The following is a 67,736-nucleotide window of genomic DNA, read 5'->3' as shown; positions in this document are numbered from 1 at the left end:
GAGTATAATTGCTTTACAATGGTGTGTTAGTTTCTGCTGTATAACAAAGTGAATCAGTTATACATATACCTATATCCCCAAACCTATTCCCTCTTGCATCTCCCTCCCTCCCACCCTCCCTATCCCACCCTTCTAGCTGGTCACAGAGCACCGAGCTGATCTCCCTGTGCTATGCGACTGCTTCCCACTAGCTATCTATTTTACATTGAACGATGGAAATTTGACATTCAAAGCACAGTACCATTTACATCAGCACCCTAGAAAATTAAATACTTAGGTGTAAATCTAAAAAAAAAAATATGTACAGGATCCACATAAGGAAAACTACCAAACTTTGATGAATGAAATCAAAGATCTAAATAAGGGGAGAGATATTCCATGTTCACTGATAGGAACTCAATATTGTTAAGATGTCATTTCTTCCCAACTTGACCTATAGATTCAATGCAATCCCAGTCAAAATCCCAGCAAGTTATTTTGTTGATATTGACAAACTGAGAATCAGAATCTTTAGAATAAAGATTATATGAAAAGGCAAAAATCCAGAACAGCCAACATCATACTGAAAGGAATGACAAAATTGGAGGACTGATACTATGTGACTTATTATAAAGCTACAGTAATTAAGACAGCCTGATTTTGGCAAAAGATGAGATAAATAGATCAATGGAACAGAATAGAGAGTCCAGAAATAGATCCAAACAGATATAGTCAACAGATCTTTGTACAATGGAGAAAGACAGTCTTCTCAACAAACTTCCTGGAACAAGTGGACATCTATAAGCAAAAAAATGACTCTAGACACAGATCTTATACTTTTCACAAGAATGAACTAAAAATTTATCATAGACCAAAACTATAAATCTTCTAGAAGATAACATAAGAGAAAATCTAGGTGAGCTTGGCTTTGGTAATGATTTTTTAGCTACAACAACATAAGCACAGCCCCTGAAAGAAAAAAATTGATTAGTTGGACTTTATTAAAATTTTAAAATTCTGCTAAATATACTGTAAAGACAATGAAAAGACAAGCCATAGATTAGGAGAAAATATTTCCAAAATATATATTCAATATAGGATTGTGTCCAAAATAAACAAGGAACTCTTAAAACTCAGTGATAAAAAAACAAATAACCCCAGGAAGGAATGCAGACTGTGACAGGAGAATGTACCTGCCTTACAATGTGTGAAACTCCCTCACGGAGGGGCCGGAAGAAAGGTGCTGACCTGAGTTACTCTGGAAACGAGTGGGGTCTGTAGGCCTGAAGGCAAGGGACGTGCACACAGCACTGGGCTCTAGTGGTGAAGTTGTCTCCCACGGGGCATGGGTCAACAACCGTGTCCCTGCTGTACACGTGCGCTGCGATTGAACAGGAAAGGACACGGATGGTGGGGGCCGGTAGTCTCACCCCGGAGGAGTGGGAGGTTACAGACGACCAAGGGGAGAATGATCCGTGGCTAACAGATGCTGGTTGGAGACATCATTGAGAACTCATGTTCAGTCTAATGTAGAGACAGGTGGTTACACACAGGAATATTTGTAACGTATGTGTGTATGCAAGGTTGGCACGCACATGTATTTCTTTGCTTTGTCTGCTGAGAGGGCACAAAGAAACAAGACCCCAGCAGCAATGAACACATCGATCTCCCAGATCTGGGTTTCTAAGACCATTCTCTAACAAAAGGAAGGAACCAGAATTCCTTGAAGAAATGGCTGACTCTACCTAGGACTGGAACTAGAAATATACAGGATGAGCCTGGAGCATCTTGTAGCTGGAAGGGAAGGAGGTGCTCAAAAAAAACACAAAGATGGGGTGTGTCCAAGGGACACAGGAGAGAACTGACAGAGTTCCCAGCAGCCAAAGCTGGAACAATTTGAGAAACAAAATCAACAAAGTAATATTGTACCATAACCCAAAGCATAAAATACGTACCCATGTGATCACACTGACATAAATGATTGAGCAAATTAATAAATGGAGGAGAAGAGGCAAATCTCCCATGCTGAGAATTCCAAATAAATTCTGTGAACACTCCACCCCACAGCGGGGAGAGCTGGACTCCCCCCACCCTTAAGTGCAGGCTGTGCATGGGGACCTCCTCCCCAAAAGCACAGGATGGAAGGGGGAGGGGGAGTAATTTTACAGCAGAGAAGCCTGACAAGCACACCTCGGCCAGGTGATCACAGCCAGCGTCAACAGTCATAAATTACGTGGCTAGTAGGTACCCTGGACATGGTGTGATGAAAAGGGCCTTTTGCCTCTGTCGCCTTCATCCTTCAAACCCATACAGTAAGTCTGCTCCATACGAAAGAGTCCCGTTCCGAGAGCACATTCGAAAGTCCAATTTGTTCATAAACAAACATTTGTTTCCTCGCAGCCCTGGAGGCTGGAAGTCCAAGATCAGGGAGCCAGTGTGGCCGGCTTCTGGTGAGACCCTCTTCCTGGCTGCAGGCGGCTGCCACCTCCGTGTGCACACGGGCTTTCCTTGGGTGCGTGGAGAGAGCGCGAGGTCTCTGGTGTCTCCCTGTAAGGGCATTAACCCCATCAGACCAGGGCCCCACCCTCATGGCCTCATCTAACCCTAATTATCTCCCCAAAGCCCATCTCCAAACGCCATCACATTGGGAGTTAGGGTTTCAGCATGTGAATTTGGGGAGGGGGGACACAAACGTTCAGTCCATGACAAGGAGCCTGACTTAAATCACGGTGACAGAAAGCCACAGACACCCCCACCAATTTCCCGGGCTGAGCTGGTCCACAGACCCAAAGCCTCCTTGGATGAGGGTGAGGCCCGTGCCCTTGAGGAAGGACCTTGTCACGCGACCAAAAAGGTACTGTGAATGTTCCTCCCCGCCTTCCCCTGAGGCCTCTCAGGGACACTGACCAGGTGTCTGAGGATGGGGAAGCAAAAGCCCCAGGCTTCTCAGGGTACCCAAAGCACCCCTGTGACCGCCAGTCAGAGCAGCGGCTTATGGCGCTCAGGTGATCCACAATGTTTGGGGCATGTCTATCTAACGGTGGGTCCAGTGGGTCCCTGGACCCATGTGTGGTCACCCCCCGTTCCAGAATGCAGTCTTCGGAGTGGGTACGCTCAGCAGCTGGCAGAACCCATGCTGGTTTCCCGTCCCGCGGAGGGAGGGCTACTACGTGGGGAAGGCCGAGGAAGGTCGTGACGCAAAGCAGTGAGGCCTCCCCGACGGGAGTGCAGAGGCCGGCGCCACGGCAAGGACCTAGGGCCCAGGAGTGGGACTCCCAGCACAGCCCTCTCCTACTGGGCCTGTGCAGGAGACGGGGTCCCGCAGAACGCCAGACAACGACCGCAAAGCTAGTCAGGCGGCAACTGCAACCGCAGCTGCTGTTCCTGATGTGCTGTCGTCGCTGAAGCAAAGCCCCACTGGTTCCTAGCCGGGAGCCCAGCCGTCGAGCGACTAGTAGAGACCGTCGGAAGAGCCGGCTTTCAAGAGGCAGCAACAGCCCTCCCTCGGAGACAGAGCAACCCCACGTCACACCAAGTCCCTGGGGACCTGGCCCGCTGGTCCTTCCACGGGTGACGCCGTGTTGTTCGAACTCGATGAGCAGAACGTAGCAACTACCCTCAGCAGGACAAACGTACGCCAGAGTGGAAGGTAAGCTCCACAAAAAGTCCAGGCCACCTCTGAAATGCCTAGGGGTCCAGCAGGCCGGTACACACCTAGACGTCCCCTCCCAAGTCACAGGCAAGTGGCTGCATCCAGTCCCTTCGACCAGGAAGAAAGAGGCATGATGCCTGACGTGTCTTGCTCCTGGGAGGCGACTTTCACCCCGTGTGGCTGTACCACTCCGACCCTGGAGCTGAGAGGCTCAGAGAAGAGGAAGCAGGTCACCCTGCCATAGGGGCCGCCCCACCCAGCAGAGCCCGCGGTGCCCAAGTGTGGCCCCGCGGTGTCACAAAGCTCTGCCACATTCTGAAGATAACCGCCTGGCTACCGAGCACTCGGCCATGAGCCGCGGTTATTATACCACCTGAGCTGCCATCATGGGCGGGTGTGTGACCCCCGAGCCGAACGGCCGGGCGCACAGCGGTGCCCTGTCAGTGGAAGTGGCGTGTGGGTGATTGCTCTCCAGCAGGTCCCGAAGGCCCAGGGAAGTCACATGAGAGTCATGAACAAGCATGACCAGGTAGCCGTCGCATCGCCTCAACCCTCTGAACCTGCAGCAGGGCTCCCAATGACCAGGTGCCTGAGAAGGAAGGAACTCAGGCCTGGTTACAGACGGGGCTGCGGGCCCGGCCCAGACGCGGACGGTCAGGGGGTTGCAGGACAGAGATGAGGGTGAGCCCTCAGAGAGGGACAAGCAGTGCCCTGGCTGTTCATGCCGCCTTGCAGGACGAGGTAAGAGGCGGAGACCTACCCTGGGGACGGGCAGTGACTAGCTCTCCAGCTGGCTGGATGCTCGGGCACCAGGAAGGGACGTGATTGGAAAACTGGTGACAAGGACGTCTGGGGAAAGGTATGCAGACGGACTTCTCTGGGTGTGAACAAAGTATAAAGAATTTGTGTCACGAGAGCCGCCTCAGCCGAGGAGGACCTTAACCATCAGGAGGACAAAGTGGCCCGTTCTGAGGGCACGTCAGCCTCTTTCCCCGGCACCTCTCACCCTTAGCCAGCCGGTTTAGGAGCCAAGTGGCCGAGGCGGGGGGAGGGAGGCTCCGCACGGCGTCACAACTTGGACATCCACCCACCAGGGCTTATCCGGCTGCTGTCACTGCCGAGAGCCCAACTGCCAGAAGCAGAGACCAGCACTACAGCCCCTCTTCCATCCCAGGGGCAGTGGCTTGGGGGCTGCACGTCGTTCGTCCGAGAGGAGACACTTCCTCGGGGTATGGATGTACCTTCCCCGCCTGCAGTGCTTCTGCCAGAACCAACCCCCCGTGGGCTCACAGAAAGCTGCATCCACCCACGCCATCCTCCACGCGGCAGGACTCCTGACCAGCCCGCCTCACAGCAAGTGAACCGCATCAGTGGGTCCATGCTCGTGGAGTCCACGGGTCCTGCATGTTCCCATCTCCCCGAAGCAGCCAGCCTGATAGAACGGTGGACAGAGGGTGGAATGGCCTTTGGGAGACTTGACTGTGGAGGTGGGGTAATGCTCTCAATCAGCAACCTACGGGGTCTCGCACAGCCAAGATCCACAGGACCAGCTCTCAAGAGATAGGAATGGCAGTGTTCTGCTATCCCAAAGGGTCCACCAGTGAAATGTTTGCTTCCCATCCCTGCAGCTCTGGGCTCTGCTTGTCCAGTGGTCTCAGATTCCAAGGGAGGGGTGCGTTAGGGTGACTAGCTATCCTGGTTTGCCAGGACTTTCCTAGGTTTAAAACTAAAAGTCCCACATCCTAGAATCCCCTCAGTCCCGGGCAAGCCCTAGAGCGCATCCACCAGGGGGCATATCAGACTGCAGCTGACAGCCACCTGGCCATTGGGGGCTCTTCACACCAGGGAATGGACAGAAGCTCACTGCACCGGCGGGGATGACGGTCATACAGGGGGGCTGAGTTTTCACGACAGAGCTGGGTAAGCAGGCGATGTCTGGAAGGCAGGATACTCCCTAGGGTGTCTCTGAGTGTCCCTCGGTCCTGGAGTAAACACCAACAGAAAACTAGAAGCACCCCCAAACAGGCATAGCCCCTTGGGGTCACTCCATCAGACAAAGAGCCATGAGCAGCTGAGGTGCTTCCTGAGGACACAGAGAACGTGGAGTGGGTGGGGGAAGAAGGTGCCAGCTACCGCCACGTGGCTGCCGTAGTAATGAGAGCCTCATCCTCACCTTCACGCGAGGTTCACCTGTGTTAGTTCCACCTGCCCTCCTTCCTCCTTGTTCCTCTCCCACCCCTTCTGTCCAAAGGAACGTTAACAATAGTTGACCTCTCACCCCAATGTTTGTTATTAATGCTCACACTCTCTCTCTGAGAGTGTTCAAGTGTTCAACATTCTTAAAGAGAACATATTATTCAGTTAGAATCAGTACCACCCAGAGATGGATAAAGTGATGTGAAATGTCCATCAGTCTCTTCTGGAGAGATTAGCCTCTTTTTAGCCAGGATGCTTGCACCATATTAACCAGAAGCATGATTTTGCCTTTGCTTTTATTTGGAAGTTAAGGATGGCTTAAAGTAGAAGTGTGTTGGGCTTCCCCGGTGGTGCAGTGGTTCAGAATCCGCCTGTCAATGCAGGGGACACGGGTTTGATCCCTGGTCCGGGAAGATCCCACATGCCGCGGAGCAACTGAGCCTGTGCGCCACAACTACTGAGCCCACATGCCGCAACTAATGAGCCCACATGCCACAACTACTGAAGACCACGCGCTCTAGGGCCCACGCGCCGCAACGAATGAGCCCACATGCCGCAACTACTGAAGCCCACGTGCCTAGAGCCCATTCTCCACAACAAGAGAAGCCACCGCAATGAGAAGCCCGCACACCGCAATGAAGAGTGGCCCCTGCTTGCTGCAACAAGAGAAAGCCTCTGCACAGCAACAAAGACCCAAAGCAGCCAAAAAAAAACATAGTAGAAGTGTGTGTGTATGCCAAGTTGTCAAGGAGCCTCTCTGCTAGGGATTCTGTTGTTAAGCTGGGAATACGTTTCCCAAGATCCCCTTCCTTGTATGGTTTGGGTGAGAGTTGGTTAAAAGAGGAACTTGTGTGAAGTTGGAGACACAGCAGTGGGTGGTGGCTGCTACTCTCTGAAAAGGCTGTCGTGGCCACACGCGGTCGCCGACGGAGCAGCCGCGTCCAGCAGAGGCAACCTGACTCTCGCTCACTCTCTGCCCCCCCACTTCATCCACCTGCTGGCCTCCAGGCTGAAAGAGACCTTTAGGACCCACCCAGGCAGTAGTGTCCCCAACACTTTCCTCCCTGCACACACTTTCCTCTTGATTTTTTTTTTTTTGCGGTACGCGGGCCTCTCACTGTTGTGGCCTCTCCCGCTGCGGAGCACAGGCTCCAGACGCGCAGGCTCAGCGGCCAGGGCTCACGGGCCCAGCCGCTCGGCGACATGTGGGATCTTCCCGGACCGGGGCACGAACCCGTGTCCCTTGCATCGGCAGGCGGACTCCCAACCACTACACCACCAGGGAAGCCCCTCCTTTTTTTAAAATGTTCAAGTAGCTTTCTTTTTTTTTTTTTTGCATTTTTAAAGACAATCTACATATTTATTTATTTACTTATTTTGGCTGTGCTGCGCGGCATGTGGGATCTTAGTTCCCCGAACAGGGATCGAACCCGCATCCCCTGCATTGGAAGCACAGAGCCTTAACCACTGGACCACCGGGGAAGTCCCTGGCACCCACTTTCTGATGCTTGCTTTCTAAAGATTCCGTTTATGTTTCAGATCAGATGTCACTTCCCAAAACAGTGAACCCCTAGCGATCACTCCAGAAGAAACCCTCCCCCTGGACTTCCCTGGTAGTGCAGTGGCTAAGAATCGATGCAGGGGACACGGGTTTGATCCCTGGTCTGGGAAGATGCCACAGAGCAACTAAGCCCATGTGCCACAACTACTGAGCCTGCGTGCCTAGAGCCCATGCTCTGCAACAAAAGAAGACACTGCAATGAGAAGCCCACACATCGCAATGAAGAGTAGCCACCCACTCGCTGCAACTAGAGAAAGCCCGCGCAGCAACGAAGACCCAATGCAGCCAAAATAAATAAATTAATTAAATAAAATTAAAATTTAAAAACCCAACATTTGAAAAAAAAAGAAGAATAAGAAACCCTCCCCCTCATCTCTCTAGGCCATCATCACCCTTTATTGTCTTCACAGCACTTATCACCATTGGAAGCTATTGCTTGTTCACATGTGCCTTTGCCTAGGAAAATAGAAACTCCATGAAAGGAGGGACTGTATCTGCCTTGTTAGTTACTGTGCCCCTTAAGCCTCTGGCTCACAAGGACCCCAGGTATCTATTGGCTGAATGGGCACACGGTGGAGGACCAGGAGGCGGAGGGAGAGCAGTGCACACACGGCGACAGGGAGATATACACTTGTATGTATCAGGTTTGGAGAAACATAATGAGATTTACAGCACAAAACTATTGATGTAACATTTAAAATACACACAATGTGATGTATATCTTAATGAATGTGCAGATAACATGGACATGGAAAGTGGATTGGAGGAGGGGAAAGAACAAGAATGGGGTGGGGGAAGGTTTGAAGAGATGTAGGTGTTGCTCACAGGACAGATGACAGATCGACGGATCGACAGAATGGTGGAAAGTGGCCAACTTGATTCTATGCCCCGAGGTCAAAATAAAAGGGAAAAAAGGATAGCATGGCAGTGTTAAGACTGCAGCTTCCTGGATGACCTTGCCAAGATGAGGTGGGGCCCAAGTCCCCTCCTCTCAAGGCTGGGTGGCCTATGACAGGGTGTGGCAGAATTGCCATGCCGTGACTCTCCAGGTGCTTTGCCCTGTTTGCTGGAGCCCAGAGGCCACTGCCCTGGAGTGGCCAAGCCCAACCATCCCTGCCAAGGCCCTGACACGAGGGTGCAGAAGTCTCCAGATGAGTCCAGCCCGGCCACCGGAGTCGCCCCCAGCTGGTCATGTCTTCCCACCTGAGGCCCAAGACATCCTGGGGCAGAGGAGAGATGTCCTGCGGGGCCCCATCGAAAAAGTCCCGAACCACAGACTCCAGGAGCTTAGCTACCAGTTGCTTTACAACCCTGATGCTGGGTGGCTCGTTACACAATAACGGATGGAGGAAGGGACAGAGAGAGGAGCCAGCCTGGCAGCTGGGCAGAGTGAGGGCTGGAGGAGATGACAGGGCAGGCAGAGGTGGCGGTGACCCGGGGAAGGAGTGGGAACCAAGTGGGCAAAGTTCAGCATCAGCCCACACTCCCCTCCCACCTCCAGCTCAGCAAGAGCCACACCTCGGAGCCCAGGCTCAGGTCAGAAATGCGAGGACTAGGTTCCCTCCTGCCCCCTCCAGACAGCCGGGGCACCTCCTCTCCATCCTCACCCCGCCCTCAGTGGAGGCCGCCAGCTCGGCCCTCTGCTGCCGCTGTCAGACCCTGGCCCTCCGCTAAGTCCTTTGGGGGTTCCTCACGCCCCTCAGGGTGAAGCCAGGTGCTTTGGAGACCCTCCTCAGCCTTGCCCGCATGGAACCTGTGCGCCCACGCGCCCCCAGCCCCCCTGACCCACCATCATCACCTACCCCCTTATGTCTCTCTCCCAAACTTCCTTTTTCTTCTCCCCACGTTGTCTGAGCCCCATTCCTCCTGGCTGCATTGTTAGCAGGAGGCTTACTCCAACTGCAAGCCCAGCCTGTCCGCATCCTTCCCCTCACGTTCCGCAAGCTCCTAGTGCCTCCCCAGCACACGTCCCTACACACTTGTTCCCCGTGTCCCCACTACCCCCCGACCCATAGCCTGCTCCTCCCGCCGCCTCCATCACTACACCCCGTGACCCCGGCTCCCTATGTCCCTCGGTCCTATGCACCACTCCCGGTCTCGTGCACCCTCTGACCCTTGACCCCTGTGTCCGGTCCTTCACACCTCCCCATACGCCGCGCCCCGGGTCCTTCGCATGCCCAGGACCCCACGTCCCCGCGCTGCGCGGGCCGGCGCGCCCAGGTGGATGCGCGCGCGTTGCGCGGAGACCAGCGGCGGGCACACCCTAACACGCCGGCCCCGCCCCCCGCGCCGTGGATTGGCTCCCCGCAGGCTGGCCGGGCCCGGATTGGCTCGCGCGGCGCGGTGGCCGGGCCCGTTTCACGGTGGGTAGCACCGCAGCGTGGATGCCGCTCCGTCCCGCCGAGGCCCCCAGGAGCTTGCAGCCCGAGCGGCCAGGGGCGGCCGGGCGGGGGCACCGCCGGCAGCCGCTCCGCCGCCCACGCCGTGCCCTCGGCCAAGGGCAGCCGAGGCCGCGGCCGCACCCTGGGGCCGCGGGCGACGGACAAAGGGCCATGCAGGGCCGGGGGACGCGGCGCGGGGGGCGCTGGAGCGGGGGGCGGCGGCGGCGCCGCTGAGCGCGGCCCGGGGCGGAGACGGCCGCGATGCCGTGGTTCCCGGTGAAGAAGATCCGCAAGCAGATCAAGCTGCTGCTGCTGCTGGTGCTGCTCGCCTGCGCCGCGTGGCTCACGTACGTGCACCTGAGCCTGGCGCGCCAGGGCCGCGCGCTGCGCCAGCGGCTGGGCTGCGGGCGAGGTACGGGAGGGGGCGCGCGCCCGGGGGGCGGGGGCGGTGAGGGTCGCGAGCAGCGCCGGTCCCGGGCCCTCCCATCGCGCCTCGGCCTCGGCGTGGGCCGGACCCGCGCGGAGACCCCGTCCGCCCTTCGCAGCTCGGCGACATTGGGGCAGGGGGCGCGGTTCGGCTCAGCCCGGCCAGAACGCCGATGACGTCAGCAGGGAACGTGCGCGACCCGCTTGGGGCGCGTCCCCGAACCCCGGCGGACGCCGGGGTCTGGCCTGGAGCGGGTAGTGAGTGACGGGGTTAACGGTGGGCTCCTGGTGTGATCTCCGCTACCGGGCCCTGCATGCTGGGATTCCCGAGAGGCCAAGTCTGGCTGCGCCTCTGACACGTGCCTGCTGCTTATTAGCAGCGCCTCTGACACGTGCCTGCTGCTTATTAGCCTCAGCCTTTTCGCATCTGCTGGGGAGGGGCAGAGACCCAACCTCAGGACGGAAAGAGAGGGGGCTGGCGGGAGGGAGCGGACCCTTGCAACTGGAACGCTTCCTGGAGGAGGTGCCCTAGGTAAACCCGTGATCAGGGACTGAGACGCTTGTGTGTTGAGGCGGGGCGAGGCGTGGGGATAGGGATCCAGCCTGGGGAGCTCTGAACTGCCTGGAGTGAACTCTCCCGGGCTCCCCGAGCTCACGCTCCAGTGGGGGCAGACAGCGATCCCACAAATCAGGTCCTGGTGAGCGATGTGGGAAAGAGGTGGGGAGGAGTCCTGCCACTTTAGCTAGGGGGATCCTAGAGGGCCTCCTGGAGGTGGTGACTTTTGACACGCACTTGGAGGAGGAGGAGCAGAGTGCGGGGGGGGGTGGGTTGGGGGGGCGGTGATGAGAGAGAGAAGGAAGCACCTCAGGGCAGGGACGGTCCCAGCCAAGCTGCTCCTGGCCCTTCTCAAGGAAGCAAGGTGTCCTTAGGATGGGTGGTGAGAGTCTTGCTTCCCCAAAATTCAGAACAATGATCTTGACCCATGAAGTCCCAGGCCACTCCACCAAGGGGTCCACAGTTCCCTGTTCAGTCCCACAGCTGGCACCACAGACACCCCAGGCCACCCCAGGGGTCAGAGGCTTGTCCCCCCCCCCCCCAGAGTCCATGCATCTCACAGCTACCACACCCTCTAGGGGCCCCCAGCACTGTTCAGTCCCTCACAGAAGCCCCCCAGCTACCATCAAATAAGGCAGGACCCTGGAGCATGACCCAGTGACACAGAACATAACCAGCCTCCTGCTCAGCTGCCTTGTGGTTTTCTGAGCAAGCACAGTCCTCCCTAGCCTGGCTTCCTGAGCAGCCGGGGAATCTAACTCAGCAACAGGGAGGGTGCGGAGGTGTGGGAACCCCACTTCTGAGGCCTCCTCTGCTCTCAGCTGCTCCTGGGTGGGCACGAGCTGTTCAAGGTTATGGAAGATCAAACCCTCAAGCAGCTCCTGCCAGGAGCAGACCCAGCGGGGCTCTCACCCCCCGGGGCTGTAGCCCCGCCTCCTGTCCCGCTACCTGGGGTCCCACCAGGGCAGGGCTTGTGGGAAGCTGAGCATCTGGACATGTCTGAGGCCTTTCTGACTGTCCTGTCAGCACTGTGTTCACTCCCACCAGAAAGGCTACCTTCCAGGGGTCCAGCAGCCTGTGCAGGCAGAGGTGCTGGCAGCCAGGAGGCAGGAGGTCCGTCTGGATCTCGCTGTGCTGGGGCTCAGCCCCTGCAGGACAGTGATGGCATCCTGGGTTGGGACCCCACTGTGGAAGGTTCCCAATACCCACAGAGTTACCTTGTGGGCAGGGAGCCTCAGGGCCAGGCTGTGGGGATTTGGCCAGGAGCCTCTTAGGGGCTCGCCTCCCAGCTGGACAGAGGACAGTGACGGCGGGGAGAGGCAAGTGGGCAGGCACCACCGGAGTCTCACAGGCACGAGACCACGGGCAGCCCCCTCCCCCAGAGAAAGGGCCCAGGCCAACTGTGTCGGTCCGGGAATCTAGCTCCTGCGGTCTGGATCGAGGGACGGGCGTAGACTTTGAAGCCCAGGCTTGGCCCTGGAGGAGAGGGGTTCCTGGACTGGGGGTCCCCGGATGGGAGCGCCAGGAGAGGCAGACATGGCGCACAGTGAAGCCTCGCCTTCGGAGGCTCAGATCCCAGGGTGTGGAACCCCAGGCCCACAGCTTAGGGAGGAGGTCTGGGAAGTTGAGAGAGGCAGGGGTGTGGAGGTGGTCTGCCCCAGGCGTGGGGAGTTAGGGGGTTGCCAAGCTCTAGAGATGTCCACGGAAGGGATTCCCCAGGGGGACAGTCTCCCTCGGGGCCGCCTTGGCCCCATGTCCTCTGGAAGCTGGACCAGTGTGCCAATCCCTCCTCTGCCCAGGTGGGTACCAGGGCTCCTTTGGTCCTGAACCCTGGCCTCAAGGGCAGCAGGTGGCACACGTGCCATGGGCCGGGGCTGGCGTAGCCTCAAGACCACAGTGCCAACTCGCCTGACAACAAACTCCAGCACTAACCCTTGGCTCTCAGTTCTGGTAGGGGAGTCAGACACAAAACACTCCAACACACAGGAAAAGTGCTGAGGGCACAGAGCAATCCTGGGGGCCTTCCTGGAGGCAGAGTCACTGATGACAACAGCCCCACGGGTGTGTGTGTGCATGCATATATGCTAGCATGTGCACACACATAACTGCTCCCTCATGCCAGTGGGGGCTGGGAAAAGCCAGGTGGGGGACTCAGGCAGGGGCCGTCCCCACGGAGGTGGGATATGGGAGAAGGGCCCAGCCGAGAGCACTTCCAGATGTAGGGTGGGGCATCGGGTAGCATGAAGGGGCAGACGTGGGGAGGGAGGGCTTCAGTGGAGACATCACTGGCCATCCTGCCCCCAGCTGACCCCAGCGGCAGGGGCCGTGACCTTGGAGAGCCTGGACCCCAGTCATGCCTCACGTGCCGCCCACAGATGGTGAGAAGCTGAGCGGTGTGACAGATGGCCGGGGCCTCCGGGCTGCGCTGTCCACACAGAGGGCAGGGGACTCCAGCGAGAGCCGTGAGGAGGAGCGGGCGGTGAGCGGGGCTGCGGGGAAGGGCACCACAGCACACACGAGACCCAGGGCCGCCCCTGTGCCAGTGGCCTCAGGACCTGTAGGCCATGTGCACGGAGGACACAGCAGCACACTATGCTCCAACACGGAGCATGGCCCCACCTGGGTGGACGCAGCTGGTGCACGTGGGGTGGCCGAGGGTCTGCCTGGGTGGGTGTGCATGGCTGGGACGTGATGGGGTCAGGGCGTCATGGCTACACGTGGAAGGGATCTCTGTGAAGTGAACCAGCGTGTGTGGTGGGCTGTGTCGCGCACTGTGTCTGAGCCGTTTGTGTGCGTGTGTGTGCGCGTGTGTGTGTGGTTGTGTGACTTCTTCCTGCCCTCACATTTCTCAGCTTTGACCCTGGTGCCCTTTCTCTCCTGTAGCCTGAAGGTCGGGACCCAGACGTGCTGTTTCCTGGGGGGGCTGGAAAGCCACTGTCGCTCAACCTCACCCGTCAGGCGCCCTCGTGGCGGGAGGAGGTGAGCTCTGCTCCGCAGCTCGGCCTTGGGGTGGGCCGGGGGCAGCTGTGCAGAAGGTAAGCCCTCCTCCCACCCCCAGTACAAGGGGCAGGTGAACCTGCACGTGTTCGAGGACTGGTGCGGGGGCGCCGTGGGCCATCTGAGGAGGAACCTGCACTTCCCGCTCTTCCCTCATGTGAGTGCTGGGGTGGGGGGCGGCCGGCCCGCATGTGGGCGGGGGCCTTGATGTCAGACGCCGCTGCCCCCCCAGACTCGCACCACCGTGAAGAAGCTGGCTGTGTCCCCCAAGTGGAAGAACTACGGCCTCCGGATTTTCGGCTTCATCCACCCGGCGAGAGATGGTGCGGGGACGGGGGTGGGGGGGGCGGGGTGTCACGAAGGCCCCACCGACCCCTGAGCCGTGTCCTGTGGCCTAGGAGATGTCCAGTTCTCCGTGGCTTCGGATGACAACTCTGAGTTCTGGCTGAGCCCGACCGAGAGCCCGGCGGGCGCCCAGCTGGTGGCCTTTGTGGGCAAGGTACCCCCACGCGCAGCCCAGCCCCTCCGGCCACACCCCTCATCTTCATGGGCCTCCTGAGGCTTGGTCACCTGTCCCCTCCAGCTTCTCAGGAGCGGGGACTGGCTGGGCTGGTGCCCCAAGGAGAGGGTGAGCCCCCTGCCCCTTCTCTGTTACCCTCCAGACTGGCTCGGAGTGGACAGCACCCGGAGAATTCACCAAGTTCAGCTCCCAGGTGTCCAAGCCCAGGCGGTGAGTGACTGTGGGAGTGTCTGCATGAGTGTGTACCCGTGTGTGTGTGTGTGTGTGAGGACTGGGTGACACGTGCATGTGTGAAGCCGCCGCTGCTCCGCTGCCCCCTCCAGCCCCACGTCCTGTGGGCCCCCCATCTCTGGGGCTTCTGGGGCATGGCGGGCCCGCGCCTCACTCCTCCCGTCCCCAGGCTCACGGCCTCCCGGAGGTACTACTTTGAGGTGCTGCACAAGCAGGACGACCGCGGCTCAGACCACGTGGAAGTGGGCGTGAGTGCGGCTGCCCTCGGGGGGCTTCTGGAGGCCCCCCCAGCCCCCTCCCTCTTTCCGGCTGCTCCTGCAGGACCACGGTGTGGACCCCGTGCCCCCCCCCCCCCCCGAAGCTTCCCGTCTAGCTGGCAAGCAGATGCTCAGGGGTGGGCTTGTGCTCACAGAGGAAGTGACCCTTGAGCATATTCTTGAGAGATGAGAGACATTCACAGGGAGACCAGTGGGGAGAGAATCTGGGCTGCAAAGATGAATTCCAGGTCTCGAGAACAGCAGAGGAATGGAACCACCTGGAGTCTTCTGGAACTCCAAGCAGTCTGGTGGCCAGATCCAGCAGGGCTTCCTCCTGAGGATGAGGCGACTGGATTTGCATTTCAGGGAAAACCCTCTGGCCACCGCCTGTTGGGAGGGATTTTCGTGGGTGGCCATCCATTGGTCCCTGAACCAGGGAGGTGGGAATGGAAGAAGTGGAAGGTGGGGGGTGGGGTGGGGGGAGATGCCCAGCCACTGAGAGCCTGAGCCTGGCTGGGTGTGGGGTGGTGACCAGGGTGGGCTATAGGGGGTGGTGGGAGGTTGCAGGTGTCTGGTTTGTGTGTGGTGGGCATCACCCCAGCTCAGCTCAGCAGAGGGTCCAGGCTGCAGATGCAGATTCAGGGTGATCTTGTGGAAGCCGAGGGGGTGACTAAGGGCCCAGGATGAGCTGGGAAGGGAAGAGGGCCTGGGACAGCCACCAGGAACCCCAACATGAGAGCGGTGGGGGAGGGAGAGTCTGCAAGGGAGACTGGGAAGGCACAGCCACAGAAGTGGGGGAAGTGGGGATGGGGAGGTCCAGCGGGGAGCTGGGGGGCCAGCTCTGACCTCCAGAAGAGCAGTGGCTGCAGAACCGGGAGGAGGTGGGGGCAGAGGCCATAACCAGAAGGTCAGGAAGCACCCAGGATGTCAGGAAAGGCATCCTCACCTGCCTCCAGGGACCCCAGCCTTCTGGGCCTCTCCAGCTTCCCTGCTGTGCCTTCTCAGGACCGCTCTCCCATCCCCCCACCCCCACCCCAAGCTTCCTGCGTCCGTGGAGGGGTTACCCCTACTAGTTCCCCAGCCCCACGTCAGGGAAGATTCACTCCTCCCAGACCCAGCTGTGTTCCCACCTTGACCCCCATCCTTTGGTCCTGAGCACCCTCTCCAACCCCCAGTGGCGCGCCTTCCTGCCGGGTCTGAAGTTCGAGGTCATAGGCTCTGCTCACATCTCCATGTATACAGGTGCGGAGCCCAGTGCCTCTATGGGGAAAGGGGAGGGCTCCTGATGGGTGGTCCCTTTGGGGTGGTGTCTGGATATGGGTGAGGAGGGGTCTCTAGGAACTCCTGGGGTCCCCACACATCCTCTGCCCCTAGATGAGTCAGCCCTGAAGATGGACCACGTGGCCCACGTGCCCCAGTCTCCAGCCAGCCACGTTGGGGGACGCCTGCTGCAGGAGGAGCCCAGAGCCGACATGCTGCGGCCTGATCCCCGAGACACCTTCTTCCTCAGTGAGAGGAGGCCCCCAGGGGTGGGGTGGGGGGCGGGGCAGGGGTTCCAGGTCACAATGTGACCACGCCTCCCGTAGCGCCTCGGGTGGAGCCCTGGAGTCTGGAGAATGTGCTGGAGCCCTGCGCCTACGCCCCCACCTACGTCGTCAAGGACTTTCCCATCGCAAGATACCAGGGACTGCAGTTTGTAAGTGCCCCTCACCAAGGTCTTCCCTGAGACCCAGGCCTCCGTCTTCTCAGGGTCCCCGGAGCCTCCTCCAGACCCTTTGGAAGGCGCCCCAAGCTGAGCCCCTGCCCGCCCCAGGTGTACCTGTCCTTCGTTTACCCCAATGACCACACACGCCTGACTCACATGGAGACGGACAACAAGTGTTTCTACCGCGAGTCACCGCTGTATCTGGAAAGGTGGGTGGGTGGTGCCCAGGGAGGAATGGGCGGGGCCTCGGCCGAGCCTGGTCTCTGACGCCCCGCCCCGGCCCCAGGTTTGGGTTCTACAAATACATGAAGATGGACCGGGAGGAGGGAGAGGAAGACGAAGAGGAGGAGGTGCAGCGCCGAGCCTTTCTCTTCCTCAACCCAGACGGTGAGTGCCCCCAGCGCCTCCCCACCCCCTCAGCGGGGCCCGCCCTGGCGCGGCAGCTCACCCGCGCTGCCCACAGACTTCCTGGACGACGAGGACGACGGGGAGCTGCTCGACGGTCTGGAGCCCACTGAGGCGCCCCGAACGCAGGCCGGCCGCCGGCTCCCCGCCCCCACGGACGCCACCGAGGCCCCGGCCACTCCGGCCCTGCCAACGCCTCCCGCCCCTCTGCGCTCGCGGGCGCTGAGCTGGGCCGCCCGCCCCCTTCCCCTCCTCTGGGGCCGCGCCCCTCCCCGCCGCCCAGCAGCCGCGGCCGCGCGGCCCCCGAAGGTGTACGTCACGCGGGTGCGGCCGGGACTGCGGGCCCCACCCGGGGCCCCAGCGCCGCTCAGCCCACGCGGGCCTCCCCGGCCACCTTTCCCGGGCGTCTTCCTGCGCCCCAGACCCCTACCCAGGGTGCAGCTGCGTGCGCGCCCACGCCCGGCCCGAGGCCGCAGGACCGGTGGCCCCCAGGCCGCAAAGCTTAGGCCCCCGGCCCCGGCGCCGGCCACGCAGGGCAGCCGAGAGGGCCAGGCACGCGAGCCGGGACTCACGGCCCCCACCGCGGACTCGAACTCTTCGTCCGAAGCGCAGCCCGTGACCTCCTTCCTGAGTTTGTCCCAGGTGGCCAGGGCACAGCTGCCCGGGGAGAATGAGGAAGGGGAGGAAGGGGACGACGAGGAAGGGGCGCAGGGCGAAGAGGCTGCGTCGGAGGACAGCGAAGAGAAGGCCGGCCCGGTGCGCGGCCGCTGGCGCGAAGACGCTATCAACTGGCAGCGCACGTTCAGCGTGGGCAACGTGGACTTCGAGATGCTGCGCTCGGACTGGAACGACCTGCGCTGCAACGTGTCAGGGAATCTGCAGCTGCCGGAGGCCGAGGCCGTGGACGTGGTGGCTCAGTACATGGAGCGGCTCAACGCGCGCCATGGAGGGTACGAAGGAGGGGTGCGCATGGAAAGGGACGGCCTTGGCCTCCGTGGGGCCCTCAGACTTCCCCAGGGTTTAACGGGGCACTGCTCTGGGAATGGTACACGCCCCCCACCCCCGGAAGTGTCTTCTCACCCTTCTGGGGACCCTTACTGCTCAGGGCCCCCGTCCTGTGTTAGCAGCCTTTCCCCCAACACCTAGGGCTGGCTCCCCCAGCTCCCCCATCCTGTACCTCCAAACCCCACATCTATCACCTTGGACGTGGACCTGAGGATGGATCTGAGCCACCCAGGTCTCTCTTCTAGATAGAGACGGGCACGAAGGTCAAGCTAAGAAGCCCTGGGTCCCTCTCCCCGCTTGCACCTGGTTGGCTGGGGTCTTGGTCCTCAGGGAGGGCTCAGGGTTCCTGCCCCACTGGCCCTTCTGGTCTCCCCCAGGCCCCATGAATCGAGTCTTGTCTCCACCCCAAGCAGGTATGGGGGTTGGAGAGTGGGGGCCCCAATTTGACCTGAGGGGAGGCCCTGAGGGTTCTCAGAGCTGTGCTGAGCCCCTAAGTAGGAGCAGAACGTGCAGAGACAGGCAAAGGCTGGCTGGGAGCCTGGTAGACAGAGGACAGGCTTCATGGGCCTTGAAGGCCAGGTGCAGGAGTCATTCTTCTTGCCTCCGATACACAGTTTAGAGCAGGACACAGGTTTGGCCCATCTGGATCGCAGACAAGCATGTGGCCGTGTTGGAGAGAAGGGGGTGGAAGGGGAGCCCATGACTCACGGGCTGGTCCAGGGCAGTGATGGGATGGTCTGGACCCTTGGCAGGGGCTGGGGTAGCTTGATTCTAGGTGGCTAAGAAAGCAAGCCTGCACTGGGCTTTGAGCTTCCTGAGAGCAGCTCATCGTCCCATGGGCATGAGGGGGTCTGTCCAGAAGAAAAGTCATGGCTGCAGCCCCACCTTCCCTGAACCGTGCCAGGGTGTGGGTGGCCCCAAGGAGTGAGACACAGACCCAGAGCGTTTAGGGCAGAAAGTCCCTGATACTTGAGGAGAGCATGGTGGGGTGGCCAGGGGGTGAAGGGAGGAATCTAGACCCCTGGGAGGTCACACCGCTAGGCTCCGAGGGTGAGGGATACTGGCTGCAAAGGGCGGGGGGGGGGGGGCATGTGCGGCAGAGTGAGAGTGACCTAGTCAAGGACGGGGCCCTGTCTTCCCAGGCCAGGGCTGGGGAAGAGCCAGCGGCTGAAGGCCCGGAGGCTTCTTCCCCAGAGATCAGGGCAGCCCCTGCACCAGTGCTGGGGGCGCAAAAAGGAGGCTTCTCAGAGGAGGCACCCAGGACCTCGGAGAGGAGGTCAGGGAGCATGTCCCCAGGCAGGGGACACCTAGGGCAAAGACCCCACGGGAAGAGGAAGCTTGCTCATCTAACCCGAGGGGGTATTGAAGCCAGAAGGTAGACACCGTTTGCCGACTTAGAATTGAGACGTCTGAACCTCGGCCTGCGGGCACCGAGGAGAGGAGTGGCCTGGGCTTGGGGACGCCTCCCTTGTGGGCTGCCCCACGGATAGGCCCCGGCACGTGGGCCTGCCTTCTGAGAAGGGGGCTCCCAAGCAGGCCTTGAGGTGTGATGGGGGACGTGCGGCACCCGAGCCCAAGTCACCTGAGTGGCCCCCTCATTTCTGCGGCTGGGGGCAGCTTGCGGGAAGAACGGGGCTGGAGTCGTGGGCGCAGCTTCGGGGCCTGGGCGGGCTGACTGGGTCCCGCCCCGCAGGCGGTTCGCTCTTCTGCGCATAGTGAACGTGGAGAAGCGCCGGGACTCCGCGCGGGGAAGCCGTTTCCTCCTGGAGCTGGAGCTCCAGGAGCGCAGCGGGCGTCGGCTGCGCCTGTCTGAGTACGTCTTCCTGCGCCTGCCCGGGGCACATGCCGGCGACACAGATGGCGATGGTGCCGAGCCCGCTCCAGCCGCCTCCGCGCACCCTGACAGCCGCCCGGAGCTGTGCCGGCCGCTGCGCCTGGCCTGGCGCCAGGATGTGATGGTGCACTTCATCGTGCCAGGTGTGTGGGAGTGGGGCTGGCCGGCCAGCCACGGGGGGGGGGGGTGGTGGCTTGTCCAGCAGGCCTTACAGGGAGTGGGGGAGTGCCACTGGTCCTGGGCCGTATATTGCCACGTCAGGTCCCGGTGGGTTCAGTATTCCCATCCTCCTCCAGTGAAGAACCAGGCACGCTGGGTGGTACAGTTCCTGGCAGACATGGCTGCGCTGCACGTCCGTACAGGGGACTCTCGCTTCAGTGTCATCCTGGTGGACTTTGAGAGTGAGGACATGGATGTGCAGCGGGCCCTCCGCGCGGCGCCGCTGCCCAGGTAACTGCGCCCACCTGCCAGGGAGGCTCGAGCACATCTTCCCTCCCCCCGGGCAGCCGTGGGTTTTCCTGCCCCCGTCCCCTCCCCCAGAAACGGGTGGCTGTGATTTCCCACCCCATATCCCCTTCTTCCTCCAGATACCAATACCTAAGGCGAACGGGGAACTTTGAGCGCTCCGCGGGGTTGCAAGCTGGAGTGGCCGCGGTGGAGGTGCGTGGGCAGGATGGTGCGGGTGGAGAGAATGAGATGGGCGGGCCGGGGGTTGGGGGGGCCCTTCCGGAGGAGAGGGCGAGGCTCAGACCTCCCCGCTGCCTCCAGGATGCCAGCAGCATCGTTTTCCTCTGCGACCTGCACATCCACTTCCCCCCCAGCATCCTGGATGGCATCCGCAAGCACTGCGTGGAGGGCAAACTGGCCTTCGCACCTGTGGTCATGCGGCTGGGCTGCGGGAGCTCGCCAGGGGACCCTCACGGTAATGCCCTGAATGCCCCTCGGTAACATCGGGGGTCCCAGCCATGCCAGGGCAAAAACCAGGCCCCCGGGGGCCTCCCAGCCTGCAAGGGAGGCTTAGGGCGCCATCAATGCCCCTTATAACGCCTGGGACTCCTTGTGGCCTCTAGGAGCCCCAGAGTGCCCAGGACCCCAAGTCCTCCCCCAGTAACCCCAGGGTCATGCTCGGGCCCTAGGAACCCTTTCCAACAACACCCAAGTCACACACAGGCCTCCTAGGTTATGACCAACACATTGGAGTGACCCCGAGAGCCCTCGTGAGGAAGGGCTTGCAGGACCTGGTGTCTGAAGGGCACCCCGTCCCCGCCAGGTTACTGGGAGGTGAACGGCTTCGGCCTCTTTGGGATCTACAAGTCCGACTTCGACCGCATAGGAGGCATGAACACTGAGGAGTTCCGGGACCAGTGGGGAGGCGAGGACTGGGAACTTTTGGACAGGTGACCACCTCCCCCCAGCGGAGATGAGACCTCCATATTCTCCTCCTCTGGGTGGGAGAGGCCTCACACGCTGATGGGACTCCGCTTTCCTCCTCCTCCGACCCCCAGATCTAGGCCCAGAGAGATCCTTGGACCCCACCCCACTGCCCATAAACCATGTCCCAGCTCCAGGATCCTGCAGACTCAGGGAAGCCCTTGAACCAGTTCTGCCCCCAGACCCTACAGGCCTCTCCTGGGTCCCTCTCCTCCTGCTGGACTTGGACAATAGTGGAAGCCCTGACACCCCAGCCCCTGGACCAGGGGCGTGACCTCTTCCATTCCATCCCACCCCCAGGGTTCGGTAGTCTCAGGGGCAGCGCTGACATGCATGCCCTCCCCCTGCAGGGTCCTGAAGAATCAGAGCAGCCCCATTCACCCCCATACCCCCAGTCTTGATCACCCCCCAAAGGTCCTCTGGGCTGAGGGGCAGCCCTGACTCCCCCTCCCCACCCAGGGTCCTGCAGGCAGGGCTGGAGGTGGAGCGGCTCCGAGTGCGGAACTTCTACCACCACTTCCACTCCAAGCGGGGAATGTGGGGCGTGCACAGCCGCAAGGCCGCCCACAAGGAGGCCTCTTGAGGACCAGCGACCCCTCCCGGCCCCAGCTGCCATCCTGCCGTGGCAGCTGGAGGCCAGGCTCTGAGCCTGGACCCTGGGGACCCAGCGGGGTTCATCCAGGGGCACAGCCACCACCCGTGCCTGCCCCTCTCTGGCCCCCCAGGCTGCTGCCCCCTCCATGCCCCGCCCCCAGAGAGGCAGCCGGCGGGGCCTGGGCTTGGCCCCCACGCCCTGTGCGATGATTTCTGTGAAATTTTGCCGTAGCAATGACATTGTTTCAGGATTTCCAAGAGTTCTGTCTGTTCCGTTTTTTATTCAGAATGAAATGAAATATTTTTTTTAGTTCTGACTCATCCTCTGGGCCTGGTTCTCTTGGGAGGGCAGAGGTGGGCCTGGGTGGCAGCAAGAGACCCTATACCCACGGCGGCCCTGGGCACCGTGCCTGCTCCTGACTCCCTTTCTTGACTTGAGCTGCAGCCGCCATGCTGACCGCACCTTTCTCCACCCTCGAGACCACTCACCTCTTCCCACACTTTCCCTTTGAGCTTCTGTATCAGGCCCTGAAGGCAAGGGGGTTTTGGACCCTTCCTCACCACCCTGTGCGTGGAGCCGCCAGTCACGGGCGTGGCATGAGGCCTTTCCACCTGCGAGCAAAGAATATTCGTCTGCTTAGTGCCCTCCGTTGTGAAAACAGACCTTGGATGTGAGTCCTGCCCCATCCTCCTCAAAGATGTGGTAGCACTAGGCACCCCGGGGTGGCAGGTGACATGCTACGACCAGGTTGGGGGCGAGGTCAGAACTCAGTTGCCATAAATGGAGAACCCAGTGTGCACTGGTGTAAACGTAACGGGGGTTTTGCTTGACTTGTCTCGTGGAAGTTCAGGGTCAGGAGCCCCCTGGAGAGTCAGATGGGCTGGATGATGCTTTCGAGGGCCTGCCCTTCCCTGGGGTCCCAGTCATGGCAGGGAGGCCAGTGCTCTACCGGGCACCGGGCACGCCTGCCCATATGAGCTCCTTGCAGCTGCTGTAACAGATTTCCACAAACAAAATAGAATTTCCTGTCTTACAGCTCTGGAGGTCGGAAGTCCTAAAATCGAGGTTTCCAGAGGACTGCACCCCTTCTGGAGGCTTTAGGACTGAATCCTTTCCCAGCTCCTAGAGGCCACCTGGATTTCCTTGCTCATGGCCTCTTCCTCCATCCTTAAAGCCAGCAGCTTACCATTTTCATCACTCTCCCCATCTCTCTCACACCTCTACTACCATCATCACATCTCCTTCTCTGGCTCTGATCCTCCTGCCTCCCTCTTATAAGGACCCCTGGGATGACACTGGACCCACCCACATAACCGAGGATAATCGCTCCATCCCAAGCAACATCCTTTACTTAATCTGCGAAGTCCCTCTTGCCATGGAGGTGACAGCCACAGGTTATGGGGATTAGGGCATGGACATCTTTGGGGCTGTTACTCTGTACTGCCTCCTTCTGTGGGAAGGCAGCACGTCCACCCAGCACTCCAATGAATCCTCGCAAGATTTACCTCGCCGTGAACACAGGGCAGCAGGGAGGATTTCAGGGAAAGAGAAATCAGATGGACCCTCCAGTCGGGCCCTGAGAAGACCTAGATATGGCCCAGGGCATTCAGCTCTGTGGCTGCTGACCAGGGCAGCCAGCGGGTGTCTGTGAACACTAAGTCACTTGTGACGTGAGTCCTGCTGGTGCCTACAGGGTGGAGGACACAGCTAACCTGCCACACACCTACTCAGAAGTTACCAGATGGCCCAGCTCATACTGCCCACTCCTCTCTAAGTATCTAGTGCAGAAGAAGTGATCCCCACATACAGATGTTAGTAATAGAAAAGAACTAGCACTGGAATTAAGAATATATACTCCAAAAAAGTGGGGCGGGGGGAGTGTAACAGGTAGGGGAAGCATGTACATCAGAAAAATAATTACCTCTGGAAGCAGAAAAAAATTTCAGACAACATTTCATCTAATCTGGACTATACGTGTACCATAATTTATTAATCCATTTTAACAACTATTTATTGAGCATCCACTATATGCCAGGCACTGTGGAAGAAGTGATGAACAAAACAGACAAGAATCCCTGCCTTGTAGGACTTACATTCTAGTGAAGGGTGTGGAGGAGCAGACAGCAGACACAGTAAAGACATCTCCAGTATATTAGCTGGTGGCAGCTCTTGTAAAGAAAAATAAAGCCGGAAAGGGAATAGTGAGTCTGAGTGTGGCTGCCATTGTAAACAGTGGTCAGAAAAAGCCTGACCAGGCTTCCCTGGTGGTGCAGTGGTTAAAGAGTCCTCCTGCCAGTGCAGGGGACACAGGTTCGAGCCCTGGTCCGGGAAGATCCCACATGCCTCGGAGCAACTAAGCCCGTGCACCACAACTACTGAGCCTGTGCTCTAGAGCCTGTGAGCCACAACTACTGAGCCCACGTGCCACAACTACTGAAGGCCGCACATCTAGAGCCCGTGCTCCACAACAAGAGAAGCCACCACAATGAGAAGCCTGCACACCACAACAAAGAGTAGCCCCTGCTCGCCACAACTAGAGAAAGCCCACATGCAGCAACGAAGACCCAACATAGCCAAAAATTTAAAAAAAAAAAAAATTCTAGAAGAAAATATAGGCAAAATTTTTATTAAAAAAAAAAAAAAGAAAAAGCTTGACCTGAGAAGGTGACATCCCAGCAAAGCCCTGAGGTGCTGATGAGGCTGCCAAGGACACAGATGGGGAAGGCGAGGAGGTCGGAGGTTACATTTGAAGACATTTTTAGAAATCAATGATAAACCCTTCTCATCACTTCTTTTCAATATTATACTGGAAGTACTAGTTAACGCAACAAGACAAGAAAAGGAAATAAAAAGTATACAGATTGAGGAGGAAGAAATAACATTGTTTTAGATTGCAGATGACATAATCATCTATGGAGAAGATCCAAAAGAATTAGCCAAAAAAAAAAAGGAAAGAAAAGAAAAGAAAAAGAAACTTCTGGAACTAATAATCAATTATAAGGACTTCCCTGGTGGTCCAGTGAGTAAGATTCTGCGCTCCCAATGCAGGGGACCCAGGAGATGCGGACCCTGACCCTAGTCAGGGAACTAGATCCCACACGCATGCTGCAACTAAGAGTCCACATGCCGCAGCTGAGACCTGGCACAGCCAAAATAAATAAGTATTTAAAAATAATAATAATCAGTTATAGCAAGGTTGCAGAATACAAGGTTAACATACAGAAGTCAATTGCTTTCCTATATACTAGCAATGAACTATTGGAATTTGAAATTTAAAACACAATGGCATTTACATTAGCACCAAAAAAAATACTTAGGTAAAAGTCTAACAAAATATGTATAAGATCTATATGAGGAAAACTACAAAACTGTGATGAAAGAAATCAAAGACCTAAATCAATGGCAAGATAGTCCATGTTGATGGATGGGAAGACTCAATATTGTCACAATGTCAGTTTTTCCCAACTTGATTTACAGATTCAATGCAATCCTAATCAAAACCCCACCAATCAACTAACTGATTCTTTTCTGGAGAGGCAAAAGACCCAGAATAGCCAACATAATATTCAAGAAGAATAAACTTGGAAGACTGATAGTATCCAATTTCAAGGCTTACTACAGAGCTACAGCAATCAAGACAGTGAGGTATGGGCAAAAGATTAGACAAAATAGATCAGTGGGGGCTTCCCTGGTGGCGCAGTGGTTGAGAGTCTGCCTGCTGATGCAGGGGACGCGGGTTCGTGCCCCGGTCCGGGAAGATCCCACGTGCCGCGGAGCGCCTGGGCCCGTGAGCCATGGCTGCTGAGCCTGCGCGTCCGGAGCCTGTACTCCTCAACGGGAGAGGCCACAACAGTGAGAGGCCCGTGTACTGCAAAAAAAAAAAAAAAAAAAAAAAAGATCAGTGGCGCAGAATAGAGAGCTCAGAAATAGACCCACGTAAATGCAGTCAACTGATCTTTGACAAAGAAGCAAAGGCAATAAAGGCAATACAATGGAGCAAAGATGGTCTTTTCAACAAATGGTACTGGTACAACTGGACATCGACATGCAAAAAATGAATCTAGACCCAGACCTTACACCCTTTACAAAAAATAACTCAAGATCAATCATAGACCTAAATGTAAAACACAAAACTGTAAACTTCCTAGAAGATAGCACAGGAGAAAACCTAGATGACCTTGGGTGTGGTGATGACTCTGTGGACACGACACCAAAGGCTGATCCATGAAAGAAATAATTGATAAGCAGAACTTCAAAATGAAAACCTTCTGCTCCGCAAAAGACAATGTCAAAACGAATGAGAAGATAAATCACAGACTAGGAGAAAATATTTGCAAAAGACACATCTGAGAGATGACTGTTATCCAAAATATAGAAAGAACTCTTAAAACTCAACAATAAAATGAGTAACCCAACTGAAAAATGGTCAAATGACCTTAATAGACCCCTCACCAGAGAAGCTATACAGATGGCAAGTGAGCACATGAAAAGATGCTCCACGTCACATGTCATCGGAGAAATGCACATGATAAAATAGCAACGAGATACCTCTACACACTTGTAAGAATGGCCCAAACCCAGACACTGACAAGATCCCAGGTCAACCCCACCCGGCGCCCAACCCGGACAGCTGCAGGGGACGGAGGTCCTTGGGGAAAAAGGAAGCTGGAGCCTGAAGGGTTACGCAGCTCTGATGCTGTTCAACCAGAAAGGCAACGGCAGGTCTCGGAGCAGAGCAGATGGTGAGAGCACAGGGCTCCCGGGGCAGCGACGGGAGAGGGCCCAGGGCCGCAGGAACCCTTCTGAGAACAAGACTGAAGCTAAACCGCCGGGAGGAAGGCAAACAAATCCTCCTCTTAACCTCAGTGGAGAAAGCGGCCCAGACCTAGCTGGGGGACTGCCAAGACGCCCACCCACCAGCCAGCGCCAGTCCCCAAGCTCAGCCCTGTCCCGCTCAGGGAGACCTTTCCCTACACACCCTCACTTGCTTCCTAACTTCTGGAAACTTATTTAGCCCGGGGAACCTGTTTCCCGGTCTGTAAAATGGAGCCACATCACAGCTCCGCCTCCTGGTGCTCCTGTGAAGATTAAGGACAAAATGCGAACAAAGCACCCACCACCCAGCCTCCACCGCCCAGCCCTCGCAAACAGTGCCCATGAGTGGTGACGAGGTTCTCCAGGACCCAAGACAGGCCTCAGGAGGGAGGAAGCACCAGCTTGCACCCCCTCCAGGGACGGGACGCAGCATTCTCTCCACCCGCCCTGCCCTGGAGCCCTCCTGGTCCAGGCCACCCCGGGGACCCGCCACCACCTCCCCACTCCCCCTTAGTCAATTCATCCTCCTCCCCTGCTGGAGCGCCCCCCAACCATGGGCTCCGGCCACCCCGTTCCCTTCAGGGTCCTCTCTGGGGCCTCTGCAAGGCGCCCCCTCCGTCCCAGAGGCTCTCAGCTGCGCCGCCATCCTGACCAGCATCGTTGCGTGTGGACCGCTGTGTCTGTGGCCGCCCCCCGACCCCAGAAGGAGCGCTCCCGCGAGAAGCTGCGCCTGTCTTGGTCGCACACCTGCCCCGGAGCAGCGCCAGCGCATCGAAGAGGGCAGAACCGGCAAGGCGGACGGGCGACCTGAGGGGAGGGCTGGGCGGGTGCCGGAGGGGCTGTAACCCTTGGCGACCTTCCCCGCCAAAGGGGCCAGGCTCCAGGGGGCGCAGAGGGTGCCCCGCCCCAGGGGGATCCGGGGCAGCGCCGGATGCGCAAGTCCAGGTAGGCTTCATGGAGGAGGGACCCTAACACTAACCCTAACTCTGGGCTGGGCTGGGCTGGGCTGGGCTGGGTTTGGCGGGAGCCCAGCCCCTGGGACGTTGGAAGGTTCGCGAGTCTGCGGACAGGAAGCGGTGGGAGGCGCACGGCTGGAGCCCAAGCAGCAGGACCCGCATCTCCCCGGCCCCCGCCGGCGCGCCTCGCCCTCACGCCCGGTGCGTCACCTCGCGCAGACCCATTCCGACGCCTGTAGGCTCTGGGGCCCCGGGCGATCTAGCTACCTTCTCTGTGCTCCACCGCGCTCCCGAATTTTGTTTTGAATATTATTTTGCTGTCTATATCTTCAAGGTTTTCTTCCATTTCTGCCCGCTAAGAGCCCCCCTCCAGACTCCCCACCGAGGTGGGGTGGGGCGCCCTCTGTACCCCTCCTCCAGCTCCGCCCGCACACACCGGGCAGCCCTTAGCCCCTTCACAGTGAGCGCCTCCCAGGTCACCAAAGCCAGCACTAGGGGGGCGTCCGTCTTTCCACCCGCCCCCTACTCTGGCCCTCGTCCCTGAAAACCACCCCATATCGGCTCCCCATCCCCTCCCCCTCCCCCTCCCCCAGAGACTTTTCTAACAACTGCTCGGGGTTCCCCTCCTCCAGTAAATACCCCCACCCGACCTCTAAGCTGTCGGGGCTGTAAGTGCTAACCTGCCCCTCTTGGGCCCCCACAGCCCTTCCTTCCCACGCCCCAGGGCAGAGTCCAGGCTCCCCCATCCCCCCACCTCCCAAGTAAGACCATCACTCACCCTTGCAGGCCCTCAGGTCCCGGGATCTCAAACCCGACAGTGCACCGACGCAGACTCCCAGGACCTGCACCCGTTTTCTCAGCTCCCTGGGCGAATCTTCCGCCATCTGCCTCTGCTGCAGAGCCCCCTCCCCCAGGAAGCTCACCCTCAGGCCGGCACAGAACCCTCCTGTGCTCTCTCCCTCCACACCCGCTCCAGGAGGAGGGGGCTCTCAGGGAGGACGAAGCACAAGGCTGGTCGCAGGGGCTGGACTGGGCTCTGAGCTTCAGGTGGACACAGGTTTCAAGCCACAGCCAGTCCCCTCAGGCCCTGCAGTGGTTAGAGAAATCTCGCCCGGGCTCCTCAGGGTTTCCCTGGACACTGAGCCACAAAGGCAGGAGATCCGAGGTGGGGAGGTGGAGGGGTCCACAGGTCCTCAGGGAGGCTCAGCGCAGCCTGGGGGCACCTGCAGCCCTCCCTGCCAAGAGGAGGGGGAAGCCCCACAGAACTGGCCCTGAGGACCCCACAAGCTGTGGAAAACCGGACCTAGGGGGTATCTGCCTGGTGCCTCCTCTCCATCCCGTGGCTCTGACCCCATCAAAGCCCCTTCCACCCCTCTGCGACCCTGTCCCACCACCCAGGGCCTCTGGATCCCACCTGCAGTCTGCCCCTTGAGGCCTGCTGCCCTGCCAGGTGGGCCCAGGTGACTGGAGTGAAGGGCAGGCCTCCAGGCGCACTCAGCGCTGTACAAACTTGTATCCCGGGACTTTTCCACACAAAACACGTCTCCCAGGGAAGCAACCAGTCTGATGAGCTCGCTGCGCGTACAGGCGTTCCCACCCCGCCCTCCCGGTACCCCTGCAGTCCTGTCCCACACTGAGGCCCCGACGGCAGTACTGGGCCCGGGATGCAGCCCAGGACTCCTCAGCTGGCAGCGGAGGCCTCTGGGACGAGCCAGGGGGCCGGCAGTATCTGGACCACCAGCAGGGTAGGTCGCCCACTATGCATATCCCCTGCCCCGGGAGGCTCCACTCCAGGGTTCACCTTGCCCTTCCCGGGGACCCTCCCCTCCCTCTCTCACGCCCCACGCTGACCTCTGACTCCCACCCCAGCACCGACCTCACCCCTAGGGCTGCCTTCTGACCCGACCCTGCCTTGCCCCCAGGCCACAGCCCCCAGACACCACTCCCACCTGGGCTCACGTCCCCTGCTTTCAGGGGGCCAGGGCCCGGGGTCAGGGCCGCCCATGGGAGGGAAGACCCGTGAGGGTGGCCCCAGGGCGACTTTTCCAGGGGAACCCAGGAGGTACACGAGGCCACTCAGCCCGCACTCCTGGGCTCAGCCCCCACTCAGTCTGCCAGGTGCCTGTCCTGGATCCAAGCCAGGCCTACATGGGAGGCCTTGGAGTGTGCGGTCCAGCTGGCCATGGCGCTCCAGGAAGACCTCCTTGGGGCGAGCGCTGCCAAGCCTGGCCCTCCCACTCCCACACCTCTGACTGCTGGGCCTCCCCTCTCCCCACCACTCCGACCCCTCATATTCCTGCTCGCCTGGACTCCTGGGTTCTCCCGGTGCACGCCAGATCCTGCACCCCCAGCCAGGGCAGGACGGCTCCTCTGAGTCAGCCCCCTGGGGCAGCCCCGCCTGCCCCTGCTGAGCTGAGCTTTGACTCATGCGTTGGGAGAGGCCTCCCACCTCCATAGCCTGGCTGGGCGGGGGGGGGGAGGTGGGGGGGCGCGGTGGAGCCCAGGAGGGCTCTGCAGAGGCGGGGGACTGGGGGCACTTCCAGAGTCTGCAGGATGGAGGTCTGGAGGGTCATGAGTCATGAGCCTGGGGTGGGCCCGTCTCGCCTCTTGCTTCTGGGGTCTCTTGGGCACCAAGGACCAGGACGAGGGCCCCATAGAGCCCCCTTCCACCCTAAAGTTCCACTCCAAGCCTTTTATCCTCAACTCTGTCCCTTAGCACTTGACCCCTGCTAGAGGCCTCACTCCAACCTCATGGCTGCAGTGCCTGGTCCTTGGAGTTACCTGGAGCCCCCAGCTCCCCAGGGAGGGGAAGCCCCCGCCCTCAGAACCACCCCCACCACCACCACACCCCCACCCCACCCCCCGCCTCCCGAGGTGGCCTCCCTCCACCCTGCCCTAATGCTCAGAACAGTAGGCCCAACAGACCGGCTGTGGCCTAGCCCAAAGGACCGGCTGGGAACAAAGGGCCCGAACCCCTTCTGCCCGGCCCTGGGATATGAGCTGAAGGAGGGGGAACACGCAGCGCCTGTTCTTCCGCCCAAATTCCACCTTAAGCAGGCGGTAGCCTCCTCCCTCCCACCTGGCCCAGGTGTCCCCGCCCCTAGCTGAGCTCAGGGCTGGGCGGCAACTGTCTCCGGGCCAGCCCTGGGCGAGGCCAGCAGGGAGGGGAATTCGGGGACACGGCGCGCCGGCGGGAAGAGACAGTGGAGACAAATCGGGCTGGAGGTGGCGACCGGGCCCCGGCCAGGCAGACCCGGCCCCCGTGCCCGCCGCCATGCAGGACGGTAACTTCCTGCTGTCGGCCCTGCAGCCCGAGATGGGTGTGTGCTCCCTGGCGCTGCCCTCGGACCTGCAGCTGGACCGCCGGGGCACCGAAGGGCCGGAGGCCGAGAGGCTGCGTGCAGCTCGCGTCCAGGAGCAGGTTCGCGCTCGCCTCCTGCAGCTGGGTCAGCAGCCTTGGCAGAACAGGCCGGCCCAGCCCGACGGTGTGGCCAAGGCGGACAGAGGTAGGCAGACGCTGGCCGGGAGCCCACGGTGGGTGGCAGGTGGAAGTGGCCCCCGGCGGGCGTGGTGGTGCGAGGGCTGGTGTGGTGGTGCGAGGGCCAGAGGCCGCGGTGGGGCCACTCCGGACTCAGCTCCCTGACTCACCCAGGCCCGCCTTGAGTCACCGCCCTACCCCTCCAGGCGTGGGAGAAGCCAGAGGTGAGGCCTCCACCTCCTGGCAGGGACCCCGGGGTCCTCCCTGTGAGTCGAGTTGGGCCTCACACGCCCACTGGGCCCTGAGCCTCCCGCCCCCCCAGGGGGGCACGGGAGAAGTGGCATGTGGCCGGCCAGGTCCACCTCTGTCGGCAAACCCGGAACACGCACGCATCCGGTCCCACATCCCACGGGCTCACACACACAGTCTCAGAGACACGCAGACACACACGCCACTCCCCTGGAGACACAAACGCAGAGACACAGACGCCCAGACTCTAGCGTCCACCCCCTCATGCCCCATGGGACTGAGCAGACAGAAAGGTGAGGGGCGGGGTCTGGGACTCCTGGAGGAGAGCCGCGACGTCTGGGCCAGGGTCTCCCTGCGGAATTGCGGGGGGGGGGGGGGCCCTGCTGGGGTGACCCGGATACTCTCTGTGAGAGCAGAGGGTGGGGGAATGCCCCTCAGGGCCAGGCAGCCCCCTGTGTAGGAACCCTGGTCCGTGCACGGGGCACGTGCACGGGTGTATGTGAGTGTGTGTGCGCGTGCATGAGTGTGTGCAGCAACTTCAGGGCACTTCTAGAAATGCTGTTTCCTCCCTTGCCAGGCTGCAGCAACAGGGACCGAGGTTAGACAGTAAGAGGAGCCTCCAGGATGTCAGGGGCCAAGACCCCGCTTCACAGTGGCTCGCGTGATCTTCCCAGGGCCCTTCCCAGTACTGGCCGCCAGCTGCTGGTCGGGAGATAAGCGGGTCAGCCAGCACAGGGGCCGCCAGGGCTGCCTGGATTCCTGCGTCCTCCCCTCCCTGGGCCTCAGCCTTGCTGGTGGCCAAGTTGGGTGCCCAGGGGTCATGGGGTAGAGGAGGGAGTAGGAAGGGGTCAGTTACCACCCTGGCTACCCTGGCAATTAGGAGAAAGAGGATTATAATTTGGGGCTGGGGGTAAGGCCCCCAGGCTGGGGGCCGTGCCCCCCCAAGGCTGAGCCTCACTAGCGTCAAAGGGTTAATAGACCCTGCCTGGAAGCCTCATTAACCAGGGCCTGTCTGGGGAGCGTGCTGGGTGGGGGAGTCCCCCCAGACCTAACTGAGGCAGAGGTTGGGGGAGGGTCCAAGGCCCCCCCCTTCCCTTCACCCTCACCCCGAATCCCTTCAGCCAAGTCACTCTACCCCGGCCTTTGGGGGATGGGACTCATCCCCCTCCAGGTGTGGCCACAGCAGGGACTCTAGCAGAGGCTGACCACTCCCGGAACACCCTCCCCATCCAAAGACACTGCCCGTGGCATTGCCCAGGTGATGCCCCCCCCCCAGTCCGTTCCCACTGTTCTGCCTTGGTTTGACCTTTGCCCAACTCTTCTCCGGGTGTTCTCAGCTCTTCCTACACACCCGACCGGCCACACCGTGCCACCTGTCATCCACATATTCGTTCAGTTGTCCCTTCAGCATCCATCCGTCCCGCCATCCTCCCGGCTTAGATACCCCTTCACACACCAGTCAGTCTGTTCATCCAACCACCCATCCTTCCGATGGTCCAACCCACCCTCCCCCATCTCTCCACCCTCCGCCCTCCATCCACCTGCCTGTCTGTCCACTTGCCATGCAGGCGGGCTGCTGCCGGTGCCCCCGGAGTGGGTGTAGCTCGGCCAGGTGGGTCAGGGGACTGCGCCTCAGGGCACTGGTCCAGGGAGACTGTGTGTCCGCGGCGAGGGACCAACAGCACAGGATGGGCTCCCGGGAGGTCAGTGTGGCTTCCTGGGGGCGGCGGCCAGGCTTTGCGCCCTGGCAGGGATCGGGGAGCCGAGGAAGGAGGCCCTGGCACACTCCCTGGGTAGCCGGGAGATCAGCAGAGTGAGCACATCCGTCCCCCCCGAGGGGCACAGCTGGAAGGGATGGGGGATGTGGGGGGGTGACAAGGCCACGGCAGGACCAGAAGCCAAGGCACCTGTCCCAGAGTCCCCTGGCCTCCCCACCAGGGCTCAGGGCAGGAGGGGAGGCAGGAGGCCAGTGCCTTGCCATCGGCCCAGCCAGGCTGCGCTGTCCCTGTCCGCAGGCGCATGCCGGGCTCAGTACCACACCTTGCAAGCCGGTTTCAGCTCCCGCTCCCACGGCCGGAGCGGGGACACCTCGGTGAGTGATAGCCCGGAGTCCTGTGAGGGAGGCTCTGGGGGCTCCAGCGTCAGGAAGCCCAGCGCCCCTCACTGCCCTCCCCTCCCTGCCCCACAGACCTGCCGGCCCATCGCCAGGCCCACCTGCAGCCCTGTCTCCTGGTCTTCCTGCTCGGCCGTGGACCTGAGCTCCAGTCAAAGGCTGAGCTCAGCCCAGAGTGCAGGCAGTGCCCTTGGGGCCGCAGGGTATGGGGGTGTCTGGCCCACCACGCCCCTGCCCACCCGGCCCGTGTCCTGCCACGAGCGTGGCCCGGTGGGGAGCCGGGCGGATCACGACACCTTGTCCCTGTGCTCGCTCAGGCTGGGGGCCGGGGGCCCAGATGGCCGCTACGGAGTGGTGGAGGGGCAGCTGCAGCCGGTGGGCGCCTCCACCTACAGGGCCTTTGCCTCTGAGCACCAGGCCAGCTCCAGCTCTGGCCGGGCTGGGGGCCTGGACTGGCCGGAGGCTGCCGAGGGGCCGCCCGGCCGGACCATCCGTGCCCCCGCCATGCGGACCCTGCAGCGCTTCCAGAGCAGCCACCGCAGCCGTGTGGGGGCTGGCGGAGTGCCAGGGGGCATCCCGGAGCCCATGACCCGGGCACCATCTGTGCGCAGCCTCAGCCTCAGCCTGGGCGACTCGGGCCACCTGCCGGACACGCGTGGGCTGGACAGCTACAGTGGCCACCGCACTTTGCAGAGGCTCAGCAGCGGGTGAGCTGGGCCTGGCTCGGGGAGGGGGCTTCTGCCATGACCCTGGTCTGTCCCCAGGCTCAGCCTGACCCGTCCCTTTTCTCTGCAGCTTTGATGACATTGACCTGCCCTCGGCAGTCAAGTACCTCATGGCCTCAGATCCCAATCTGCAGGTGCTGGGAGCAGCCTACATTCAGCACAGTTGCTACAGTGACACAGCAGCCAAGAAGCAGGTGACCGCCCTGCTTACCGCCCTCGTGGGCCCTTCACTCACTGCCTCCTGTCTGGCCCCTGACCACCCCTCACTGATCCCCAAGCTGCCTGGGCAGACCCCACCTGCCCAGGGCCTCCTCAGCAAAGGACGGGCAGGAGGGACTGACTTGCACAAAAATCTGAGTACACCTGCACACACCTGCGCACTTCTGCACGCATTTGCACGCATCTGCACACACCCACGTACACCGCCATACACCTGCATGTGTACGCACACGTCTGTATGTACCCGCACACACCTGCACACATCTGCACACACCCGCGTACATCTCCATACACCTGTGTGTGTATGCACACGTCTCTATATACCTGCACATACCTGCACACACCTGCGTGTTTCTGCACCCACCTGCACACATCTCCATACACCTGCACAGGTACTCACCCATCCACATACACCTGCATACGTTTGCACATACCCATGCAGCGTGTGCACACGTGCTAACACCCGTGTGGCTATGCCCACAGGCCCGCAGCCTGCAGGCCGTGGCTAGGCTGGTGAAGCTCTTCAACCATGCCAACCAGGAGGTGCAGCGCCACGCCACGGGCGCCATGCGCAACCTCATCTATGACAACGCGGAAAACAAGCTGGCCCTGGTGGAGGAGAACGGCATCTTCGAGCTGCTGCGTTCGCTGCGTGAGCAGGACGACGAACTGCGCAAGAACGTCACAGGTGGTCCTGCGCCCCACTCTACCGCCCGTTCCTCGGCCCCCGCGGCCAGCCCTGTGGCACGTCTCTTTGGGGATGGACTCCGGCCCCAGGCCCCGTGTCCCCAGGCGTCCTCCTCTCTGCGCTCTTGCGGCCCCATGACCCTACATGTCCCACTCGGCCTCTCCCCAGAGAGGCTCTTGGGTGAGGCTCGAAGTGCCAGGCGGGGCCTTGGGTGCCATCCCCGGAAGAGGCAGAGGGGCTGGAGGGCCGTCCCTGACCACGGCCTCGGCCCACCTCCCACAGGGATCCTGTGGAACTTGTCCTCCAGTGACCACCTGAAGGACCGCCTGGCCCGAGACACGCTGGAGCAGCTCACAGACCTGGTGCTGAGCCCCTTCTCAGGGGCCGGGGGACCGCCCTTCACCCAGCAGAACGCCTCAGAAACGGAGATCTTCTACAATGCCACGGGCTTCCTCAGGTGCGACGGGCAGCAGGCAGGGGAGGCCCAGAGAAGGGGCGTTAGGATCTGAGGTCTGAATGACAAGGCGGGGCCACCGGGTGGGGGGCGGGGGGGGGCTGGGAGAAGTGGGCAGCGAGGCAGAGGCGCTGACGCAGGAGGGGGACGGGCCGCCAGGTGTGGCCCCCGGCCAGATGTCTACAGACTGGGGGCTGTGGGCTCAGATTTCTTTAAATCAGGGATTTGATCTGATATTTATAACCTCCCCGGAGCCCCGGACACTTTGAGAAGTGGATGGGGAATGGGCATGAGGAGGTGCCGAGGGGCAGAGCCCAGCTCGGGGGAGGCGGGGGTTGGTGCTCAGGATCTCAGCCTTGGGTGGGGCCCTGTGGGGTGGGCTCTGCCTGCGGTCCCAGTGGGAGTCTCTGATCTGCCTCCATCCAAAGGAACCTCAGCTCGGCCTCCCAGGCCACTCGCCAGAAGATGCGTGAGTGCCACGGGCTGGTCGACTCCCTGGTCTCCTACATCAACCACGCCCTGGACGCGGGCAAGTGCGAGGACAAGGTGAGGGTCAGCCAGTGCCCCGGGGCCCGAGGGGCTCCAGCCTGCTCTGACCGAGGTCCGCCCTCTGTCCACAGAGCGTGGAGAACGCCGTGTGCGTGCTCAGGAACCTGTCCTATCGCCTGTACGACGAGATGCCACCGTCGGCCCTGCAGCGGCTGGAGGGCCGAGGCCGCCGGGACACGGCAGGGGCGCCGCCAGGCGAGGCAGTGGGCTGCTTCACGCCACAGAGCCGGCGGCTCCGAGAGGTGGGTGCGGGCCTGGGCAGGCGGGCGGGCGGAAGCAGGGATCCCGGGTGACCTCGGCTGACCCTCCACGCCCTCCTGCCCAGCTGTCCCTCATGGCCGACGCGCTCATCTTCACTGAGGTGTCTAAGGACCCCAAGGGCCTGGAGTGGCTGTGGAGCCCCCAGATCGTGGCGCTGTACAACCGGCTGCTGCAGCGCTGTGAGCTCAACCGGTACACGACGGAAGCGGCTGCCGGCGCTCTGCAGAACATCACCGCAGGCGACCGCAGGGTGAGGTGGCCTGGGACCACACCTGGCCATGCGCTGGGGCGCGAGGCACTGGAGACGCAAGGGGTGAACAGGGGACAGGAGCCTGCTCTCCCGGGCTTTACGGTGCATCGGGGGGCCAGAACTTCAGAGCGAGAGATGAAGGCAGGCAGGATGCGGCTGGAGGATGCCACCTCCGGCCCCCGGGGTCCACACTGAGTTTAAGGAAGGTGCCGGGAGGGTTGGGCCAGGAGGGAGCAGACCCGGGGCCTCCACAGGGTGCCAGCACCCGTTCTTACCAGCCCCTCTCCTGCCGGCAGTGGGCGGGCGTGCTGAGCCGGCTGGCTCTGGAGCAGGAACGTATCCTGAACCCGCTGCTGGACCGAGTTCGGACCGCTGACCACCACCAGCTGCGCTCACTGACCGGCCTCATCCGAAACCTGTCCCGGAATGCCAGGAACAAGGATGAGCTGTGTGAGTCCAGCCGTCCCAAAGCCTGGGTTCTGCCTGCCCTGGGGGCTGGGCGCATGCCTGGACTCTGCTGCTCAACTGGCCGGCTTCGGGGAAGCCAAAGCTGGTGGACAGACAGGCGCACCAGCTCCCTGGGGGAGCAGGGAATGGCGGGTGCCAAGGGGCAGGGCAGAGGGCGGGCAATGGAGACTGACCGCCCGGACCTCCTGGCAGCCACCAAGGTGGTGAGTCACCTGATTGAGAAGCTGCCCGGCAGCCCGAGTGAGAACTCTCCCCCGGCCGACGTGCTGGTGAACATCATAGCCGTCCTCAACAACCTGGCGGTGGCCAGCCCCGTGGCTGCCCGAGACCTGCTCTACTTCGATGGGCTCCACAAGCTGTTCTTCATCAAGCAGAAGCGGGACAGGTCAGGGCCCAAGCCCCGTGCCCCTCTGCCACCCCCAGCTTGCCCTGCCTTCTGGCCAAGCCTGTCACCCCACTGACCCCTGCCCCCTACCCCCCAAGCCCTGACAGTGAGAGGTCCTCCCGGGCAGCCTCCAGCCTCTTGGCCAACCTGTGGCAGTACAACAAGCTCCACCGAGACTTCCGGGCGGTATGTTCCCACGGCCCAGGGCAGGTGGGGCTGTGAGTGTGGGACGTGGGCACAGGGCGGCAGGGAAGGACACGGAAAGCCAGGTGGCCCAGGGCACCCATAAGACCAGGGGCCCGCTTCCAGCACACCCGGGGAGACGGGATGCGAAGCAGCAGCGCCCTGACTCCAGACCCCTCTCCACTGCAGAAGGGCTACCGAAAGGAAGACTTCCTGGGCCCGTAGGCGAAGCCTTCCTTGGAGAAGGAGCGTGCGACGTGACCCACCTCCGAGGGAAGGGCTCAGCTCAGGGCTGCTCGCCAGCTAGCCCAGAGGAGAAAGTTGATGATGGCCCAGGGGCTCTCGCTGGAGCCCCGTCCACGTCCACGTGCAACTTGAAGGCCTGGGCCATGGGGGAGGGGACGAGGCTTGCGGCTGGGGAATTGGTTTCTGCAGGGCAGGGGGTGGGGCAGGGCTTGAGGCTGCTCTGATGCATCGGGTGGTGGCCAGGTCACACTGGCAGAGGTGGCACTGGCTGTGGCCCAGCAGTGCCTCGGGACAGCCAGCAATGGGAATAAAGGTGGCCGTGAACACAGCAGCCACAGCCCCTCACGCTTCTTTGGTTGGTCAGACTTGGGGGTCAGACCCAAGGCCTCAGCAACGTCCCCAAGTGCAACCGTGCCTGCCCCTTAGGACACTCCCCACTGGGCCCATACACGGGCCTCTCCAGGTCAGGGGACCCAGGACAGGGAGGAGGGCATGTCCAGCAGGAGAGCTGGCGGAGAGCACGGAGGAGACACGGCAGGCGGCAGAGGCAGCCCCAAGCCAAGTGAGACGCAGGAACAGCAGAGCTGGGGACCTCGTCTGCAGAGGAACGAGCACCTCTGGGACAGCTGTGACTTCTGGCCTCGGCGCTGCCTGCTGGGCTGTGCTCACGTGGCAGGTGCATCCAACACCTCTCTCTTGCCCTGCCTTCCTGGGCCCGGAGGTGCCCTGACAGGTATACCCATGCTGCCTGAGGCTTGGGTTCCGGTAGGTTCTGGGACCTCTCTCCATCTCGCCAAGCCAGGCCCTTTGGTTGTAAAGTTCCCACCGCTATTTTTACAACAACAGGCGTTTTCTGCAAAGCTCAGAACCTGAAGTCTCTAAGGGGCCTGTCCGGATCAGAGTGGGACTGGGAACAGTAACGGCCCCAAGCAGGGAGACCTGAGGAGGCCACTGCAAGAGACATGCCTGAACTGGCTCAGGACGGAGAAGGACAGGGAGAGGGTGGGCTTAAGTGGGCACCCAGATGCGGTGACCAGGTGGCCATGGAGTGAGAAAAGGGAGGGATCCAGGGCCCTGGAGTGCCTGAGACGGAAGTGAGGGGTGGGGTGTTCTGCTCAGGACACTGCATACCCCCTTCCCGCCCCAGGAGAGGAGAGGCCGAGACCTGGGCAGAATTCCAAAGGACTTTATTTCTGGCACAAGGAGGGTCGCTGGGCCCACTCTCTTCCCCGAGGTCCCTGGGCTGCAGGTAGACAGGGCTTGTGGTCCCGCTGAGTGGGAAAAGAACACCCCAGCCCCACCCCCCGCTGTCCCTGGTGATCCTCCAGGGGGCAGGGGCTACACATCATCCTCCGACACCAGGCAGTAGAAGTCCGTGCGGGCACTGTAGTTTCGGGAGCCAAGGTCCGACACATCCACTTCACTGCCTTGGCCCTCTCCAAGCGAGACCCCACTTGCATGCGGTGGAGCTGCTGGCTCCCCAAAGACAGGCCCTCGTACACCTGGGGAGGGGTACCGCCAGGCCTGAGGCTGGGCTGCCCACAGCCTGCCTTCTGCCAGGGTCACTCCCTGCTGCCCCTGCTGCTTGGTGGCATTTGAGGTCCTGGAGGTTCCCAGTCAGGCCCCGGGCCTGACCACCTTCATGGAAAGAGTCAGTGGGAGGTGCTGGGAATTAAGCCCATCCACCGGCTGCAGGGAGCAGTCCCTGCCGCCTGGCCCCTGTCTGGGGCTCCACCTTATGCAGCCCCCCTCCAACTCAGGCTGAGCTTCTCAGGGTCAGGGGTGGGGCCAGTGGGCATACCCAGGTCCCCCTCAGGGTCAGGGTCCAGCTCCGGGTCCAGGGTCCGACCCTCTGGGACCCGGCCTCGCACAATCAGCATGGGGTCCTTGTCATCCTGCAGCCGGGTCTGGGGGTCTCCCTCCATCGCTCTGTACTGCACCTTCCGTGGCAACGCCAACTGTAGCTCTTTCCAAAAATCGGAGGAAGGTGTCTGGAGACCAAGGTGGGGCAGTTAGCGAGCGTGAACAATTGAGGGGGGGGGGGTGGGGGGGAGCCAACACGGAAAGACCCTGGTCTCCTTGGCCCCAAAGAGCCCACTCCTCTGGGCGGCTGACCATGGCACCTCCACCCACAGGCTCCCATCCACAAGCCCCCTCCCTCCCCGTCCCCTGCCCCTCCGCACCACGGAACCGGGCCTCCAGAGCAGCAGGGTCACCAGATGGCGATGCTGGCGCAGCAGGCGGAGCGCAGGGTGTGCGGGGTCGCGCCGCTGGCCCTCGAAAGTGATGAAGATGGGTCTGCGCGTGAGCTCCAGCAGCCGGCACAGGCCCTCCCTGCGAGGGCGGCACCGTCAGGGGGGGCGCAGTTGGGGCCCACCCAGCCCCACGCGGGACCCACCGGAAGCTGTGACTGCACCAGGCCCGGCCGAGGAAGGCGTCGGACAACACCACGACGAGGCGCCGGCAGCGGCTCAGGTTCACCAGGAGGTCGGCCGACGGCTCTGATGGAACCCGGGAATCGGCGGGGGCGGTGTGAACGCGGCCCTAGGAGGGGCGGGGCCCTAGCCTGGGCCTGAGGAGGACCCGAGGGGGCGTGGCCATGGGAAGCCCGGATCTGGGCCGGAACAGGGGCGGGGCCCGAGGAGAGATGGGGCTGGGCCCCGGACGGGGAGGAGGAGGGCTTGAGGGGCGGGGCCCTGGAAAGGCGGGGTCTGGGCCGGAACAGGGGCGGGGCCTGCGCCCCGGATCGGGGCTGGGCCCGAGCGGAAAGGGGCAGGGCGCCGCTGTACCCGCGCGCGGCAGGAGGTCGCGGTCGTCCAGAAAGAGTTTGTAACCCCGACGCCGCTCCAGCTGCGGCTTCAGGATGAAGTTCACGAACTTCCGGTCCTCGGGGCTGTCGCTGTAGGAGACGTAGGCATCGTAGAGCTTCCCGTCTGCGGACGGCGGCGGGTCAGCGCGGCGGCTTTCCAGGCCTAGGCCTGCCACCCTCGGGGCCCCGTAAACCTCCCCCCTTGTGCCCCAGGGGCCAGGCCAGCCCCCCCAGACGCAGACCCAGCAGATCTAGGCCCCGGGCCCCGCTTAGATCCCTCCTCAGCACAGGATTCCGAGTGGAGCCCTGGAACCAGGCTACCGTGGCCACCTTCTCACAGCCTTGTGCCCTCCTGGGCTGCACAGAGACAACCCCCTTTCCTGGACTGGGATCTCGCCAGTGCCCACGAGGGACGGATGCCTCCTCGCCCCCACCTCCAGAGCCAATCCCCCCCATCCAGAGCTGAGCCTAGGGAGGCCCCGTGGCTGACTCCGCCTCCCCATCCATCCGTGCCCCACGCACCGTTCATCTCCACCTCCCCATACGTGTCTTGGTACCAGAGCAGCACATTGAGTCGACACTTCACGTATAGCAGCGCTGCCAGGAGCAGGGCCAGCAGGACCAGGAGTGAGGCCAGCACCGCGGCCACATGTCCAGCCAGGCCTGGGGACAGAGCCACTGACTGAGCCACCCCCAGCACCCTCCAAGCCTAAAGGCTCCCCAGGCCTCCCTCCTACCTTCTACCCCGCTGGACCCCACTCACCAGCTCTCCAAAGAGTGAAGGAAGAGGAGCTGATGTTCTGGACAGAGCAGGTGAAGGTCCTGAAGTCCTCAGTACTGGTCAGGTTGATCCCCAGGACACTGGACACAAGCACCTCTGACCAGTTGGCCTTGACCCTGGGGAGACCAGGCCCCACCCCTCACCTGGGGCCCGACAGCATCACTGGATGCTCCAGGGCCCCACTTGTCCGGGACTCACCCAGAGAGGCTGCAGATTTGGGCCTCCTGGGCAGTCCTTGGGCCATGAGCTAAGAGAAATGGCCAGAACATGAAAGGGGTGTGGATCTCTTTTGGGACAGTCACCCTAATCTTGGGTCTGGGTCCTGGGGGTCCTCAGATCCTAGGCTTGGCCCGATGGTCAATGAGTAATTCAGGCTCTAGGACTCTGCTGGCACCCATGGCCGTGGGCAGTCTACAGGGTGAGTGTCTAGAGGGGCCATCTGTCCCTGCAGTCACTGACTCTTAGTGTGCATCCAGAGTGGCACTCTACCCATGTCATGTCTGGCCAGTCACTCCCCAGTCCATGTCCAGGTGATTACAGACCAGGGTGTACGTCAGAGAGGCCACTGGGGGTGGGTATATCCAGCGTGGTCATCTGACCCTGGACACCCTCATCTCTTACCAGGAGTCCTCATGGAGGTCATAGTGGCTTCCATTGCCCAGCAGCAGCCCATCTTTCAGCCACTGGACCGAGGGCAAGGGGCAGTGGGGCCCAGAGGCCACCGAGGCCGTGCAGTTCAGAGTGACCACACTGCCCAGGGCAGGCCACAGGACCTGGTTTCCAGATGGGGAGAGGAAGTCAGGGGCCCTGTCGCAGGCTCCTGCAGAGAGAGGACCCAGTGAGTTCGCTGTGCCCACGAGGCCAGCCTCCCACTGTCCACAGGTGGCCTGTGGGCCAGGAAAAAACCAAGGTGGCCAGTGGCCTGTGCTGCTTGGTAGCCACACCAGATCTGTCCACAAGTCCCATGGGGGATAGGGCCTGGCATTTGGCACATGTTACCCCAGCAGCAGCTGGTTCTCAGGTGTTCTGCCTGCCCTGGATGTGGCTGCCAGTCCCCAGAGAAGATGTTAGCATGGAGTCATGGCTGAGCTGACCCAGCACCACCCCCAGCTCGGCAGGGCCCGCCTAGCTGCCTGTCTACCCACGACGTGAGCCAGCACACATTTCCTGTGTGCACCTGTCGCCCACTGCTCCGATGCCCAGGCCCCGGCCCATCTGCTGGACACCAGTGGTTTGGGGGAGTCAGGGGTCGGGTGTCAGCACCTTCCACCTGGTATGGGAGCTGGGGGTTCCAGGACCCTCTACTCCTGGCCACAGGCAAGCCTTCTCACCTCCCCAAGATCTGAACTTTCTCATCTTTAAACTCGGGTGATGAACCGGAGCCGGTAGTCATAGAAGACCGCCATCGTCTTGGTAGTGTGGTCTCCCAGCAGCCGCCCCCAATGGCCCCCCACCAGCGCCCACTCCCAGTATCCCTGGGCTTTACCGACCCCCGTGAGCCTGGTCTAGAGGCCTTGGGCGGGAGAGGGTGAGGGCCCATCCTAACCATGGGGTCAGGACCCCGGGCCATAGGGGAGGGGCAAACCGAGGTCTTTGTACCCCTGGCTTGAGGCCAAGCAGAGAGGCCAGGCCACACTGCAGTGTGGAGCCAGCCTGAGGGGCAGGGGGTGGGAGTGGAACCCGTGCCCATATCCCTCTCTGACCGTCTACCTGCCATGGTCTGGCCGGGGCCTCCGCGAGGCATGCTGGACACTGATGCCGCCCACGGCTCCCCGGGGCTCTCTGGCCGAGCAGACTGGTCCCTCAAGGGCTGGGCAGGATTCACTCTCTGTCCTTGTGGCACCGGGACGGGTCAGAGGCTGCCGCCATCCCCGGGAGCAAATTAAACAAGAACAGGATAAGTTAACGTGTAACTCTGGCCACTGAAGCACTGCCTCTGCCCCAGCTGCTGCGTGGAGGCCACAGAGCACCAGGCACAGCGTAGACTGCACCTCATCTGCCCCAGGGACACCGTGACAGCCCAGGGTTGGACAGCACTCCCGGCACCCCTCGTGAGCCCGGGAGTTGGCCTCGTCCCCAGGTCCCCTGGGACAGGGCTGCCACATACAGGCAGGGGGGCTGCAGTACAGCCGCACTCAGCCTGTACCGAGGCTCCGGGGGGCTCGGGGTTCTTGAGTGCTGGGCTGCCTGACCGAGCCTCACTCCCAGCCATGGGGTTTTGTTCTGGACGCCGTCCTGGGTGCACCACGCACGCGTGAACCCAGCACTTGAGGCTGCACTGGGCCGAGATGTCGAGGCGGGAGGGGTGAGCAGAGGGTCAGGCTGGTCCCACGGGGCAGCCCTCCTTCTGGGTCCTGTGCTGGCGCCTCCGCCCATTTGTCATCTTCAGACCCAGACACTTTTGTCTACACTGTCCATCTACTTCTCCAAGGGAAGCCCCCACCTGCCCACAGGTGACATTTCTCTCCTACGCGGGGTCTGGGACCACTCCCAGCCAGACTGGCAGCAGCCACACGCCTCTTGACCCCAAAAGCTCTCCAGTGACCTGGGCTGAAAGGCGGGGCACGAAGCCCCAGTGTCAGAGCCTTCGAGGAAGACTCCTTGACAGCCGGGCCTTGGGCATCTCCTCCCTGGCGCCCAGTGGGTATTTACTGGGTATCTACTCCTCCCCCTCTTTCCTGCTGAGTGGACACACAAGGGCCCCGGCTCCTTCAGGCCCTCCCCCAACCCGTGGGGCCCCTGAGGCTTTGGAGGGATGAGTCTTAGCCTGGCCCCCATTCCTTCGGCACGGGTGACCCGATGTGGACCCGTGATCAGCTGGAAGCCCCTGGTTTGGCTGGGCTGGAATTTCCTCAGAAATCGGTGGAGCATCAGGCTCCTTCCCGGGGGGCTGGTGCAGAGGGTCCTTCCAGAAGTCCTTTGGAGTGGAGGGCAGTCCTGGGAAGGCCCTTGAAGCAGGAGGACAAGCCCCTTGAGGGCTATGGGAGGCTGGGCTGCTCACACCCCCTCCCCGAGCCCAGCGGGTCCCAGGGCAACTCCTACAGTGGCCCGTTGGCCTCTAACCTCAGAAGACCTCCTACTCGTGGAAAGGCAACCTCGGACCCTCCTGGAAATTCAGGCCAAACCACATGGCCAGGTGACAGGTATCCCCCTGAACACCCTCCACTGCAACCCTTCCTGTCCTCTATCTGGTCTCTGTGTTGTACACCCGTCCCCTGCACGCCCCACACACGCCTGCACTAAGCTCTTGGTCCCCGTGCACACTTGCACACGCCCCACACCTCCAACACTGTGGCAGTCCACATGCCTGGCACACAGCCACGAGCACCTGTGCACACCCCACACCACACGCACCACTCCTCACACCCACCCTCAGCCTCCCATCAGCCCTCGCTCTCTCACTGGCACACACGCACCACGCACACACGTGCACACACAAGCCACATGCTTTGCGGGCCTCCCCTCAGCCAGGCCTGATTTCGAGGAGAGGGCTCAGGCCGGAAAAGGCATCCAAGGACGAGAACACAGGCTCACTCTGAGCAGCGAGGACACGAAGTCACCTGGTTCCAGCTCTTTCCTCCTGAGGAGGGGATGTCCGTCACTGAGGTCATTCACGTGTGCTTGGGAGCAAACTCTTTGCTCGGCTGGGCCCCTGGCCCAGTCCAAATCACCACGGCTGCCCCAGAAGCATCGCCAAGCACGGCGAGGACCTGGCTTTTGTTTGTGCGTTTTAATATGAACTTTCCCCGTAGCTTCCTGGCTTTGCAGTCACATCCTCTCCTCAACCTAAACCCCACCCAGGCACCCACCCTCCTCCCCAGCGGGCTGGCGGGCAGGCAGGCGGGCAGTTGGTTCTCCCCGCCAGCCCCGCCTGCCCCACTCTTCCTGTAACTCTGAGTCAAGCGGCTCCTTCCTCTAGGGCCCGCCCCAGCCCACCCCGGCACCAGCACCGTCCTTCCCTTCCCAAGGCTAGGACTGGGCGAGCGGGGAGGTGGCAGAAGGGCTGGGGGTCACGATGATATGTAGGGGTCCTGGCCAGCAGACCCCCAGTCAGGGCCGTCCTGCACACACCTGAGGAGCTGGGCAGTATGGCCTGCTTCCCGTCCCAACACCCAGGAGATCGGGGCGCGGGGGTGGGGGGGAGTGTGTGTGTCTCCACGCAGCTCCCCTGGCCCCAGTGAGCAGCCCCGATGTACCTCTGACCTGCCAGGGTGATGGGTGGGGCTCCTGTGGAAACTCTCACCAATAACGGGCCCTTGAGCAGGGCTCTCTGGCCCCCTCCCTGTCCACCTCCCAGGTGTAGCCCCCAAATGGTGAGCAGTTACAAGGGGGCTGGGGTATCACATGGACCTTAAGCCTCCTCTTCTAGATAAGGAAGCAAACAGGAGGCCTCAGCAAGGCTCCCAGCTCTGAGCCCAGGTGGGGGAGAGCCGGTATCTCCTGGGGTCACAACAGACTCCCCCGCACCCCCAGCCCGGACTGACCTGGAACTCAGGGCCCAGCACTGGTGGCTGATGGCGCTGCTCTAGCAATCAGGCAGGGTCCCCTGTGGTCCCTGTCCCTGCCCTCAGCCCCCAGGGGCAGAGCATCCTCGCTGCAGCATCAGCTTTCCTACATCCTTAATCTGACCCTGTCAAAGGCCCCCTGCTCAACGCCCCGCCAAACCCGTGCCTCCAAGACCCTTGGACGATGGTGCATCTTGGGCTCAGGGTCCAATAGAACTGGAAGAAGTCCTGACTGCGACCCTTCTCCACCGAGCCGCAGCTCCTCCAAGGTGCCCCAGCGGGCCCTGAGGCTGAGTGAGCGGCATATGCACCTGATGGACAGGCTAGTGGCCGCCAGCAGTCAGTGACCTGCCCGGGACACGCAGGCAGGAGGCAAAGAGCTACGTTCTCCCTGGTGTCCCCACCTGTTTGCTGCCTCTCAAAGCTCCTGCCAGACTGCCTGCCGCTCTGCAAGCCCACCCGCACCACCACCTCACAGCCGAGACTGAGCACCCCGCCCCTTTGCTAACGTCCACCCTCACCTTCCCTTGTCCCCCAGGCCCACTCCACAAGGTGAGCAGAAAACCTCACGTTGCCTCAGGCACTCTCGAGAACAGCCCTTCCGAATCCGAGCCCGCCCCCTGCACCGCCCACGGCCTCACCCGCGCGGCTCCTAGAAAGCCCTAGCCCCTCCCACCCTCCGGCCTCACGCGGGCCCTCCACCTCCCCGGAGCATCGGCGTCGGCCTGGCCGCCGGGCGCGCGCCCGCGCCTTGTCCCCAGGCGCCCAGCCGTCTGATTTGCTGCTCAGCACCCCAGTCTCTGAGCGATTCTCCCTCATCTGGGACCGGCGGCCCCTCTGCGCCTGGCGCGTGCTTCATCCCCGGACGTCTGTCCCGAAGGAAAGAACTTGCACAAAGCGCTGTGGCCCCGCGAGCCGAAAGGCCCCCTCCTGCACCCCCGGGCCCGCCACACACCCCACACCCGCGCTCCGCCTTCCCGGAGGGGCGTTAGTACCACCGCCCTCCGGGTGGGGTGAGCCGTTTGGGGGGCGCGGGGGCGGACGGGTCGGGGGCGCGCACGGAAGGGCGGGGCGCGTGGATGGCTGTAGCTCCGCCCGGACACAGGTGCGCAGCGGCTCCAGCAGGTTTCTCCGTCCGCCCCCGGCGCCCTGGGAGGCCTCGGGCCTGGGCTCCAACTTTGGGGCGGAGGCGGGGTCCCTCCGCGCCTTGGCGCTGCTCTTCCCTCTCCTGGCCGAGGGCCAAGTCGGGCGGAGCGGGAAGAGCCGCCCTCGCCCCCGCAAGGCCGGAGGGGCCGGAACGAGGGTGAGCTCGGGCTTCTGGGCGACGCGGGCAGCGGGCTCGGCTCCGAGGCGCTTCCTGCGGAACCGCACCTGCCACGGCCCAGAGGCTCCCCGGAGCAAAGGGCGCCTCGGCCCCCCAAGCTCCAGGCCCGGTTCTGGCTCCCGGGAGCCGGCGACCTCCACTCACCTCCGCAGGTAGGAGCCACGATCGCCACTCACCTGCTGCCAAGACCCGGGGCTTTCGTGGCCGCGAGGGTGGAGCGGCTCACCTGGGCCAGGTGCGCAGCGGCGACAGCCCCAGCGACGGTGGCAGGTGCAGCTCCGCCCAGCAGCCGGGGCGAGGGCGGACCCAACTGTCCTGCTTCGAGCCTCAGGCTGGTGTTCAAGAAGGTCCTGCGCTCGGCCCCCTGGAGCCGCGGCCGCCGCGCCTCGGGGCAGAGGCCAAACCGGCCCGACCAGCCCCGAGAGTCTCGGTGCCCCAGGAACTCCTCGGAAATTCCACCGTCCTCAGGAGCACCTGGTGCGGTTCTGCTCCTCCTCCCAAGCTCTTTGTCTTCCTCTAGGAAGCCTGCCTTGACTCCCGCTCCTAAACCCTGGGTGCAGGGAGGGTAAGATCTCTGTAAGGCGCCCCTCACTTGGAAGCGCACAGAAAACCAGAGGAGAGCGGAGGCTAACACGTTCCGGGTCTTTCTCCATCACGGCCTCAGTTTCTCAGCTAGCCCTGAGGGCAGACGTAATCGGCCAGAAGCCCAAAAATTAACACAAAGCAGTTTTATTTTATTAGAGAAAATTCTGCTGGTTGAGGGGAGCCAGTGGGATGGGGCAGGATCTGGGGCCCAGGAAACTGGGCTGGTTTTCCTGTCGAGACGCCATGAGATGACCCCCTCCTCCCCCAACCCCCGTCCCAGTTCTCTGGGTGGCAGGGGTCACTCAGAGTTCAAGTCAGGCAGTACCAAGCTTGAGCCCTCACAGGTGAAACAGGCCTCACAGACACCCCAAACATACAGGGGCTCCCAGGACCCCCGCATATACGCGGGTCTTCTTAAAGCCCGCCCCCCACACACACAGCCAGGGCCAGGGTGGGCGGTGGTGGCAGCAGCCCCGCGTCTGTGCTCTCCGGAGTCTCTGGTACCTGGGGACTCAGGGCCAGGCCCCACCCCAGGCCCCGGCAGCCCCGCCTCCCTAAGTCTCTGGTGCTTCTTCTTCAGGACTTCATTCTTCACCGACTGAGGCACATCAGGCACAAACCAGGCAGCAATGAGCTTGGCGCATAAGGCCACGTGCTGGGAGGAGGGGCAGAGTGGGGAGGTCAAGATGCACAGCGCAGGGGCTCCAGGGGTCAGGGGCCCAGGGAGGGCTGGAGAGAGCTGCCCCGCCCTGGGGCCCGTCCCCAGTGTTGGCTCACCTCAAAGAGGATGAGGAAGGCCAGGCGGATGGCCAGGAGGAACCAGGACTGCTCAGTGAAGCTGGAGTTCTGAGCGGTGCCATAGTCCCGGTACCTGGGGTGGGGAGCACCTGAGGTCAGGGGTCAGGAGTTCAGAGGGTGCTCACAGGGAATGGGGATCCAAACCTGCATTTGGTCACATTCTCTGAGCCCTCTATTTCAACAGGATTCTGGAAGTCCTTGGTGTAGAACACGGACAGGCTGTGGTTGACGTAGCCCGTGAGGCAGCTGGGGGGAGGGGGAGAGGAGTTTGGTGTGGTCCCTTCAGGCTTCTGGGGTGCTGGCTTGTAACCGACCCCTGCCTGGTGGGGGCCATCAGGGTGGGCCACAGTGCAGACGCCCCCCTTCATCTCTGTACATGGGAGAGGGGCCCCTGGGGGAGGCTGAAGGGACTTGTAGGTGCCACCACCTGCCTTGCTTGCCAGGGCCCGAGGCTTCCTTGCCAGCCTTCTTCAGGGAGACCCCTGGAGACCTACCCCCCTGCAGGGCTGGAGAAACTGGGTGAGGACAGCATGCAAACCACTAAGGGTCTGCCTTTGGAAGGGGAGCCATTCCAGTATCACTTGCTCAGAAAACAGCTGGTTCTGGGACGTTGATCCCCTACTGGGGTCCCAGTGAGCACTCCCGGGGTCCACCCAGGGTCTGCAGTTTGCTGTGGGAGGGCAGCCCACCCCAGGCAATACTGTTAGCATCAAGCCCTTCCCTGGGGTCCCCTGGGGCTGGGCCATGGTTGGGCCAGTTTCCCAGGGGCCTCTGGACAGTTTGAGGCTCCCCCAGGGGCTGTGTGGCAGTGTCCCCTTACTCGACTGCAGGGTGGGCCCCCTGTCGGCACGGGCCATAGCGGTACTTGTACACCACTCGGGGGATGAACTCAGACGTGAAGGCAATGACCATCCCGTTGGTGATGACCGCCAGCACGCCGATGATCTCCAGCACCTGCAGCCAGGTCCCTGGGCCACGGCAGGGTGTGAGGCCTGCACTGTCTCCCCGCCCCACCCCACCCCCACCTCTGTTGATCCCCCGAAGCTGGGAGCCTGGATAGTCAAGGGCCTCAGCATGCGTCTGCCTGTGGCAGCCGCAGGGCCAGGTCCCTGATGAGGAAGACCTGGGCCAAGGCCAACAGAGAGCAGCCTCCGCTCTCCTGCACCCCTCTTCTTGACATGGACAGGGAGGGGATCAGGTCTCTACCCCCCATCTTATGCCTGAACCTTGCAGCTGCCCCCAGGCCTGCTCTGCCTCCTGGGTCCACTCCCCAGGGTAGACCCCCTTAACCTGGTCCCAAGACTGAGGCGTCCCTACCGCCTGTGTCCAACACCGCATCTCCTTGCTTCATCCCAAACACCTGTCCACCTCAACAAGGCCAGTCTAGGTGACTAAGGCCACCTGCTGTCGGTCCTTGTCCCCAGCTGCTGGGCCCCTCTCTCTCAGCTCCCTGAGAGTCAAGCCGTTCTGCACGGCCCTGCGGGGGCGGCTACTGGCCCTTCAATGGGACCCCTGGGAGGGGGGGTAGCGGCCGGCCAGGTGCCTGCCAGCCCTGCCTCTTCCTGGGGCCTGAGCCCTGCCCCCATGGCTTAGAGCGGTGGTTTCAAGGGGACTGGCGTGGCCTCAGCGCGCCTCGCTGCTCCCGTCCCCTGGCTGGAGCGCCCGCCCTCCGGCTGCCCCGTCGGGCCCCTGACCGATGTCCTTGGCCTTGCGGGGCACCAGGCGCCGCTGCAGCCAGACCATCTTGATGGCGTCCAGGCGGATCTCCACGAGGTTGCTGAAGAGCGCCAGCAGCGGGGCGAGCGGGAAGGCGGCCACGAAGATGGTGGTGAAGCCGTACTGGATCACTGGGGGTGGGGGTCGTCACCGTGGGCCCCCGCGCGGCGCCCACCCCTCCGCCCACCGGCCCCCCGCCCCGCATACTCATCTCCATGAACTCCTCGAACAGGCTGAAGGTGTTGACGGGGTTCAGGCGGTAGTTGCGCTGCCAGTGCCTCAGCTCGGGGTCCTGGGACGTGGCTCGCATGGAGCGACACTTGTGGGCCAGCCACCTGCGGGCGAGGAGGGCCGGGTGGGGGACGGGGAGGGCGGCTGAGGGTCCCCCAGGACTGCTGGCTCTGGGCGGTGGGGTCCCGCGGGTGTGGGTGGCGCCCCGGGAGGGAGGGTGGTCCTCACGGGCCCAGGTACTCCATGCAGTTGCTGAGCGTTTGCTTCAGACCCATGATGATGGCCATCTGCACGAACAGGTCCATCATGCAGCCGCTGAGATGGCACTGCGGGAGCAAGGGTGGGAGGTCAGGCATGGGGCCTGGGGGTGACCAGGGGGGTGGGGCAGTACTGGAAGAGGGCAGTAAGGCCTCCGGACAGACTGACCTCTTCCAACTTCCACAGCCCTGCCAGGCGCACGGACTTCCCGGGGTTACCGTTGATCCTGGGAAGGGCAGCAAGGCTGAGAGAGGGGGCGGGGCAGGAGTGGGAGTTGGGGAGCAGTGGGGCCTGGAGGGGAAGGAAGGAGACCTGCCCGCAGGCAAGTAGAGGCTGGGTGCTGGACGCACAGTTTGTACCCAGACAGGCCTGTGGGCGCACAGGACGGCAGGGGACCTCTCAGCTAGCTGTGTACAGGCTCAGAAAAGGCCGTGAGGAGGGGCCTCAGTTTCTCCCCACGGTAACTGCACACAGGGCTACTTTGTGTTTAAATCACCTGATTTCCATGATACAAAGGTGTATTAAACCAAACTTTGGGCTCAAGCTCAATGGTGAAATCCTGCAAGCACTCCTGTTACAGTTCATGACAACTACTATTCCGGAATAGTGTAACTTTGCAAAGGAAAAACTTGTAGAAAATACGATTATATATCTGGGAAACCAAAATAAATCAGCTGAACGATTGGGCAGATAAATCTACTGAAAAATGCTCAGAGTGGATATAAAATTGATATCAAGCTCAACTCCCTTTTGCTTTCCTATAGGTGCAACAAAACCACTAAGAAATGTAGCAGGGGGAAATATCTGTCGCAGATAGCAGCAAAAACTATAAAACACAGTGAAATTCACAGGAACTATGGGGGACCCATAAGAAGAAAACTATAACACAGCTAAAGAACATTAAAACAAGACTTGAATAGAGAGAACTTGTTCTTCAATAGAAAAACTTAGGCTTGTATTTTTGTGACAGACGGAATGTCAGGCCCCCAAAGATACCACATCCTAATTCCTGGAACCTGTGAATGTCATCTGACATGGCAGCTGGTAGTAAGGTTGCTAATCAGCTGACCTTAAAATGGAGAGAGAATCCTGGATTATCTGGGTGTGCCCACTGTAATCACCAGAGTCCTAAATGAGTAAGAGGGAGAGCCAGAGAGGGCAGGATGAGAAGGACTCAGCCTGACACCACTGGCTTTGCAGACACAGGAGGAAGCGGGCCAGGCAGCCTCTAGAAGCTGAGAAAAACAAGAGTATGCACTCTCCCTGAGGGCCTGCAGACAGAACACAGCCCTACTGACACCTAGATTTTAGCCCAGTGAGACCCATTTTGGACTCTTGGCCTCAAGAACTGTATAATGTGTGTTGTTTAAAGCCACTAAGTTGTGGTCAGCAATAGAAAATTAATACAGTATCTATGTCAATTCTCCCTAAAAGAATGTATAATTTCACTGCAATCTTAAGCTAAATCCCACAGAATTTTGATGGAGTTTGACAAACATTATTTTAAAGTTCACCTAGAAGAATAAACATGTAAATAACTACAAAAAAGGAAAAGTGAAAAAGAAGAGAAAAAGAAAATTAATGCTAGACCTATCTGACAGGAAAGCATAACAGTAATAATTGCACAGAAAGGTACTAGACCAAAATTATCAGAATCCACGAAACACCAAAATATTCGAGTGAATGATGGAACTTGGTGTGTGACAGAAGGGGGGTGGTGGCGATGGAACAGTCAACAAATGGTTTGGGGACAACTGGCTGTCACTTGGAAAACAACAAAACAGGCTTCCCCCCTTTGCCGCCTGGAGCAAAACAAATTCGTTGTGAATCAAAGATTTAAATGTTTAAAATGTCAAAACCATAAGCATCTAAGGGAAATCACAGCTGAACATGTTTTTAATGTTGAGGAGAGGAGGCCTTTTTGAGCACAGCATGAAAAACAGGAACTATAAAGTGACACACTGATAACCTTCGTGACACAAAAGAAACCGCCTCCAGAGAAACACAAGTGACTGCATAGACTTTTGCCTTCTTTTCCCAGGGATGCCACATGCAGGGTCAGTACACAGAAGGCGCCAGACTCAGGCTTCTATCTGCCCCACCACCTGCTGACTGTGTGACCCTGAGATAGTTTCTTAACCTTTCTGTGCCTCGGTCTACTCATCTGTGAAATGGGGTTTAGAGAGTCCCTACCCCATAGGGCTGTTGTGCAGATTAGAGCTGATGAATGTGAGGCCCTTAGGATAGAATGGGTGAGTGTCAGCAGACGTGAGTTATTATAAAGACATATCCCATCCTGTCAGGGAAAACCAACTCAGTCCTTCGTTCTTCAGTATGAACGGACAGCTACAAATCAGTCACGAGGAAAACCAGCTGTATAAAAGAGAAGCACTACGATAAAGGAACAGGAAGATGGACCCTTTAGGAAATGAGAAAATGAGGAAACAGATGAGAACTTAAGGGGAAAAAAGAACATTGATATCCTCAAGAAAGTACTGTATCTATGGAAACAAGAAAAGGACACTATAAAAAAAAGGATAAAAAAATAAAAACCCTCTTGGAAATTAAGACTTTAACTGTTAAACTTAAAAAAAGAAAACAGGGACTTCCCTGGTGGTCCAGTGGCTAAGACTCCGCATTCCCAATGCAGGGGGCCTGGGTTCGATCCCTGGTCAGGGAACTAGAACCCACGTGCCGCAACTAAGAGCTTGCATGCTGCAACTAAAGATCCCACGTGCCACAACTAAGACCCGGTGCAGCCAAATAAATAAATAGATAAACATTAAAAAAAAAAAAAAAAGGCAAAAAGACAAAGTGAAGGAAATCTCTCCAGATGTGGAATGTAAAGACACAGAGATGGAATATATGAGAGAAAAAGATAAGAAACCCAAGAGGACCAGGCATTCCATAGAGAGTAGAGGAGAAAAAAATATTTTTAAAAACCTAAGGAAAAACAAAACCCAAAAAACGAAAAATAGAACTACCACCTGAACCAACAATCCCACTACTGGGCATATACCCAGAGAAAACCACAGTTCAAAAAAATAAAATGAAAAGCTGGTTCTTTGAGAGATAAACAAAATTGATAAACCATTAGCCAGACTCATCAAGAAAAAAGGGGAGAAGACTCATATCAATAGCATTAGAAATGAAAAAGGAGAAGTTAACAACTGACATTGCAGAAATACAAAAGATTATGAGAGATTACTACAAGCAACTCTATGCCAATAAAATGGACAACCTGGAAGAAATGGACAAATTCTTAGAAATGCACAACCTGCCATGACTGAACCAGGAAGAAACAGAAAATATTTCTGGGCTTCCCTGGTGGCGCAGTGGTTGAGAGTCCGCCTGCCGATGCAGGGGACACGGGTTTGTGCCCCGGTCTGGGAAGATCCCACATGCTGCGGAGTGGCTGGGCCCGTGAGCCATGGCCGCTGAGCCTGCTCATCCGGAGCCTGTGCTCCACAAAGGGAGAAGCCACAACAGTGAGAGGCCGTGTACTGAAAAAAGAAAAAAAGAAAATTTCTATTTTCTATAGAAAATAGAACAGTTTTCTATTGAACAGACCAGTCACAAGCACTGAAATTGAAACTGTGATTAAAAATCTTCCAACAAACAAAAGCCCAGGACCAGATGGCTTCACAGGCGAATTCTATCAAACATTTAGAGAAGAGCTAATACCTATCCTTCTCAAACTCTTCCAAAAGACAGCAGAGGGAGGAACACTCCCAAACTCATTCTACGAGACCACCATCACCCTGATACCAAAAGCAGACAAAGACGTCACAAAGAAAGAAAACTACAGGCCAATATCACTGATGAACATAGACGCAAAACTCCTCAACAAAATACTAGCAAACAGAATCCAACAGCACATTAAAAGGATCATACACCATGGTCAAGTGGGGTTTATTCCAGGAATGCAAGGATTCTTCAATATATGCAAATCAATCAACGTGATACACCATATCAACAAACTGAAGGAGAAAAACCATATGATCATCTCAATAGATGCGGAGAAAGCTTTTGACTAAATTCAACACCCATTTATGATAAAAACCCTGCAGAAAGTAGGCATAGAGGGAACTTTCCTCAACATTATAAAGGCCATATATGACAAACCCACAGCCAACATCGTCCTCAATGGTGAAAAACTGAAACCATTTCCACTAAGATCAGGAACAAGACAAGGTTGCCCACTCTCACCACGCTTAATTCAACATAGTTTTGGAAGTTCTAGTCACAGCAATCAGAGAAGAAAAAGAAATAAAAGGAATCCAAATCGGAAAAGAAGAAGTAAAGCTGCCACTGTTTGCAGATGACATGATACTCTACATAGAGAATCCTAAAGATGCTACCAGAAAACTACTAGAGTTAATCAATGAATTTGGTAAAGTAGCAGGATACAAAATTAATGCACAGAAATCTCTGGCATTCTTATACACTAATGATGAAAAATCTGAGAGTGAAATTAAGAAGACACTCCCACTTACCACTGCAACAAAAAGAATAAAATATCTAGGAATAAACCTACCTAAGGAGACAAAAGACCTGTATGCAGAAAATTATGACACTGATGAGAGAAATTAAAGATGATATAAATAGATGGAGAGATATACCATGTTCTTGGATTGGAAGAATCAACATTGTGAAAATGACTCTACTACCTAAAGCAATCTACAGATTCAATGCAATCCCTATCAAACTACCACTGGCATTTTTTACAGAACTAGAACAAAAAATTTCACAATTTGTATGGAAACACAAAAGACCCCGAATAGCCAAAGCAACCTTGAGAACGAAAAATGGAGCTGGAGGAATCAGGCTCCCTGACTTCAGACTATACTACAAAGCTACAGTAATCAAAACTGTATGGTACTGGCACAAAAACAGAAATATAGATCAATGGAACAGGATACAAAGCCCAGAGATAAACCCACGCACATATGGTCATCTTATCTTTGACAAAGGAGGCAAGAATATACAGTGAAGAAAAGACAGCCTCTTCAATAAGTGGTGCTGGGAAAACTGGACAGGTACATGTAAAAGTATGAAATTAGAACACTCCCTAACACCATACACAAAAATAAACTCAAAATGGGTTAAAGACCTAAATGTAAGGCCAGACACTATCAAACTCTTAGAGGAAAACACAGGCAGAACACTCTATGACATAAATCACCAGCAAGATCCTTTTTGATCCACCTCCTAGAGAAACGGAAATAAAAACAAAAACAAATGGAACCTAATGAAACTTAAAAGCTTTTGCACAGCAAAGGATACCATAAACAAGACCAAAAGACAACCCTCAGAATGGGAGAAAATATTTGCAAATGAAGCAACTGACAAAGGATTAATCTCCAAAATTTACAAGCAGCTCATGCAGCTCAATAACAAAACAACAAACAACCCAATCCAAAAATGGGCAGAAGACCTAAATAGACATTTCTCCAAAGAAGATATACAGATTGCCAACAAACACATGAAAGAATGCTCAACATCATTAATCATTAGAGAAATGCAAATCAAAACTACAATGAGATATCATCTCACACTGGTCAGAATGGCCATCATCAAAAAATCTAGAAATAATAAATGCTGGAGAGGGTGTTGATAAAAGGGAATACTCTTGCACTGTTGGTGGGAATGTAAATTGATACAGCCACTATGGAGAACAGTATGGAGGTTCCTTAAAAAACTACAAATAGAACTACCATACAACCCAGCAATCCCACTAATGGGCATATACCCTGAGAAAACGATAATTCAAAAAGAGTCATGTACCAAAATGTTCATTGCAGCTCTATCTACAATAGCCAGGACATGGAAGCAAACTAAGTGTCCATCAACAGATGAATGGATAGAGAAAATGTGGTACATATATACAATGGAATATTACTCAGCCATAAAAAGAAACCAAATTGAGTTATTTGTAGCGAGGTGGATGGACCTGGAGTCTGTCATACAGAGTGAAGTAAGTCAGAAGGAGAAAAACAAATACCATATGCTAACACATATATATGGAGTCTAAGAAAAAAAAAGTCATGAAGAGCCTAGGGGTAGGATGGGAATAAAACACAGACCTACTAGAGCATGGACTTGAGGATATGGGGAGGGGGAAGGGTAAGCTGGGATGAAGTGAGAGAGTGGACTGGACATGTATACACTACCAAACGTAGGGTGGATAGCTAGTGGGAAGCAGCCGCATAGCACAGGGAGATCAGCTAGGTGCTCTGTGACCACCTAGAGGGGTAGGATAGGGAGGGTGGGAGGGAGGGAGATGCAAGAGGGAAGAGATATGGGAACATATGTATATGTATAACTGATTCACTTTGTTGTAAAGCAGAAACTAACACACGATTGTAAAGCAATTATACTCCAATAAAGATGTTAACAAAACAAAACAAAGCCTCACCACCCATGCAGACATGGAAAGTGCCCATAGTACGTTTTCAGTGTAAGGCAGATACAATTATTTACACGACAAAATCACTCATGTCAATAGGTGTATGTGTGTGTACTTAAATGTGTAAAAAAGTTTGGGAAGACCCAACAGACAGTTACAGTGTCATCTCTGAGGACAAGCATTGGACAGTTGGGGGTTCGCTGTGGGCTTCTTTCACATATTTCTATACTGGGTTTCCACGTGTTCTGAGCATGATTTATTTTAAAAATTAAAAAGAACAGGTAGGGCTTCCCTAGTGGCGCAGTGGTTGAGAGTCCACCTGCCGATGCAGGGGACACGGGTTCGTGCCCCGGTCCGGGAAGATCCCACATGCCGCGGAGCTGCTGGGCCCGTGGGCCATGGCCACTGAGCCTGCGCATCAGGAGCCTGTGCTCCTCAACGGGAGAGGCCACAACAGTGAGAGGCCCGCGTACCGCAAAAAAAAAAAAAAGAACAGGTATTTCCATTTTCAAGGTGGGGAGAATGGAGTTAGAGGGAGGCATGTGGGAGCAGGTGGCCCTTACCTGCCCAGGATGAAGGCGATGTAGATAAGGGAGGAGAAGTGAGCAAAGAACTGCAGAGTGAAGAACTTGATGGTGAACTTGCTCTCTCGCTCTGAGAAGGTCCTGGGCTTCTCTGGAATGAGATGTGGGGCCGTCCCTCCTCCATCCTTCACCCCGATGACAGCCCACGCCCAGCCTGTCCCTATGCTGACAACTCAGGGACACCTGCGACCCCCACCTGTCTCCCAGGTGCGAGCCCCTGCCCTCTCATGGGCCCCCTTCCCCCACCCCAGGGCTCCAAGATCCCCACCCTGAATCCTCCCTCCGGTAGCCAGAGAGGAGCTCAGGGGGGCCCTCCTCTCACCAAAGTCACAAAGCTTCAGTGCCACATATTTGTTGATCTGTGGGAGGGGAGACAGAGGGCTCACCTCGGACCTCAGCAGAGCCTCACCCCACCGGCACCGTCGCCCTGCCCCGACCCCTACCTTGGTCATGACGAGGATGCTCACATAATGAACCAGGGCCCCGGTCACCACCACGGCCGTGGTCACCTGCTCCCCCAGGAAGGGCAAGGCGGAGCTGAAAAGGGCAGCGGCCAGGACGCGGTAGATCACCAGGACGTGGGCCATGCCTATCATCAGGCAGATCTGGCGGGGATGGGGGAGGCCAGGATGGGTAGGCCTCAGGGGGCTGCCCCATCTGCTCTCCAGCCCCACCAGGGGCGCCCCAGGAGTACCATCAACAGAGACAGCAGGAGGATGACGGTACTCCGCATGTAGGAGTGCTGGTGCAGCCGGGGCTGGTAGTCAGGGCAGGCAGTGAGCCCCAGTGCCATTTCCTCCTGTGGACGGCACCGGACACGCCTGAGTCACGGGACCCCTCACCCACGGGAACCGCGCCTCATACCTGGGGACCCCCTCAGACACAGCAGACTCGTGTGGACCCTGGACCTGGTCACCTGGCTCAGCCTCACCTGGTCCTCGTCCCACCCGTACAGGTCCCATTGCAGGACCACACGGGCTCGCTCCAGCTTCCACAACTCCAGGAACACGGTGGCTGCAGCCGGGAGAAAGCAGAGGCCTCACGGTGTGTCCCCGCTGCGTGTGGAGCTCGGCTGCCCCCCAGGTGCCGCAGCGACTCACCCCACAGCGCCATGAACATGGCGAACAGCACGGTGCCCTCGTTGTCGAAGAGGTGGGTGAGCTGGGGAGAGCGGTGCGTGGGGCTGGGGTGGCCTTCCCTTCCCTGGGAGGACCCCCTGGGCCCTCCTCCCCGCAGGCGAGCGGCCGCAGTGCCCCCCAGGCGCAAACCTTGGCGAAGGCGCAGGTTTCTGAGAGCCGCTGGTACCTGGGGTTGTGGTCGCCGCGAGGGCACATGTAGACGTCGTGGGCCTCACAGATCTCCCTGCTGGGGATGCAGGGACAAGGTTGTCAGCGGCGCTTTCCTGGGGCCCCTCCTGTGGCCCCTGGAGGACCCCGCCCCAGGCCGCCCCTTCCCTGACTCCGCCCCACCCTCACTCCCGCCCCCTCACGACCCCGCCCCAACCGTGCCGCCCATCCATGACCCCACCCCAGTCCCGCCCCTTCCCTGACTCCACCCACCCTCAGTCCCACCCCCTTCACGATCCCGCCCCAACCCTGCCCCTTAAGTGACTCTACACACCCCAGTCCCGCCCCTTCCGTGACCCACCACACGCAGTCCCGCCCCTTCACGACCCCACCCCAGTCACGCCCCCTTTCTGACTCCACCCAGCCCCCCTCAGTACCACCCCCTTCCCTGACTCCGCCCCAACCCCGCCCCCCCATGACCCTACACACCCCAGTCCCGCTCATTCCTTGACTCCTCCCCACCCTCAATCCCTCCCTTTCACGACCCCGCCCTAACCCCGCCCCTTCCGTGACCTCCCCCACCCCGGTCTTGCCCCTTCCCTGACCCCGCTCAGTCCCATCCCTTGCCTGACTCCGCCCCACCTGATCTGGCTGGCTTCGAAATGGGCAAACCCGCTCAGGAAGATGATGAGGCCCACCACCGCGGCGGGCACCAGCATGTAGGTGTACCAGCCGAGCCAGGCGAAGTACAGGGCCACCTTCTCACCGAAGTAGTTCCTAGGGGCACAGCCTCCCCGTCAGGGCCACTCCCACCAGGGGTGGCCGTCCAGCGCCAACGCCGGGGTGGGGCATGCCACATGCGGGGGCGGGCAAGGAGCGTCTGTACTGAGGGCATCTAAATATGTGTCTAAATGGGAGCCCGCACAGCAGTTTGCCGGAGGCGTGGATGTAACCGCGGGGGGCGCAGCCTGCCTGCGGGGGCGCGGGTGTGTCCGCAGGGGGCAGCAGTACCTGATGTCACCAATTGGCTGCTCTTGGAACATGTTTATCCACCGGGCCCATTTCCACTTTAGGTCTTCCTCCCCCTGAGCACAGGCGACAGACAGTGAGACCTTCTTGCCTCAGGTCCTGCCCTCAGGTCCTGCCCTCAGGTCCTCTCCCAGCCGGCCCACCCCTCACCTTGTGTAGGGGAAACCCGGCCTCAAAGACCCCATCCTTCACCAATTCCTGGAGCGTGTCTGGTGGTCACAGGGGTTCTCGGGTCAGAAGGGAGTGAGGGGTGAGGGAGGACCCTGCCCCGTTCTCCCCATGTGGCTGCCCCTCCTGGTGGGCTGCTGCACAGGCCCCCTGCCCATCCAGTCCTTACCACCAGCTGCCATCTTGCTGTTCAGCACAAAGTGGACAATTCGGATTCTGGAACACAAGAGCTGGTTCACGATGGCCCTCTATCTGGCCAGGTCCCAGGCCCCTCTGTGTCCCAGCAGAGCCCTCAGACCACCTGCCCTGACCACCTGACCAGAGCCCAGAATCCAGGACTCATCTGGGAGCCCACCTCCTTAAATCCTCCCAGGGTCTAGCTGTGCCATGGTTCCAAGGTGGGCCTCCCTCAGGGTGGTCTCTCTCTTCCCAGGGCCCTGATGCTCAGCCCTGCAATAGTCTCTCCCAGATCCCTCCCAGACCTCCAATCACCCATCCCACCTGGAGCCCCCACACGTCGAGAGCACACTCTTTATGTGCACAAATCCTCTTTGCGCCCCTTTGAGCCATTTTGCCTATGGGGCGACTGAAGCTCAGAGAGGGTGAGTAATCTGGTCAAGGCCACACAGCCAGGAAGTGGCACATTCGGGCATCTGACTATACAGTCCTGCTCCTCTGGAACATCCTCCTATGAGACATGGCCTCCTGAGTGTCCCAGGGCACTCCCCACAGCCTGCTCCTCTCAGGCCCCATCAAGATGCCTCTATTCATGTGTCCTCCCAAGACCGGCCAGTCTTTCTGTGTTCACAGGAAGCCCCCCTCCACTGCCTCGTATCCAAATTCCAGGAGTATTGCTCGCTAGTCTCCCTGATTGGACCCCAGATGGGTTCAGGGGGCCGCGGCTGGGGCCAGGAAGATGGTAGAGGAGGGCTGTGGGAAGGGCAGGTGGGCTGGCTTGGAGGCCTAGAGGCTCGGGGTGGGGAGAAGCAGGTGCTTGGAGAGAGAAGGAGGTGTTGGGTGCCTGGGAAGCAGGGGATAGATGTCCAGGGAGGGGCATTTGGTCTGGAGGAAAGAAGTCAGGATGTGAATCCAGGGAGATGACCTTCAGAGCCTAGGAGGGACAGCTGGGAGGACCCTCTCAGCCTCCCCAAATTCTGCCCACCCTTTAAGGCTGGTTTCTATTCTGCATCCGGGGGACATAGCCACATGTAACCTTCAAACACTCCAAGAGGTGAGAACTGTCATTTTCCCGTATTACGGACATGGAAACTGACTCCCAGACCCTTGCCCCCTGGGCCCTCCTCCCTGGGCCCACTCCTGGGAGCCTTGCTGCCTGTCTGGACCGGCATGTGGGTGGGCAGGGGTCCTTCTGGCCCCACTCTGGGCCAGCCTCTCACCTGGTGGTGGCTGGGATGGAAGTTGGCCTGGCCAGCTCCCCTCTGGGGGCGGTAGCCTCGGGGTCCATGAGAAGTCTGCGGTACCGCTCAAAGACCCGGTTGTCAGCTCGGATCCCAAAGAACACCTTCTCCTGGTCCTCCCTCGCCTGAGGTGGGCAGCATGGGACACTCTCCTCCACATTGGGACCCTCCTCCTTCATCCAAAGCCAATGGCCTGGCCCCTCCAAGTCCTGCATGAGGCCTCAGCCCACCTCCCCAGGCACCTCCCCGGGATCCGCCCAGTCCCCGTGACCCCTGCACCCAGGCAAGGCCCTCAGCTTGCCCACCTTGTAGCAGAAACCCTTCCTCTCGAGCTCTTCCAGGAACTGCTGCTGCCACTGGACCTGCCTGGGGTTTCTCTGGGTGCAACGATCAGCCACAAGGACATAGTCCCATGGCTCAGAGGCCTCGGTCTAGAAGAAGGAGGTGCGGGGAATGGGGCTGGGGACGAGGGCGGGCCAGGTGCGGGGCATGGGGCAGTAGGTGGGACCAAGACCAGGAGAGATTCGAGCAGAGACTCACCTCAGTGGTATTGAGGTCCATTAGCAGGAGGCTGTCCCCTTCGGTCCCCACCAGGGTCCGGAGGCTCTCTTCTCCCTGGGGCTGAAGAGCAGACCAAGGGTGGGGCTCATTGCAGTAGACAAGCACCTCCGGGGCTGGGTGCTCTGGCACCAAAGGGGTAGTTCCGGGTGGGGCTAAATGCATGCGCTGAGGCTACAGCACAAATGGTCAGCAGAGGTTTGTTTGGAAACGTATACAAAGAGCTCCCAGAATTCATAAGAAAAGGCAGACAGCCCAGTTTAAAATGGGCCAGAGATGCAAATGCACACTTCACAAAAGAGGGACACTCAGAAGGTGAAAACATGGAGCTAGGGAACCATCTGGAAAACGCAGGCCAGGTGACCGAGGAGGCACCACCTTCCACCATTTGGTAGCAAACATTTTACGGTCAGACAGCTCTAAAAACACAGGTGTGGGAGTTCCCTGGCTGTCCAGTGTTTAGGATGCAGTGCTTTCACAGCCGTGGCCCAGGTTCAATCCCTGGTCGGGGAACTGAGATCCCGAATGCCGCTTGGTGCGCCCCCACCCCCCCAAAAAAAAGCCTGGGTGGGACTTCCCTGCTGGTCCAGTGGCTAAGACTCCACGCTCCCAGTGCAGGGGGCCCGGGTCTGATCCCTGCTCCGGGAACTAGATCCCACATGCGTGCTGCAACTAAATCCTACATGCCACAGTGAAGATCCCATCTGCTGCAACTAAGACCCGGAGCAGCCAAAATAAATAATTAACAAATAAATATATATATTTTTAAAAAGTCCGGGTGATCTATAAAAATATTGAATGTAGTATAATACTGTAAATCACCTGAAGCTAAAATAATGTTGTAAATCAACTATACATCAAAAAAAAAAAAAAAAAGCCCGGGTGACTCAGCAGAACCCCCATGTGTTGCTGTGGCTCACAGATTGGTGCAGGAACTTGGGAAACTAAGCTGACCATCCCAGACACTACACCCCGAGCCAGCCACCTTTGGAGACAGACAAGGGTGCTCACAGCAGCGTATTTCATATCAGAATTGTGGAAATAACCCAAATTCCCATCGGTAGGCAGATGTGCTATGACCACACGCAACAGGAACATGAGGGCCGCCACTGCACACAGGGCGTTGGGGACCAACGTGACATGGTACCGAGTTTCCTAAAAGTAAGTCCAGTGAGAACCGGGCAGGAACGACTGCTGCAGGCACGTCCTGGACCGACGACGGACACTAAAACCAGCGGGCAGAACCTTAAGGAGGAAGTGGATGGTGCCTAGCCCGAGTCTCCCCGATTCTTTGTTAACTGTTGCAGCAGCATTAACAAACCTCACACATCCTTCTGTGCTCCTGTCTCCGGGGGGGTGGTGCAGAATCCTCCCTGTTGAGGGTGGGCTTGATTCGGTGACGAATGAAGAAAGCGTGAAAGGGAAAGAGTCACCCTACAGAGGAGAAACCTGGCAGACGCCCCCCGCCCAGGTGATGAAGGTCAAGGTCACGGTGATGTAACTGAGAGGTCGGGGACCTCCTGACAGGATGTGATGCGATAGCACGGGATCCCCACCCTAAAGCCCCTAGTCCCATCTCAGCCGAAGACGTCAGAGGCACTTTCACCGGAGCTCGAGTGAGCGGACCCCAGAGGCAGGCGGCCAAGGACCGGGAGTGACGGAGGGACCATCACAGACAGGAGGGGCCGTGGAGACGCGGCGATGATGCCGTGGGGGTTCCCGCACCAGCCGGGAACCGGAGAGGACATGCATGCACGGAAAAGCCGGTGACGTGAGTCAAGGCGGCCGTGTCGGGGGCTCTTCGCTTTGACCAGCGCCCCAGGCAACGGGGCACAGGGGACCCTGCACCGTCTTTGTGACTCTTTAGGAAAACTCACAGACCTGTAAAAACTGCACAAGTGGCGTGGAGGGTTCTGGGATTGGCATCCAGGTTGGCGACGGGGGGGCGGGGAGTGGAGGGGGGGTCTTTAGGCTTCATTTACTCCCAGTGAGCAAACAGCAGGCTCTGAGGGCTTGAGACAAAGTGACCCAGGGCCCCTTCTCTGGAAGAGCCACTGGGCTGAAGCGGGTGGGAGATGCAGGAGGTGGGGGCCCAGGGCCGACAGTCAACGCAGGTCATGCAGGGGAAGCCCTGAGGCCACCGTGAGGGTAAGATGCTGGCTTTGGAGCCGAGAGCCCAGCGGGTACCAAGGCTGCGTGACATCAGCCAAGATCCCACACCCCCCAGCCTCAGGGGGCTTGACGCCATGCAGGAAGCACCCAGCAGCCCCAGCAAAGGGCTGGCCAGCCTGTGTGCTCGGTGAGACGGACCCCAGCCAGTGTCCCAGCTGGCGGCTCCCCAGGGAGCACAGGGGCCGCAGAGGGACAGGGACCCTGCAGCACTCCCGGGATAAGGGTGTGGGGAGCACTCCGTGAGCCGCGTCCGTTGGAGCGCCCTGCCCTGTCCTGAATGGTTTGGGTGCCACCCACCCCACCATGGCCCTCACTGCCAGCACACCACCCACTCACTACCGCCCCAGGGTGGCCCATATCCCTACCGGCTCACAAGCCTTCCATCCCCCACTGCACCTCCCCCGACCCAGTTTTCTCCGTCCCGCCCACTGCCGGGCCTTTGCCCCTGCTTCTCCCCCCACCGGCTCCCCCTCCTCTTCCCCAGCTGCATTCCTGCCTCCTCCGGAAAGCCTTACTGGACTGCTCCAGCCAGGTGCACTTGCAGGCTGCCAGCTAAAATACAGGCCACCCAGTCACATTTGAATTTCAGAGAAACAACAGCTCCTTTTTAGTATAGGTGCGTCCCAATTATTGCATGGGACATACTTATACAAAAAAAAATTGTTTATGTGAAATTCAATTTACTAGGTGCCTGTTTTTTATTTTGTTTTGCTAAATCTGGAACTCGACTCCAACCCCCCACCCGCATACACACCAGGAACTGTTGGGTCCAGGACCAGGCCTGGGTCTGCCCCCTCTCTCTCCCCTCTGTCTCAATCACAAAAGCTTTTGATTGTCTCAATCAAAAAGAAATGCATCAAATGCAACCACAGAACAGCAGGCTCTAGGGCATCAGACACTAAGGTCACAGTGAGACAGGGCTAGTGCAGACATCGTCATCGTGGCCCAGTGCCACGGCGCAGCCCCACGCTGGGCACTGAGATCCTGCCGCTGTTGGTCGTGGGGCTCGCCAGGCCCACTGCCCCCACTTTCCTGGAGAGTGGTCACCCCTCCTCTGGCAGCCCCGCCTCCTCCTAACCCCCGCTACCCTCAGCCTCAGATCCGCACTCAGGTTTGGGGCCGGAGGAGAAAGCTGCCATTCTCAGTTCTCCGGCAGATTTGCAGGGAGGGGGTTGCCCTGGGCTGAGGAGCCTCTGTCTCGGGGAAGAGAGTAAAGTCTCAAGTAGATGGGGACCAGGGACATTTATGTCACCAGTAGCCGGTTCTGTGACTTGCCCGCCTTAGGGGCTAAGTGTCATGTTGGACAAATTCGTAAGTGAAATGGGTCCTCACGTGCTTGACTTCAGACCCAAGATGAGGGCTCGCCCCATCTCTCCCCAGGCCTGGGACCTCCTGCAGGAGGACCCTTCGAGGGTCCCTGGTGGATAGTCCCACAAAGGCTGAAAGGAGAGACGCCCTCACACGAGCACCGGCCTGAGGCTGAAGAGCAGGCAGGGGACCCCGGGATGGGGAGGGACAGCAGGGGAAGCCACACTGGCAGGACTCTGGGATCCAGACAGCGGGAGGGAGCCTGGGAAAGACTCCCTGTGAGGGACCCGCCAAGACGGCAGCCGGGGGCTGGCCCTCAGGTGGCCCCAGAAATGAGGCTGCTAGACTTGGTGCAGCTCTGGGGTCCCAGACACTCCTCCCTCCCCAGAGACATCACACAGCTTTGGGACATTACCCAGAACCTCTTGGAAAAGGGGAACTCAACCTTCCCTGGAGGATGGTGTGTGATCCGGACCAGAGGTGTCCTACAGGCACTGACCCCCACCACTGATTCGGGCCACTAGACAGGGAGACACCCCCCACCGAGGGCAAAGGTACATGCACCCCTCAGGGTTGCCCTGGTCCCCCCTGGGCAATGGGCGAACAGTCACAGGAGCGGCCAGGTCTGAGTCGCCGCTGCCCAGCCCTGGTCTAGCCACCCCAAACCCCACAGCCGCAAAGGGACCGGGTCCTGAGCATCAGCTTCCTGTATGCTCTGGGCTCACCAGCCCCGTCCCCAGGCCACCTGCCACATGCAAGGCCCCTCTCTGGGCGGTGGTCACAGCCACAGCCTCCAGCATCAGGCTGTCCATCTGTCCACCTGTCCTTCAGGGAAAGAGGCCTTCACAGATGGGAACCAGGTTCACCTGAAGTGACCCCCACCTCCAGCCAACCAGACTGCTCGGTGCACCCGAAGCGAGGTGTCTGGGGCCCCTGCGTCCCTGTCTATCAGACCCCACCTCCAGGAAGCCACGTGTGCCCAGCAGACTCCCAATCCCCAGGGCTCCTGCTCCTGCAGGGTTCCTACAGGGGCTACCCTGGCACTCTTGGCCTCGGGGATCGCAGCCCTGCCATGTGCAGACGCCCGGCAAGTCCCTGCACTTGGGCAGGGGGCAGGCTCTGGGCACCCGGCTCTCTGCTGTCCTCCCTTCGGCCTTCCAGCCCCCACCCCTGCAGGCCATGCAGCCAGGGCTTGGTACAGACTGGAGTCCCAGCGGGCTCACCCGCTGGCTCCACAAGAGGAAACTTCTTAAGACGCTGCAGCTCCCGGGAGACCTTCCCAGCCTTGGGAGCCAGAGCTGGACGAGTCCGCCCCTGTCTGTCCCTTCCCAGGCCAGCCTCCAGGTCACCGGAGGGGCAAATGCGACTGCCACCCAGCTCCCAGCAGCCCTGGCCCTGCGGGCTACGGGGAGCACCTGTGTGATATCACCCCAGCTGCATGTGGCGCACGTGGGCCTCCCTCACTCTCCACGGTCCGTCTCACGCCAGGGGTCACACCACAGCCCTGCCGCACTGCCCAGCATGAACAAGGAGAGGCCCGCCCTCGCTCGCCCAGCCTCTGACCCCATCCGCCCAGCGGATGCCCCACCTGCTGGCTCTGCTTCCTCATCTTCCCCTCCCAGTCTCCTTCCCCTGGCCGTGCCCGCATGTGGATCGAACCTGCACCCCCCCGCAGTGGAAGCAAGGAGTCCTGGCCACTGGACCCCGCTGCCGGGGAAGCGCCAGCTTCCTCCTCTTCCGAGTCCTGTCATCTGCCTCCCCCTCCCCTCTGCCATCCCTCTGTCTCACGTGTCCCGTCATCCACCCCCAGACACAGCTTGCTCTGTGTGCAGCCCTCACGGGGTGTGCACAGTGTAAGTGGACACGGGTCCGGAGAGCAAGTGCCTACTTGGCAGGGGAGCTTGCCCTGTGGTGTGGACAGGCCCTGAGGGGCAGCGGACCACTGGTGTCCAGGGGCTCCATGCTACCTCCCAGGGACTCAGTGCTCAGCACTTCAGCTCTGCAGAAGTATAAAGGGCAAAAGAAGG

General features: G+C 59.6%; 4 protein-coding genes across 5 annotated transcripts; 2 read left to right on the top strand and 2 right to left on the bottom strand.

The window, feature by feature from the left end:
* The first annotated feature begins 9,977 nt into the window (after positions 1-9,977).
* B4GALNT4 (beta-1,4-N-acetyl-galactosaminyltransferase 4) lies at positions 9,978-22,040 on the top strand. 2 transcript variants are annotated; one of them, XM_059068125.2, is made up of 20 exons: positions 9,978-10,181; positions 13,127-13,230; positions 13,635-13,730; positions 13,810-13,905; positions 13,981-14,071; positions 14,147-14,247; positions 14,411-14,478; positions 14,669-14,747; positions 15,932-15,998; positions 16,131-16,265; positions 16,343-16,452; positions 16,570-16,670; positions 16,748-16,848; positions 16,925-17,816; positions 19,565-19,848; positions 20,002-20,155; positions 20,293-20,365; positions 20,474-20,627; positions 20,976-21,102; positions 21,596-22,040. In XM_059068125.2, the coding sequence occupies exons 1-20, from the start codon at positions 10,031-10,033 to the stop codon at positions 21,717-21,719; spliced, it is 3,108 nt and encodes a 1,035-aa protein (XP_058924108.1). In that variant the 5' UTR covers positions 9,978-10,030; the 3' UTR covers positions 21,720-22,040. The 2 variants fall into 2 exon arrangements, with proteins under 2 accessions (XP_058924108.1, XP_066894100.1); XM_067037999.1 differs by lacking the exons at positions 13,981-14,071; positions 14,147-14,247.
* A 6,444-nt stretch (positions 22,041-28,484) lies between these two features.
* PKP3 (plakophilin 3) lies at positions 28,485-38,100 on the top strand. The gene is made up of 14 exons (XM_059068169.2): positions 28,485-29,247; positions 30,813-31,008; positions 33,245-33,321; positions 33,418-34,049; positions 34,138-34,261; positions 34,770-34,974; positions 35,257-35,431; positions 35,857-35,974; positions 36,049-36,219; positions 36,303-36,488; positions 36,785-36,938; positions 37,149-37,341; positions 37,440-37,527; positions 37,714-38,100. Exons 1-14 carry the CDS (start codon positions 29,167-29,169, stop codon positions 37,747-37,749), a joined length of 2,436 nt encoding a protein of 811 aa, XP_058924152.1. The 5' UTR covers positions 28,485-29,166; the 3' UTR covers positions 37,750-38,100.
* Positions 38,101-38,940: 840 nt separating this feature from the next.
* SIGIRR (single Ig and TIR domain containing) lies at positions 38,941-45,059 on the bottom strand. The gene is given in 11 exon segments (XM_059068172.2): positions 38,941-39,272; positions 39,572-39,761; positions 39,954-40,104; positions 40,169-40,271; positions 40,560-40,703; positions 41,102-41,242; positions 41,343-41,476; positions 41,982-42,180; positions 43,071-43,201; positions 43,203-43,219; positions 44,921-45,059. Coding segments are annotated over 11 exon segments (1,425 nt in total). The 5' UTR covers positions 44,972-45,059; the 3' UTR covers positions 38,941-39,108.
* Positions 45,060-47,902: 2,843 nt separating this feature from the next.
* Positions 47,903-62,426, bottom strand: ANO9 (anoctamin 9). The gene is made up of 22 exons (XM_059069443.2): positions 62,212-62,426; positions 61,977-62,102; positions 61,651-61,796; positions 60,423-60,469; positions 60,236-60,294; positions 60,068-60,141; positions 59,699-59,833; positions 59,039-59,135; positions 58,871-58,931; positions 58,702-58,784; positions 58,465-58,569; positions 58,214-58,375; positions 58,093-58,129; positions 57,750-57,861; positions 50,946-51,003; positions 50,748-50,845; positions 50,496-50,623; positions 50,267-50,419; positions 49,393-49,540; positions 48,717-48,818; positions 48,552-48,645; positions 47,903-48,429 (listed from the first exon to the last, which is right to left on the bottom strand). The coding sequence occupies exons 1-22, from the start codon at positions 62,392-62,394 to the stop codon at positions 48,073-48,075; spliced, it is 2,565 nt and encodes an 854-aa protein (XP_058925426.2). The 5' UTR covers positions 62,395-62,426; the 3' UTR covers positions 47,903-48,072.
* Between the last annotated feature and the right edge of the window lie 5,310 nt (positions 62,427-67,736).

This window comes from Kogia breviceps, chromosome 7 (genome assembly GCF_026419965.1).
Source record: "Kogia breviceps isolate mKogBre1 chromosome 7, mKogBre1 haplotype 1, whole genome shotgun sequence".
NCBI lineage: Eukaryota > Metazoa > Chordata > Mammalia > Artiodactyla > Physeteridae > Kogia > Kogia breviceps.
The sequence above is the reverse complement of the archived record's forward strand: the minus strand, read 5'-3'. Positions and strand labels throughout refer to the sequence as shown.

What these genes read in the sequence shown, in the direction of transcription:
- B4GALNT4 (XM_059068125.2), top strand. Translation starts at nt 10,031, where the DNA reads ATGCCGTGGTTCCCGGTGAAGAAGATCCGCAAGCAGATCAAGCTGCTG. An exon ending in TCTCTTCCTCAACCCAGACG is followed by an intron (nt 16,849 to 16,924) that starts GTGAGTGCCCCC and finishes CGCTGCCCACAG; the next exon opens with ACTTCCTGGACGACGAGGAC. An exon ending in CGCGCGGCGCCGCTGCCCAG is followed by an intron (nt 20,156 to 20,292) that starts GTAACTGCGCCC and finishes TTCTTCCTCCAG; the next exon opens with ATACCAATACCTAAGGCGAA.
- PKP3 (XM_059068169.2), top strand. Translation starts at nt 29,167, where the DNA reads ATGCAGCCCAGGACTCCTCAGCTGGCAGCGGAGGCCTCTGGGACGAGC. An exon ending in TGTGGCCAAGGCGGACAGAG is followed by an intron (nt 31,009 to 33,244) that starts GTAGGCAGACGC and finishes CCCTGTCCGCAG; the next exon opens with GCGCATGCCGGGCTCAGTAC. An exon ending in TCACCGCAGGCGACCGCAGG is followed by an intron (nt 36,489 to 36,784) that starts GTGAGGTGGCCT and finishes TCCTGCCGGCAG; the next exon opens with TGGGCGGGCGTGCTGAGCCG.
- ANO9 (XM_059069443.2), bottom strand. Translation starts at nt 62,394, where the DNA reads ATGCATTTAGCCCCACCCGGAACTACCCCTTTGGTGCCAGAGCACCCA. An exon ending in CAGCCAATTGGTGACATCAG is followed by an intron (nt 59,834 to 60,067) that starts GTACTGCTGCCC and finishes CTGTGCCCCTAG; the next exon opens with GAACTACTTCGGTGAGAAGG. An exon ending in CCTTCCTCATCCTCTTTGAG is followed by an intron (nt 48,430 to 48,551) that starts GTGAGCCAACAC and finishes CCCTCCTCCCAG; the next exon opens with CACGTGGCCTTATGCGCCAA.